Here is a 72,089-nt window from a genome sequence, read left to right as displayed (position 1 = left end):
CTGGGTGTGAAAAACTAATCATTCTTGCCTGAAGGGCTGAAAATAATTATTTACAAACATCTGCGAAGCTATTCTACTCGTAACCCATGCTTAAAATAGAGTCGGTTCCACCTTAATATCTCCTGAATTTAGCGGTCTTCCACGCTGGACCACAGGCTCCTAGCACACCATGGTACAGCTGTTGTCACTGGTCCAGGGTCCTCGATTGATCTCCAGTGGCTTCCCCATGGTCTTGCGTCTTCTTGATCGTAGATCCTGGACTGATGGCTCGTTCACGACCTTGTTGATCCTGGGCTTTTCTTTGGACCGTCGTCTTCTTGCAGCCTCTCGTACGTCTAGGATGCGCAGTTGTGTATCAGCACTTACTAAGGAGTGTACGTGTGGTCTAATAGAAACTGAAAGGAAATACTGCATTAGTGTCCGTATGACCAGAGATATATCCAATAAAAATAATATATCTACAGACGCAAAGATCAGACATTACAAGGCAACGGTGAGAAATGCTGTATTATATGCTGCTGAGACAATAGCACTAGGAAGAAATGGTGCGGAACAACTAGAGAACGAAGAGAGAAAAATATTGAGGAAAGTACTAGGCCCTAAGAGAAGAGGTGAGAGATGGATGAGGAGGCCCAGGGAAGAACTACACCGGAACATGAGGACAATCTCAGAAGAAATCAGACTGAAAAGAGCAAGATTTGCGGGACATGTAATCAGGATGAATATGGATAGAATGACGAAAAGAGTATGGGAAACAACAGCGAGGACACGAGGAAAGACAGGAACCAAATGGGTAGTTGAACTCCGGAAAGATTGATCGGAATTGGGGATCAACGTGGAAGAAAAGGAAAATTGGAGAAGCAAGTACATACCGACTAATATGCCAGAGATCAATGATAGGGATGGATACAGGAAAAGGATTGAGAGTCACCAGTGGAGTAGACAAGAGAAGAGGATACTGAATATCTCGGAAGAAGAGCGGGAGAGAAGAAGAGAAAGGATGAAGAGATTCTGGGAGGAGAAGAAGAAAATGCAATCCATGAAGGAGCTGTCCGTGGTCCTACAGAGGCCGTAACGCAAGAAGAAGAAGAAGAAGAAGAAGAATGTCCGTATTTATTATGTGTGCATATTCCTTTACTCTCACCTAACACCGTTGTGCCTGTCATTTTATCTGACTGAAAGTTTTAATTAAGCCAACGTGCTAAACCGCACACGCACCTCTGTCCTAGCAAAGTGAATAGCAAAGTTTTATGCTAGTTCCTCCTTTCTCCCGCGAAGCTTACTGCTGCTATTGCTATTTACAATCACTGTTCTAGTTTCACCTAGCTCAGCGTCCTGTCCATCTGCTGACTTATTTCTACCCTTATGAAAAGTTCAAATACGAGACTGCTAATTCACACAGTTGAGTCTGAGTTTACACAGTTCTGAGAGCAAGTTATCAATCAAGCTTTGCTGTATTTACGTCTACACAGCGGGCGATCCTAGCTAGAATAAGAATGTCTTTAATTCAAACCATATGTAACTGATTTCAGTTCGATTTTATAAGACAGTCTAGGAATAACTGACCGGTATTTAAACCGTGCAGACAAAGAAAGTTCTCCCAATATCTAACACTGCTCTAAGATGATGCTTTGTTACACAAGATTATACTTCGGCGCGATCGACACACGTCACGTACTTTCACGCACAAAGTTGAGTATAGAGTGCCTTCCTAGCCTCGTCCGCTCAGTATTTATGAGGTAGATAACCCAAGACAAGCCGAGTTTTTCCCCGTCTAGCATACTTCAAATCCACTTGAGTCCCTTGTGTGGAGTTGGCGTGGTTCTCGCGGTACTTGTGATTACAGGAGATGATAATTAACATGGCCATGCATATCATATCACTCGGAAAATTATTTCTGATTTTCCTATCCTTTTATTTCCTCCAGATTCCATCTGTGGGCCGAGATATGTCTCAAGTTTATTTTCTGGTCAGGCCTGGAGTCTCCCGCGTTTCTTGTCCGTACATTGGCACCAGAAATTCCCCTAACATCAAGTGGTTGGCTTCCCTTGTCTCTGTCCTTGTCATACAGTGAATCACACCCAAACTGACGCGGCGATTCTCCCAAAATCGCGCTATTGCTCCAGTTCGCGCCCTTTTCCTGTTGTCTCATACAATTATTCTCAATGCATTAAATATTGATTCAACTGCCCCATGAACAGAATGGTTCACTGTGACTCGCAAACCTAATTCCGTCGGGATCGGAAAAGAACAAGAGTTGACCAAGGAAGGTCGGATAGTATAGATAAAAGTGAGAAGCCTGACACAAGTAAGTGGAAGAAATGCCAGGACTCAGCTAAGGGCCCCGTGGTCACCAATTCACGCTCCCCAAGTTAAGAGCCCCTGGGGCCCCTTTTACCCGCCTCTTACAACAGGCAGGGGATACCGTGGATATTATTCTACTGCCCCGACCCACAGGGGGACTACCTCATGAGACATCTGAATAACCATCTATTCAACTCCCACGGGGTGGAACTTGGGCAACGCAAGGAAACACAATATACAGGGTGTTCTAACACTCCGAATTACCACCAAGTCATGCTGACGTTTTTTTTTTTTTTTTTTTTTTTTTTTTTTGTACTAACACTCCGAATGACCACAAAGCATTTCCGGTTTTTTCTGGGTTTTTTCAAGTGCAATTAATGTAACAGCATGGCAGAAGATCAACTTACCTTTGAAAAGAGAAAGTTTGTCGTTAAATGTTGCTGTAAAACCAAAAACGCAAGTGCAAAGATGGTTCAAACGGGAGTTCGATAAACCGCCACCAACGCACCGGACAATTGCTCGCATCAGAGATAAATTTGAAGCAGATGGAATCGTTCACAACGTCAACAAGAGACGTTCTCGACGACCACGGACATCCAACAGCCCTCGAAACGAAGAGCAGGTGCAGGAAAACCTACTTCGATCCCCACAGAAATGTCTACGACAAAACGGCTCGGGAGACACGCCTCTCAAAAGATAGCGTCCATCGCATCGTGAAGCGTCTGCGCTGGATATCTTACATTCCAACACGAATCCATGCTCTCAATGAAGACGATCCGGATCGGAGTGTTCAATTCTGTGAATGGTACTTGGAAAAATGTGCAGAAGATGCAGTGTTGTAACCGTCCAGGCTACTCCAGCCAGACTAATTTAATATACTATCATTTTACGCGATATCACTCGATATCAAGTTTATCCGCCATCGGCAATTATTCGTAATATCATATTTATTCAACGTCAAGCATTCGTAAATAAGGCTTTTGCAATCATATTATATAATTATAACATAATTTATTATTTAAATTATTATATTAGGTAGGACTGGAATTCGTTATGTACTGTAAATATGGTCAATATGTTGAGACATAGTTGTCATTTCATCTCATATTTGTGTATACGGAAAAGGTTATTCTTATAGCAGGGGAATTTAGCATGACTCACTTGGGTTAAACTCATGAGCCAAGGCAGTAAACAGCGACCCGCGCGCGAGGCTTGCTATGCGGAAAGCTACATCATCGCCACGCCTACTGGTCTTGTCAAGAAGAAAGAAGAGGGAGATGATAATGCGATCTACGAATCAGATGCTTCGTGATATAGAGATCTGAGATTAAGCTGTTACCAAGAGTGGGGAGAGCCCGGGTATATTATCAAGTGCGGAGCAACCCTCGCGATACAATACGGAGTTACGGACTTACGGAGTCTCAGATACTCACTCACATCGCTACTTCTGCTGAGAACCTAACTACTATTAGAACTTCTACTGTGAACATCTACTTTGAACGACGTTATTGATTTTGAGACAGTGTGTGGTCTCTCCGAGACATAGTTATTTTTGTACTGTGTGTTGTCACTTCGATACAGTACTTAGCTGCGGTTATGTTATCGGATCTGCGTGAGACGAAACAAGCTTACGGCTTGTGTTATATTCAGTAAATCTTCTGGACGAAGAACTATGTTTAGTTCAAGTCCATGGAATTTGGTACAAGTCTGTACCGTATAAATAGTATAGCTCAGTTGGATTGAGATTTCTACTGGCATGGAAAAATTCATATCTCTGAATTTTCTCCTCATACGATCAACGCTGATCAGTTTTTACAAGTATAGGGCCAATGTCTAATTTAAAGACTAGGCAATTAGGGAGTGCTAGTCCAGATAGCCCGTACCACATCAGAGAAGGAAGGATGTCCATGGAGCTAATTCTACATCGAGAAGAAGAGAACGAGTAACCACGGAAACCAGATGACTTCAACGGAAACTGCAATTGGTGAGCTTCAATTAGATAAAGCAAGCAATTACTAATTTCAGTAACGTAAATTCTAAATCCCTCCACGCTTTAAGGAACTTTTCCGATTCATCTCATTTTTTTTGTATAATAAATTTCATTTGTATTTTATACTGCGTTAATTTTCTTTCTCAAACGATACTTAATGGTTAATTATTTAAAATCCTACCCCTGTGATTTAAGTATAAGTCTCTATGCTAGTAAATATAAATTTTGCTTTACAGTTTTGTTTAAAACTGTAACGCTGGCGCCCATACATCACATAGAGAAATGGGAAACCATGGAATGTTAATTGTTTCTATTTGCGTGGCAATTTGCGGGCAAGCCGCATATAGTTTATTGATATTCATGTGTCCCAAGGTATTAACTTCCGTCTCCTCTAGTGAGAAGCTTAGGGTCGAACAGTTACAGTGTTTCCACACAAAATTGCCCGGAGCGATGAGGCCACATATAAATTAAATGGCTCAATTAATCGCCATAATACTACCTACTTCGGTCCTGTAAATCCTCATGTTACAGTTGAACACCATGTAAACGTATCAGGGGTAACAGTGGGATGTAGGATATCAGCATTGGGCATCATAGCATCATTTTTTTCAACGAAACTCTAAATGGTGAGAGTTACGTAACCTTGCTGCGGGCGTTCGTCGGTCCACACATTGAAGAGATGTTTGATGAAGACGACGAGATTTACTTTCAGCAAGATAGAGCACTTCCCCACTACCACCTCGATGTAAAAGCTCACCTTGATGCAGCTCATCGAAACACATGGAATGGACGAAGGGGTAGCATTGAATACCCTGCGCGTTTCCCAGACCTCACGCCAATGGACTTCTTTTTATGGGATACCTCAAGGACAGGGTTTATCGCACAAAACCAAGAACAACTGATGCATTGAAATTGGAGACAATGTCGCGAAATGCCAAATGTACTGTTTCGTGATGTTTTCAAATCCACTGGTTCGCGTTATCAGCGTTGTCTGGACAATAACGGTCATCAATTTGAACATTTGCGAAAACGATTCTGCAGTTACATGTTTCTTCTGTAATTCAAGTCCTCAAATTTGTCTTCATGCCACAAATAATGACTTTACAGTCCTTCTAAGTGTTAGTACATTTTTTGAGACACTCTGTATATATAACTTGAAAGTGTAATGAAAAATTTCGAGAAAACTGCTGTACTAACCCCTATATTTTATACATCAAGACAAAGGTCCCCATACTAAGATTGTTAGAAAAATATTATTTATTTAAATAAAATAGACATTTATTTGCAAATAAGATGCTGCATTCATTGCCTTTATCTGTATTCCAAGGTAGATGGCTGTGTGAAAGATGTCTCTGCTGATCTTCCGATACCTGTGTAGTAGATTGCTCTGTGAAATCAGCTTAACAGCAGAATGTATGCTGTTGTTCACAGTTCTTGCCAATAAGCCAGCAACACAACATTATTTATTTCAATAAATTCTTTATTTGCTTAAAACAATCATTTATTCACAAAATATGATGCTGCGGGTGTTGCATTTAACTGTATTTCCTGGTCGATGTCCCTGTGAATATGTGAAAATGTATCCCCATGGTCCGCTGATCTTTCAACGCCGGCTTTCATAGCTTACCTAAAAACGCGCTGCTCTGCAGTTCAGTACAATCTATGCGCATCCTTGGGTATTTCTTTGCGCAGACACACAGCGCCATTTTTTTGCTATTTTGTTTTTACGTCGCACCGACACAGATAGGTCTTATGACGACGATGGGGTAGGAAAGCCCTAGGAATGTGAAGGAAGCGGCCATGGCCTTAATTAAGGTACAGCCCCAGCATTTGCCTGGTGTGAAAATGGGAAACCACGGAAAACTAGTTTCAGGGCTGCCGACAGTGCACAGCGCCATTGCACCGATAACTGGGCATTCTCTAAAGACGGTCATTTCATTTGTGGTAATTTTGTGTAGAAATTTTCTCTTCTTTCTCAACACGGAAACGAAGACGAGCAACCCCAAGAAGAGCTATCTGTTGAAAGTCGGTGCGTAGTTTAAGTATTTCAGACAGTAAGGATACTAGAGAGAATGTAGAGTAGTCAAATATTAAAATAAAACTGACTGATCTTACATTTTTATAGTCTTTCATATCTACCGTGGGAGTGTGCTGAGCATATCTGTGCATACTGTTGGGTTTTTCATTACACAGATACACAGCGCCAGTGTACCGGTAACTGGGCATTCTTTCAGAATGTAACTTCGTTTGTGATAATTTTGTACAGAACATTATTTTTCCTGCTGGGAACTTGGATGAAGGTGGGTATGTAGTTTAAGCATCCCATGCAGTGAGGATACAGAGAATTCAGAGTAGTCAACCATTATATCATAATCAATGAGGTGGTGAACTTGTAAAACTGGCTGATCTTATATTTTTACAGACTTTAGCTATTTAACTCGGATGATGTCAGTGATTAGGCAAGTTATTCCTATATTTGGCAAAATATTTAACATTTTCCTTCTTGACTTAAACAGCAATGTCTTGGGTAAGTTCTAAACACAAGTGAATGCCAACGTTTCTCAGAAATTAATGCAGGTGTTCTCCTTAAGACAATATATGAACATGATCCCTGTACTAAGGAAGGAAACCTCTGCAGATTTTCTAAAATTTTCCATATGTGGTGGTGGTGATTATTGTTTTAAGAGGAAGTACAATTAGGTGACCATCCTCTCTATAACATTAATCAGAGAGAGAAAATGGAAGGGATCCGACACTTCGAAAAAATGAAAGTATCGGTCAAAGTAAGACAAGGGCCACGAAGGGCGTGAAAATGAAAGATTTCCTAGGTTTCGCAAACCTACTACCGTCGGGGTCGGAAAAGTAAAACAGTTGACCGAGAGAAATCGGACAGGATAGATGAAAGTGAGGAGCCTGGTACAAATAATTGGAAGCATTTTAAGAGGAAGTACAACTGGTCAAACATTCTGTATTAATAATAATCGGAGGAAAAAATGGAAGAGGTCCGTCCTTTCTAAAAATGAAAATATCTGCCAAGGAAAGACATGGGCCACGAAGGCCATCAAAAATAAAAGAATTCCTAGCTCTTGCAGTCGTGGTGGTGATTGTTGTTTTAAGAGGAAGTACAACTAGGCAACCGTCCTCGATATAACACTAATCAGAGAGGAAAAATGGAAGGGATCCGACACTTCAATAAATGAAATCATCGGTCAAAGAAGTGCGTGAAAATGAAAGACTCCCCAGGCCTCGAGTGCTCTAATATCGTCAAGGTCGGAAAAGAACAAGAATTGACCAAGGGATGTTGGATAGGATAGATGAAAGTGAGGAGGCTGGCACAAGTAAGTGGAAGCAATGCCAGGACGCAGCTAAGGTCCCCGTGGTCACCAACCCACACTCCGAAGTTAAGAAATCCTGGGGCCCTTTTCAGTCGCCTCTTACGACGAGCCACCAAGGGCGTGAAAAATTAAGCCTCCGTAGGCCTCGTGACCTACTACCGTCGGGGTAAAAGAGAAAACAAGAGTTTCCCAAAGTAGGTCAGTTTGGATAGATGAAAGTGAGGTGTCTGGCACAAGTAAGTAGAAGCAATGCCTGGACTCAGCTAAGTACCCTGTGGTCACCAGTCAACGCTCCTAAGTTAGGAGCCCCTGGGGTCCCTTTTAGTCACCTCCTACGACAGGCAGGGGATAGCGTGGATGTTATTCTACCACCCCCGCCCAGGACATTGTAAGGTGATGCACAACTAGTAGGAAATAAATCATCAGAGGAAAAGCACAGTCATTTCCATAAAGGAAATGGATGTCGTTGGTGGAAAGGAAGGTAAAAGCCTCCCCATCCCGTAACCTCACCACAGTGGGATACAGTTGTTGGGCCTATGCCTCGCCACCTTTGCTCCCAGGAATTAACCTGGTTCTAATTTTTGTTGCACGCTGAGTGAACCTCAGGGCCATGTGCCACTCCAGAAGTGGAAATATAATTTCTTAATGTTTTCGAATTTCTGGCGAATAATCGGACCAAGGGCGCCCATGCCCGGGGCCAGGAGAGGGGGTGCGGACATCCTTTAGCTCTCAGGAAAAGGAAAATTGTAATGGTTTAAAAATCTGCAGTACGTGGAAGTGGTAATACCGCCCGCCACTAACAGGCAGGGGATACCTTGGGTGTTATTCTACCGCGGAATAAAGTCGCCATCAATCTTCCAAACATTAAAAATACCCCCAGGTCTAGCCCCCTCCCCCGCTGAAAACTGGCATATGGGCGCCCATGATATCGGACCTACGCCTTTCCGGCCATACGGGGCACGCCGTAACCGCCCCCTTAACCCCACTAAATAAATCATCACCTTTAATGTAAAAAAGTCATATTTTACATGAAAAATGGATAAACAAGTACAAATCAACAGAGCTCCATAATGATTATATCTATAAATCCATTTCCTGAAGGTTACTCTTCTGAAATCAGAGAGTCATTCACGCACTCGGTCTTTGGAATAAGAAGCCGTAGAGAGAGATATATCAAAGAGTAATTCAAAGTAGAAGACGAGGCTGAATAGGAGAGAATTGTGGTTTTATTGAAGTATGCTATGTGTAATTTGGTGCGATTAAAGTGTTTCCACTTGTATAGCCTCCTTGGGGAACAAGCGAACGGTGATGAGTGGTGGGTTAAGTTATAATAAGCAACGTCGTCCTACCAGCCATCAAAGGAATGGGATCATTCTGAGAAATGAAGAAGAGAGGAATTACCTTTTACATTCTCTGCTCTAAGGCCACCAAAAACAGGAAGATATATCAAGGCTCGACGAGGGAGTTCCGAAAAGTAGGATAACATAGTATCTTTCTCCACTCATACCCAAATTTAGCAATATTAAAAGTGCAAGAGGTTCTAAAAACATGTATACAAGAAATTCTTAGATTCAGACTCATCATGGAAACGCGATAAGACTTTTTCTCAGTAGCAATGCTCCCCACTATACTAATACTGATAAATAATACAGTAAATTAGACAATATGAAATAATAATATATATGTCTGTCTGTTACGTCATCAGCCCAGAGGCTGGTTGGATCCTCGAATAGCACCACTAGAGACTATGCAGTTATAGGAAAACCAGAAAAAAAACGTGGCAGCCCCAAAATGAGGCATGAGACATAAATAAATTTTAAAAGATGAGGAGTGAGGTAGTTTGCCATTGCTTTCTTCACTAGGCCAGACAGTGCTGTTGTAGCACAACTAACCCTATGAGCAACATCTTTCACAACACTCAGACGCACTGATTGTGCTTTGAATGTCAGTACTCCGCATCACCCATACCCCAGCAGCTTCCATGGACGAGACTGGAACATCGGTGGAAGATATACTTTGCTCTGGCCTGTGCCAAGGGATGGATACAAAAATACTGTATCCATCAAGAAATGATAGCAGGCAGGATAATGTCAATAACAAATTTAATTACAGGAGAGAAAAAGTAATGATGTAAATATTATTTGGAGTCAATCGATTTAATTTCGAGTGTTTTTTATTTTACAAGAGAGTCTGTAACAGTCTACCACAGGATGTAGCAAACGTTGAAAATATCTACAGAGGCTCACAGAATTGGGTTTACACCTGGAAGTAAACAGTACATACTATCAAAGATAACGGCCAAGCTTGACAAGTGGCGTATTAGTAACGTACCAGGAAATCGATTAGTAAGCTCTGTCGTACTATCTGTCTCAACAGAAATCCCATTCCTCTGTCCATGATCCATCCTGCATATAAACATCGCTGCCCTATACACCACAAAATGGAACATACACGACAGATTGCTTTCCTAGGAACGTGTTGGACGCTACAGATACTACTCAGTGTACGTTTAGTCAACATCAGGTGATAATGGGTCGAAGAAAAGAAACGTCTATACAAGAACGGCACTTTATAGTGAAATGGACGAAGGAGGGTAGATATTAAGCCAAAATTTCACATGCAATAGGAAGACCGCGATCAACAATCCAAGGTATTGTCGACAGATATAAACGCGAAGGTAGGGTACACAATAAAGTAGGAAAAGGACGAAAACCAATGTTACAGGACAGAAACAAACGTATCATCATCCGACAACTCCACAAAGACCCACATGCAAGTATCCCCAAACTGACATCTGAGGTAGTGTCCATGATTAATCGATCGGTATCATGTGAAACCGTTAGAAGGACACTAAGATCGGCAAACTTCCATGGACGAGTGTCAAGGAAGAAGCCATGGATTAGTGACATGAACCGCCGGAAACGATTAGGGTTCGCTAAAGAATACAGAAAATGTTCAGACAACTTCTAGAACTCTGTGCCTTTTGCGATGAGAGTAAATTTAACATCTGCGGATCAGATGGCCGTCGGTTCGTGTGGCGGCAACCTAATGCAGCCTATGAAGAAGGCAAGGTACGTCAGACAGTGAAACATGGTGGTGGTTTGGTAATGGCATGGGGTTGCATGTCTGCCTCTGGAGTGGGTAATCTGCACTTTATTGACACGAAAATGGACCAGTTTGTTTACATTTCCATACTGAAAAGAACGTCAAACAAAGTGCAGCCAGACTGGGACTGGGTGTCTCTTATTATTTCCAGCAGGATAACGACCCCAAGCACACCGCTCACAAGGTTCGGTTACGGTTGTTATATAACGTACCGAAAAGACTGGAAACATCCCCACAATCACCGGACCTGAATCCAATTGAGATTTTGTGGTGGCACTTGGAGAGAAAAAGTGCAAGCACATAAAGTGACCATCAAGGAACAACTCAAGAGGGTCCTGCAGGAGGAATGGAGCAAAATGTCACCGTCGTTTACGAAGAAACTCGTGCACTCGATGCCAAACAGACTGGAAGTAGTGCTGCGATCTAAAGGACGTGTAACCAAGTATTGAATATGTGGACATCTGCTGAAATTATATTATTATACACTCTATTTTTTTGTGTACGTTCAATTTTGTGTGACCGATAGAAAACATTTTCATTTGTTTTTGTATAGCCAGTGAGTATATGAGTTGAACAGTTATTATACACTGACTGACAGAGCAAATGCAACACCAAGAAGGAGTGGTTCGAAAGGGATGAAAGTTGGGGAAAAAACACAGACGGCACGGAAGAATAATTGATGTTTATTTCAAACCGATATGCAGGTTACACAATGCGCACGGCATCGACTCAGTAGGATGTAGGACCACCGCGAGCGGCGATGCACGCAGAAACACGTCGAGGTACAGAGTCAATAAGAGTGCGGATGGTGTCCTGAGGAATGGTTCTCCATTCTCTGTCAACCATTTGCCACAGTTGGTCGTCCGTACGAGGCTGGGGCAGAGTTTGCAAACGGCGTCCAATGAGATCCCACACGTGTTCGATTGGTGAGAGATCCGGAGAGTACGCTGGCCACGGAAGCATCTGTACACCTCGTAGAGCCTGTTGGGAGATGCGAGCAGTGTGTGGGCGGGCATTATCCTGCTGAAACAGAGCATTGGGCAGCCCCTGAAGGTACGGGAGTGCCACCGGCCGCAGCAAATGCTGCACGTAGCGGTGGGCATTTAACGTGCCTTGAATACGCACTAGAGGTGACGTGGAATCATACGCAATAGCGCCCCAAACCATGATGCCGCGTTGTCTAGCGGTAGGGCGCTCCACAGTTACTGCCGGATTTGACCTTTCTCCACGCCGACGCCACACTCGTCTGCGGTGACTATCACTGACAGAACAGAAGCGTGACTCATCGGAGAACACGACGTTCCGCCATTCCCTCATCCAAGTCGCTCTAGCCCGGCACCATGCCAGGCGTGCACGTCTATGCTGTGGAGTCAATGGTAGTCTTCTGAGCGGACGCCGGGAGTGCAGGCCTCCTTCAACCAATCGACGGGACGGGAAATTGTTCTGGTCGATATTGGAACAGCCAGGGTGTCTTGCACATGCTGAAGAATGGCGGTTGACGTGGCGTGCGGGGCTGCCACCGCTTGGCGGCGGATGCGCCGATCCTCGCGTGCTGACGTCACTCGGGCTGCGCCTGGACCCCTCGCACGTGCCACATGTCCCTGCGCCAACCATCTTCGCCACAGGCGCTGCACCGTGGACACATCCCTATGGGTATCGGCTGCGATTTGACGAAGCGACCAACCTGCCCTTCTCAGCCCGATCACCATACCCCTCGTAAAGTCGTCTGTCTGCTGGAAATGCCTCCGTTGACGGCGGCCTGGCATTCTTAGCTATACACGTGTCCTGTGGCACACGACAACACGTTCTACAATGACTGTCGGCTGAGAAATCACGGTACGAAGTGGGCCATTCGCCAACGCCGTGTCCCATTTATCGTTCGCTACGTGCGCAGCACAGCGGCGCATTTCACATCATGAGCATACCTCAGTGACGTCAGTCTACCCTGCAATTGGCATAAAGTTCTGACCACTCCTTCTTGGTGTTGCATTTGCTCTGTCAGTCAGTGTATTTTGTATACTGATGGTCGTGCAATGTAAGTATTTCTTTTCCACACTACATAATGTGAAAGAAGTATATAGTTTGCTTTAATATATCCCTGCCTGATCGGTGAACGTTTAATAATGTGAGCTACTGTATATCAGAATGGTGCACTTGATTATCCTAAATCATAATGTTCTATATTGGAGAGGTTTTGTATGCATCTGTGTTTGTTCTCGACATAAAAAATATACTGTAGTTAGGAATCTGATTAAGAATATACACTTTACTAGCTATTGTACCGGTGCTTCGCTACGGAATACCTTGTATACGGAATTCTAGGTAAAATATGCCCTCCTACACACGTTGCGAGTAAGATTTTATTGGATTGCATTGCTGTTTAGATTCACCCGAGAAACATCAAAATGGTGGTAGTGGTGATGTTTATTTTAAGAGGAAGTACAAATAGGAAACCATCCTCTCTGAAAAATATTAGATGGAAAAGAAATTGGTATGTAACAACATTATTTATTCAACGAAGGAATTTCGCAATGAATTACAATATACAACAAAAGTTATTGTATTAAGCTGAAAAGGTAACAAAGGGAACGTACGTGAGTAACAAAACACTTGAAATTTACATGTTCTTGATTAGCCCATTCTCAGACTTAAAGAGAATGGTGGCATCAACAGTTGTCGCGTTATCGGCTAATATGAATTCCAGTGTCTTCTGCAGGCCGAGGTTCCGTCTTACGCCAGAGAGATCGGCGCACTCTGTGAGGATGTTGGCCAAGCTGAAGTCGGCCCCACAAGACCATATTGGGGATTCTTCCCTCATTAGGAGGTAAGAGCACGTAGATCTTCCATGAACTATCCTCAGCCTACACAAAACTACGGCCTCCGTCCGTGAAAGCCTGCAAGAGGACCGCTACACGGCAGTTGTCTTCTTAATTGCTCATAGCTTGATGGGAGTTTGGACGGCTAGTCACTCCGGTCCGCAGGATGCCAAGATGTTTCGACGTAGCTGAAAACAAATATCCCTAATAGGTACATTCACAACTCTTGGAGGTTAAAGTACCGCTTCCTTTGCAGCTTCATTCGCAAGTTTAATTCACGCAAATTCAACGTGGCTTGGAAGCCACGCGAAAGTGATCCTTGTGCCAACATCACACAACCTTTCTAGGTCATGTATCTGCTGCACTAGTTGGTGTTGCAAGAAACAGGTGTCAATAGACTGCATAGAACCTAACGAGTCGATACACATGAGAAAGTGGGCTTTTTCATCATCCAGTGCAAACTGCAGAGCTTCTTAGATGGGGAAAAGCTCCGCAGTATACACGCCACAGGCACTAGGAAGCGAGAAGTTCATGCTTACATTATCGGTGACGAAAGAGCAAACTACATTTTCTCCTATCTCAGAACCATCCGTAAGAACATGTCTCGCGGACGGATACTGGTGAACGAAGTCCTGGAAATACCACCAATGAACAGAGGCATCCGTGTTTAACCTGGGTCCACGGAATAGACCTAGCCGAATATCTGGTCGTGGAACTAACCTCGGAGGTAAATGAGGTAACATAACACCAAGCGTAACATTTTGTGATTTTATTGGGTAACACTGATCATGCGAACAGTGTATAAGAAGTTATCCAGGTCATCGCATAGATATAGGTATGGTGGTGGTGATGATTATTGTTTTAAGAGGAAGTGCAACTAGGCAACCATCCTCCATATAACACTAATCAGAGGGAAAAATGGAAGGGGTCCGACACTTCGAAAAATGAAGATATCGGCCAAAGGAAGACAAGGGCCACGAAGGGCGTGAAAATGAAAGACTCCCTAGCCCTCGCAAACCTAATAGCGTCGCGGTCAGAAAAGAACAAGAGTTGACCAAGAGAGGTCGGATAGGACAGGTGAAAGTGAATAGCCTGGCACAAGTAAGTGGAAGCAATGCCAGGACTCAGCTAAGAGCCCCCGTGGTCGCCAACCCACGCTCCAAAGTTCAGAGCCCCTGGGCCCCCTTTAGTCGCCTTTTACGACAGGCAGGGGATACCGTGGGTGTTATTCTACTGCCTCCACCCACAGGGGGAAGATATAGGTATAATTCACAATACATGAAAAATGCCATTAAAGCAGTACGAAATGGCAAATTATGCATTAGAAGGGCATCTGAAAAATACGAAGTACCTTATTCAACTCTTAATGTTAAATTTAGGAGTGGTGGTGTTGGTAATTTTTTATTTTAAGCGGAAGTACAACCAGGTAATCGTCCTCCTTTAAAAATAAAACAAAACTATTTATTCAATGAGGGATTTGGAAACGAAGTACAAAATAAAACAAACAAATATTGCATTAAGCCCAAAAATCACTAACGAATCAAAAGGGAACGTGAGTTCCTTGACTAACAGAACACTTGCAATTTGCATACCCTTGATTATTCCACAGTCGGACATAAAGCGGATGACGAGATCAGCAGTAGTCGCGTTATCGGCTAATATATGTTCGAGTGTTTCCTGCAGGCCGAAGCTGCGTATTAGGCCAGAGAGATCGGTGTATTCTGTGAGGATGTGGGCCACAGAGAAATCGGCACGACAAGAACACACTGAGGGTTCTTTCCTCTTTAGGAGATAAGAGTGCGTAGAACGTTATCCCCAGTCTACAAAATACTATGGCCTCTCTCCGTGAGGGCCGGAAAGAGGACCGTCACACGGTAGTTATCTTCTCAATTTCTCTCAGCTTGTTGGGAGTTTGGATAGCTAGCCACTCCGATTCCCAGGACGCCAAGATAGTTCGACGTAGCTGAGAATATCGTTAGCAGGTACATTGACAGGTCTTGGAGGTAAAATTACCGCTTTCTTTGCAGCTTCTTCCGCAAGTTCGTTTCCCGCAATCCCAACGTGGCTTGGAAGCCATACGAAAGTGATTCTGGTGCCAGCATCACTTAACCTGGCTAGAAGGTCATGAATCTGCTGCAGCAGGGGGTGTTGCAAGAAACAGGCTTCGATAGACTGCAGAGAGCTTAACGAGTCGGCACACATAAGAAAGTAGCTCCTTTCATCACCCAGTGCAAACTGCAGAGCTTCTAAGATGGCGTAAAGCTCTGCAGTATATACGCTACATACAATAAGAAGCGAGATCGTCATGCTTATATCAACGGTGACGAAAGAGCAACCAATATTTTCTCAGAATTTAGAACCATCCGTGAATGTATGTCTCGCGGCCGTATACTGGTGAACGAAATCCTGGAAATACCTCCGACAAACGGAGCAATCCGTGTTCACTTTGGGTCCGCGGAACTAACCACGGAGGTACCTCGCTAAAAGTCTGTTCAAGACACCAATCGATATCTATATCAAGATATCAAATCGAAACCCGAGCGGCAGTGTGACATTCAGCCGGTCTTGGTACCTCTGGTGGTATTGGGTATTAAAGATGCATTGATAGCTTAGATGTAGCGGCATTTCATGAATTTTGGCAACGTACGTGAGGAGTAACTGCTGCTTCCTTATTCGTAATGATGGAACTTCCACTTCAGCGAGTAGGCTGAGAATGGGGCTAGTACGGAAATCTTCCTTTGCCAACCTAACTCCACTATGCTGAACACTGTTCAAAAGACTCAGCGAAGATGTTGATGCTCAGCCATAAGCTTCACTACCATAAACCATTCGGGAGAGGACCGTTGCCATGTAGAAGTGTAGCAGCACCGCACGATCAGCCCCCACGAAGTGCCGCTGAGAAACTTAGGCATGTTAAGTCCCTTCATGCACACAACCTTCGGCTGACAGATGTGGAGCTGCCTCGTTGGTCTATTATCAAAATGGGGAACCAGGAATCTGCAGGTGTCTACCGCTGGTAAGACACTGTTTCGCAAACGGAGCTCTGGTTCAGGATTCACAAGCCGACGTCGACAGAAGTGTACTACTAAGGTTTTAACCGCTGACCATCTTGCAGGACTCGTCTGTTGATTCGATTAATAACTTGCTGTAGCTGTCTCTCAGCAAACGCCACCCTTCCGGAGCTGTAATGTAGTGCTAAATCGTCTGCATACAGCGATGGAACGACTGCGGGCCCAGCAGCGGCAACTATGACGTTGATGGCGACTGCGAACAGCGTGACGCTCAGTACCGATCCCGGAGGTACTCCATTTTCCTGAACGCAATATTGAGAAAATGCATTCCCTACTCAGACTTGAAAGAGCCGGAGTGACATGAAGTTCTCAATAAACATTGGCAAATTTCCCCGAAAACCCCACTGGTGTAGTGTGGAGAGAATCCCATATCGCCAAGTAGTATCGTAAGCTTTCTCCAGGTTAAAAAAACACGGCGACCAGGTGTTCCTTCCGGAGAAATGCCTCCTGAATGGCGCTCTCCAGTCTGACCAGATGATCAGTGGCAGATCGATGAGAGCGAAAACCACACTGGTAGTTAGACAAGAGACCTTCCTTTTCCATGGCCCACACAAGACGCCGGTTAACCTTACTATCAAATAACTTACAAATGACATTTGTAAGGCGTATTGGCCTACAACTATCCAGAAGTTTTGGATTTTCACCAGGCTTGGGAATTGGTATCACAACTCCCTCACGCCATTGAGATGGAAACACACCCTCACACCACGATATCCTTGAGACATCTGTCACTCAAATGTTTCATCATTTGATTGTGGATTTTGTCCGGTCCAAGAGCCATGTCCCTGCATAGCGCGAGTGAACTCCGCAACTCCCACTTCGTGAAAGGCACGTTGTAGGTATGCGAAGCACTAGAGGCGAAAGAGAGATGGCGTGCCTCTGCTTCGTTCTTAATTGGTAGAAATGCAACGTCGTATCTCCTAGAGTTGGATGTATCAGCGTAATGTGACGAGAGGTGGTCTGCAATGACTATATCTATATCGTAACTATATCTTCATTAATGTAGATTCTGGGACTGAGGACAGGTTGTGAACTCCAACAATACGGCGGAGTTTTTTCCACAATTGTGATGACGGAGTATGTGCTTTTCCCACGTAGCTTTCTTACTTTCTCGAATCAAAAAAGGACCTTCGCACATAGACGCTTAAATGTGATATGATTAGCCATCGAAGGATTCCGACGATAATGCTAAAAAGCCCGTCGGCGATCAGGTATACCTGCTGCTATTTCGTCCGTCCATCATGGGACCTGTTTCCGGCGAGGAATACCGGACGAAGAAGGAATTGTTTCCTCTGCAGCAGCTAGAATTCCAGTAATAATGGAAGAAACGTGGTCGTCAACAGACTCCAGCATATCATCGGCCCTCACTGCGCGTTTGGAAAATTTTGGCCAATTTGTCCGCCGAAGTAACCAGCGCTTGGGTACTTCGGACTCTCTTTGATTTAAGAGAGTTGGAATTATCGGGAAGTGGTCACTATCACAGAGGTCATCGTGTACTTTCCACCGGTACAGGGAAACTAGCGCATGTCTGCACGTAGTGACATCCAGGTGTGAAAATGTGCCATATGCTCTGCTGAAATGTGTCAGTTCCCCTGTGTTAAGCACACAAAGGTGGTGGTGGTGATTATTGTTTTAAGAGGAAGTACAGCTAGGCAACCATCCTCTATATAACACTAACCAGAGGGAAAAAATTGAAGGGATCCGACACTCCGAAAAATGAAGGTATCGACCACAGAAAGACAAGGGCCACGAAGGGCGTGGAAATAAAAGACTCCCTAGCCCTCGGAAGCCTAGTAGCGTCGGGGTCGGAAAAGAACAAGAGTTGACCAAGGAAGGTCAGATAGGATAGATGAAAGTGAGGAGTCTTGCACATGTAAGTGGAAGCAATGCCAGGACTTAGCTAACGGCCCGTGGTCGCCAATCTACGCTTCAAATTGCTTAGCCCCTGGGGCTCCTTTTAGTCGCCTCTTACGACAGTCAGGGGATACCATGGGTATTATTCTACCGCCCCCACCCTCAGAGAGAAGAAAAGGAGGATGTAACTGAGCGATCAGTTCTTGTAGTTCATACATTTGGAGATCATAGTCCGGTGGAATGTACTCGTTGCACACCGTTGTCATTACTGGCAACGGAGCGCGAACTGCAACTGCATCTAGCTGAGTACGAAGCGGTAATTCGTCGGTGAAAGTGTCGGAGCGAACTAGGTTACAAATTCCCCAATCGCCGCGCCATCCACAGCTACTCTGTCTTTAGAGTAAAGACAATATCCTCTCGTAGTCGTGTCCTGTCCAGGTCTCAAACGAGATTCCTGCAGACCACTATGGAGGCTTCAAAGACGGATATCAATGATGTATCTCAGCTAGGCGGCAGTGAACTGCAATAGTGTCATTGCGTGCATAGGTAGCGCTTCGAATTTAGAGCAATTTCTTTACCTTCGTTTGGTCAACTACCTGCCAGGTTCCATCGTCTTTGTCGGTGTCTTTTTTGGGTCATCATCACCATCCACGACAATGAGTGGTTCAGTCTCCATGCTTTTCTCAGAAGGGGGAGACGCGGTGACTGGGAACTCCGCGGACGGTGAACTCACTGATCGGGAACAGTTGGCCTTCTTCCTGGGAGAACTGGGTTTCCTAGAAAGTGATCGAGCAAGAGGGCGTCGGGACCTTGCGCCCTTGCCCATCGCTTCTGCCTTTTGGGAGGAAAACCGGCAGATGGCTTGCCGGACTTTTTCCGGGATCATGTGACCCTCGAGTGAGTTGGAGAAGACTTCTCCAATTTCTTAGGGGAGCTCTGTGGCTTCCCCTTCTCCTCAATTTTGATCTGGTCATTGGAAGGAGGACTGGACTTAACATCTTTATTTGGGGAAGTGTTTCTCCCCGCCCTGTTGCAGGAGGACTTCCCAGACAACGTCGGCAATGACCCACGGTTTTTATTCCCAGGTGTTTCCAAAAGCTTCCCAGGATCACCAGTTTCCTTCAGTACTTGTTGCTGTTGTTGGTAGCTGAGACTTGTAGATGCTAGCTCTCTATAGATAGATGGCATAAAACTCTATTGAGTGATCTGCACGTTCGTGAACATCTCAGCAAAAGAGATCGATAACTCCGGGAGCAGCCAATGGTTTGAATTTTCTCCGGGCGTCTGGATAAAATACCTTATCCAGAGTTTTTATCTCCTGGATCTCCTTCTCCTGCTTGAATGTGGGACACTGCTTGGAGACAGGAGCGTGCACACCTGGACAGTTGCCACACACAGTTGATGGTGTACAGTCAACCCCAGCATGCTCCCACTTCACACACATTTTACAGGTCACCGAACGTTGATATCTCAATGAGCAGTGGCGAAACTTTTGGCACTTATAGCAACTCATTGGTGTTGGAATATACGGACGAACAGTCAGTCGGTACATAGATACTTTTATCCTTTCAGGCACGGTCTCGGCGTCGAGGGTATGGATGAAAGTGCCCGTATCAAGCAGCTTCTCACCCATGCGCCTCTTCAACCTCTTCACGGCGGTTACACACGACGTTCTAGGTATCTGACCATGGTATCATCGAAAGACTTAACCAAATCACTTTTTAAATACAATTCCCTTGCAGGAGTTCAGGGTTGGGTGCTTCTCGATTTTGACCTTTACCTTTCCGAATAATTTGGCTTTAAGTAGTCGTCTGGACTGTTCAGCCGGTGATGTCTTTATTAGTACGGATCCATCGCGAAGCTTGAGCATCTCGTCGACTTCGCCACCAACAGTTTTTTCGATCGAATTGCTAATCATTAAAGGACATTCGTCTAAAATACTTTTACCATCGACCCTAGAAGCAACCAGGAATCGAGGCAGACGTTCGTCACGTAGATAATCTACAAGTACTGGAGTATATCGCTTTCTTTTAGTTCGTTTCAAGGACGCTGTTTATTGAAGTGTGCAATCCTTGGAAATTAAAAAGAAGAAGGTTCCATTTTTGATCTCACGAGTACCCTAGATAAGAAGGTCGTCCTTCGGAAGGGCCCTGACGTACCAAAGGCGAGGCTATATACACCAGAGGGCGCCCGGTATCTGGAGGGAGTTCCTAAGAACTATTCTCCCAGTAGCCATGCATCACTTCGCCACATCCCAAAACTTGTAATTGGGGGAGGTTTACACCTCCATAGAACTTAACTACCCGAGGCAGAGAGGTTCACTAGACCGGAAGAGCAATGAAATTTACGAAGCTGATAATAGTAGGGTAGAAATAGTAATGCAGAATAAAGAGCACAGACACCTCTCAGGCAACTCGGGGGGCAAATTGTTAGTCTGGCCGTACACCGAGGCCAACCCAGTATTGGTAAACATGAGCTGGCACAGCCCTCAAAATCATCAAGCACATAAGCCCCCAAACCGACGTCAAGGTCTTGGTGTCCCTAGTGGTGGTGATTATTGTTTTGAAGTACAACTGGGCAACCGTCCTCTATATAAGACAAATCAGAGGGGAAAAATGAAAAGGATCTGACACTTCGAAAAATGAAGGTAACGACCAGAGGAAGACAAGAGCCAAGAAGGACGTGAAAATCAAAGTCTCCCTAGGTCTCGGAAACCTAATACCATCGGGGTCGGATAACAACAAGTGTTGACCAAGGGAGGTCGGATAGGATAGATGAAAGTGAGGTGCCTGGCACAAGTAAGTGGAAGCAATGTCAGAACTCAGCTAAGGGCCCCGTGGTCGCCAACCCACGCCCCCAAGTTGAGAGCCCCCGGGGCCCTTTTAGTCACCTCTTACGACGGGCAGGGGTTACCGTGGGTGTTATTCTACCGCCCTCCCCCACAGGGGGATGACTAAGAGAGGTCGGATAAGATAGATGAAAGTGAGAGGCTGGCATACGGGGAAGCAATGCCAGTAATCTGCTAAGGGTTCTGCTAACGGCTCTGTGATCGCCAACACCCGCTACCAAGTTAAGAGCCCCTGTGGGGGTGGTGGTGGTGATTATTGTTTTAAAAGGAAGTACAACTAAAAACCATCCTCTATATAACACTAATTAGACAGAAAAATCGAGTGGATCCGACACTTCGAAAAATGAAGGTATCGGCCAAAAGAAAGACTCGACTGCTCTAATACCGTCAACGTCATAAAAGAACAAGAGTTGACCAAGGGAGGTCGGATAGAATAGATGAAAGTGAGAAGCCTAGCACAAGTAAGTGGAAGCATTGCCAGGTCTCTTCCAAGGGCCCCGTGGTCGCAAACTCACGCTCCAAAGTTCAAATCCACCGGGGCCTTTTGATGATGATGATTATTATTATTATTATTATTATTATTATTATTATTATTATTATTATTATTATTATTATTATTATTATTATTATTATTATTATTATTATTATTATTATTATTATTATTATTATTCGTGAATGGTCCCTTTCGGAAGACACGAAGCTTTATTTATGATTTCGTTTGCGGAGGATCCAGGATGCTTTCATCTGTTGACTGAAGATCCACTTCCTTTCTTCCGTCAACTTGGTAGCTGCTCTTTTTGGTACTTTATTCTCTGGAGTAACTTCCCACTTGTCAATTTTCTTTCTATATATATTTCGATTCAAAATTTCTTCAGGTTGAATGTGTACGTTCTTCACATCCGCTTTTGTATGTTGTGTCCAAGGGAAATTCTTGAGTTTATCAACTCCTTCAAGAATTTGGTGGGTTAGTCTGGTTTCTGGAAACCTCTTAACATGTCCATAAAATGTTAGCCTTCTTTTCCTGAGGTCTGCCGCAATATTAGATAATGTTTCTGTGGATTTCCTGGATTGGAGGCGGTACCTTCTTCCGTGTGTCTTGGTTCTAAAATTTTCCTGATGATTGTTCGCTCTTCTTTTAGGATGTTTCCGAGCTCGCCCTATTTATGAAGCGTTAGAGTTTCCCCTGCATACAACGCCTCAGGTTTGATTACAGTATTGTAATGTTTAATATTAACCTGAAGAGACATATATTTTTTGTTGTAGATTTCTCTTGTTCTCCCATATGCTCTTTGAGTTTATGGACACCGTTGTTTTGGGCTATTTTTTCTTGTCCGGTTGGATCGAGGATTTCGCCCAGGTATTTGAAGTGAGGGACTCTGTTGATTTATCCGTATTTTGTATTGAGACTATAGATGTCTAGTTTTGAACAGAAAAATTCAGTTTTCTGGAAGGAGATATTCGCCCAGGTATATTCGACGAGATTGAAGAGGAGGGGTGAAAATCCATCTCCTTGCCGGACACCAGTTTTTATCAGTAATTCGTCTGAGATTTCTCCCATGAATTTCACTCTTGACTTCGTGTCAGTAAGGACCTGTTTGATCAAGTTTGGCGTTTTAGAGTCTAGTCTTTGTTCTTTCAGGATGTTGAACAGATATTGACGATCAATTGAATCATAAGCCTTCTTGAAATCAACGAAGATACGGATGATTGGGAGGTTTCTGAGGGCCCTGAATTTTAGAGCGGTTTAGAGGTTGAAGATCTGTTCAGTGCACGATTTGTGAGGGCGGAACCCAGCTTGATATTCACCAATCTTATGCTCGAGTTGTTCTTGTATTCTTTTCAACTGGCATGCAGAGATAATTTTGTAGCCGACTTCAAGGAGGGAGATTCCCCTCTAGTTGTTGATATCAGTTTTGTCTCCTTTTTTGTGAAGTGGGTAAATCAAGACACATTTCAAGTCTTCGGGGAGTTTTTCGTTTTTCCAGATTTTCTGTATGATTTCTGTAAGTTCTTTGAGTAAATTTGGACCAAGATTCTTAAGGAATTCTGCAACAATCCCGTCTTTTCCTGAGGTTCTGTTGTTCTTTAGTCGCTTAATGTGACTCTGAATTTCTTCCTGGTTTGGTGGAGGTGATTCTAGATGAGTGAAACTGGATGCTTCTTCAAGAAATCTTTCAGTGGATTCGAAGCAGTTAAGAAGTTCTGAGAAGTATCGTGCAAGTTCTTGGCAGATTTTTTAAATTAATAAGCGCTAATTTTCCGTCTTGTTTCCTGAAACATAAGTTCTGTGGAATGTATCCTTGGATTTTTCTGTGAATATTGCCTTATTATTATTATTATTATTATTATTATTATTATTATTATTATTATTATTATTATTATTATTATTATTATTATTATTATTATTATTATCGCAGGGCCTCAGCTATTGTGTGCAGGCATTTCAACTTGGGTAACAGGTAATCCCATTTTGTTTATGACGGAAAGAAAGGAACAAACTTCCTGGTAGATTTTGTGTTTCGCTTCGTCACGGCCCGAAACTCTAGAGAGGATAGTCTTTTGAGTTTATATTGACACAACGCAACTAACTACCTATTTTTAATGTGTCGCTATGTCGAGCGTTTCTTCAGAACGCAGGCAAAGTGCTGAATACCGCAGAGACTCCCTGATGATGAGGAAACCTTCATTACCTCAGGATATCGATTTAACTCCACTTCTTTGTGGACTGGTTTGGAGATAGGATGAAGTAAAATTAGCACACACTAACTCTCTGACCAAGTTCTTGAAAAGTTTGTGAATTAATAGCTTGATGAAGCCATAATGACGCTCAGTTACAACATTGGTTATGAAAGAGTTTGGTAGGTTTAAGGGAAATAATCCCATGTCTGTAGAAAGTATAAATCAAACAAAAATAAATTTGAGATTAGAAACTTCATTAGGAACTTAGAGGAAATTTCTGTTAAAACACGTCGTAAGATACTACGAGCCTTCAAAACAAATGAAGTAATGTTTTGAGAGTGTGTTGTTTGACTTAACAAAAGCGGTTAAATTATCAACCTATACAATTGTACGGAATAATGTTTCACTGCATTTCAATAAATTTATCATAACTGCTATTCCTAAAGTATTATAAATCAATGATAGAATATTATAATGAGAGATGCTATGCTTCTCTGAAAACTTACGCAAACAATTTTGCTTGCCGCTGGCTTTTACTATATAACATACATAGCTCCCTGTGTGAATCAGTAGTAGATTTACGTCCTCTGGATCCCAAGATCACGGGTTCAAACCCGGCAGAGATAGAAAGATTTTTCAAGGACGGAAAAATGTCCACTCTACACTCCATGTCGTACGATGTCGTCATGTAAAAAATATAGTGACATATATGGTGTCTGACCAAAAAAAAAATTAAAACCCTTCCACAGATCGCCAAACAGAGATCTAGTTTACTCTGCTATCTGGTATGGCGGAACGTCGAAAATGACGTGTTAGCAGCTTAGATGGCGTCAAGTTAAAAAGTCTGCACTTGGTAGCTGAGACCATACGAGTATTATTATTATTATTATTATTATTATTATTATTATTATTATTATTATTATATAGGATTTTTGTGAATAAATGAATTCCATCCCCTTATCTATGGAGACTGGACAGCCGAAGTAAGGGACTGCCGGTAGGGGTGAAGTTCAGTGGGGAATTCGAGGGCCCTAGGGCCGCTACGGTAGCTGTGAAGGCCCTTCAGGAACTCCGAAAAGCAGTGGCAAAAGAGGCTCTGGTTAAGACGCAGCAGGTCGTTGTGCATGTTATGTACTGGTACCAATATAGGTAAAGAGAAAGCAATGTAAATTTAAATCATTTAGCAGTTGTGTAGTTATATTTGAAGTGATTACACATACTGTACATGAGTTGATTATGTAAGTACCGGTACAGAAGATATTGTGAGTAGAATTGTGTAAATAACATAAATATTTATTAAGGATAAGCTGTGTGTTTAATAGAAAAATTGTTCATGTAAACTGTATAGTACTGTATTTTGGGGAAATATCTTCTTTACTTTTTAATTTAATATTTAGTGCTTGATAATGTTTTTTTGTGTATCATCTGCCACCGATGTAGACACCTCATTGGCAAATAAAATTATTTTTATTTGATTTGATTTGATTTGGTTTGGTTTATGATGATGATGATGATGATGATGATGATGATGATGATAGCAAACACTCGTAATCGAGTAGGTTTGTCTTCCAGGCAGGATGCCTCTTCATCTATGCGTTCGGAGGTGACTATACAGTCCAATGCCTCAGTGATGACAAGTAGTCCCAGGTGGAGCAGTCATGTTATTTCTATGTCTCCTCAGCACTTCTTTTTCTTTCCTACGTTGCCTCTTGTCATTCGCCGTACGTCGGCGGTTTTCTTCAAAAGACAGTGTGCCGTAATGGACTAGTGATCTCCAGGATGAACGGTCAAGGGCTAAGTTCTCCCAGTTATCAACATCAATGTTACATTTCTTCAAGTTAGCCTTGATTACATCTTTAAATCGCTTCCTCTGACCACCTACACAGCGTTAATGAGCACATGAAAGCCACATTAAAATTTGTATTCTTTCTTTCTGTCTTTCTTTTCTTCTTTTCTTCGTGAATATAAAAAGTTACACTCAAACAATATCCAGGAATTCACCATTATGCCACTCTGTGATTTGCTGAAAAATGAATTCGATATGTGAATAGAACGACAGAATCTAAAGCTCACTTAGCTCAGTAACTTAGGTACCGGTACCTAATATTAAAATATTAAAGCAAGCTTATATATTTACGTGACTCATGAGTCATGGCCTATAGGAACTGCACCTTTCCGGGAATCTAGACCGTGATACGTGACTTTCCACAAATAATGTACCATAGTGCATTCAATTTCCATTTCGAATATCTCAGATTTACGTCGTGTTTTGACCGCAGTTTGTAACTCGACCACTTTGATGAGGAATATTGCTATTTATGGTGTCGAAGAAAAGAGACTGTTGAAGAAGTAGAATAGCGAAGAGAAATAGCAACATGGCATAACATAATTCTTCATCTCATTTCTGGGAATCCAATTCAAAATGTGGAAGCCAAAATAATAATATTGTAGGTAATGGTTTGAAATTGTACTGCCGTATTTACAAAAAGTAAATTGTTAACAAGAACTAATATTATAAGTTAAGAACTTCATTTTCCCGTATTGAACTGAGATTCACAATTAGAATGGAGGAAAGGTTCAACTAATACTAAGTACTTAGTATTGAATAGGTTGAACCTTTCCTCAATTCTAATTGTGAAGAACTAATATGTTAACAACGAAGTCCTAAAGATTCTCTTCGTTAATGCTAAAGCTGATACTTGAAGAATAAACTGAATATTAACATATATAATTAAATGATAATTAGAGAAACTGACGTCTCGAATCGTAGTTCGGGATTATATACTGACAGACATCTGCAACCCTGACTTCGTTCATAAAAATCCCGACTACCCTTGGGGGACAAACAGGAATTGATAAGGTTTCAGGAGATATACTAAAGACAATGGGTTGGGATATAGTACCATATCTGAAGTACTTATTGGATTATTGTTTGCATGAAGGAATTATACCAAATGAATGGAGAGTTGCTGTAGTAGCCCCTGTGAATAAAGGAAAGGGTGATAGACATAAAGCTGAAAATTACAGGCCAGGCAGTTTGACATGCATTGCATGTAAGGTTTGGGAAAGCATTCTTTCTGATTATATAAGACATGTTTGCGAAATTAATAACTGGTTTGATAGAAGTCAGTTTGGGTTTAGGAAAGGTTATTCCACTGAAGATCAACTTGCAGGATTCGAGAAAGATATAGCAGATATCCTGGATTCAGGAGGTCAATTGGACTTTATCGCGATTGACCTATCTAAGGCATTTGATGGAGTAGATCATGAGAGACTACTGGCAAAAATGAGTGCAATTGGACTGGACAAAACAGCGACTGAATGGGTGGCTCTGTTCCTAGAAAATACAACTCAGAGAATTAGAGTAGGCGAAGCTTTATCTGTCCCTGTAATAATTAAGAGGGGAATTCCTCAAGGCAGTATTATTGGACTTTTATGTTTTCTTATATATATCCATAATATGTGTAAAGAAGTTGAATCAGAGATAAAGCTTTTCGCAGATGAAGTTATTCTCTAAAGAGTAATAAATAAGTTAGAAGATCGTGAGCAAATGCAAAATGACCTCGATAATGTTGTGAGATGGACAGTAGGCAATGGTATGATGATAAACTTGGATAAAAGTCAGGTTGTGAGTTTCACAAATAGGAAAAGTCCTTTCAGTTTTAATTACTGCGTTGATGGGGTGAAAGTTCCCTTTGGGGATCATTGTAAATACCTAGGTATTAATATAATGAAAGATCTTCATTGGGGTAATCACATAAATGGAATTGTAAATTGTTGTGTGTGTGTCCTCCGCGCCTACAATCTCCGCAGCCCGCCCGACACATGGATGTTTCCAGAGACCACGAGGCAGACTGCAGTGCGCTGACGTGATCGTCTGTGACGTCAGCTAGCGCTATAAAAGGAGCAACGTTTCTCGCCTCTCCAGGACTCCTACAGTGTCCAACGACCAGACTACACCGCGAGTCAGACACGGATGTACCCTCTTAAAAAGGTGTTCTGAATAGGGGGACTGATTATTGGCCGTGAGGTTTCACCTCTGGACATTGTCTCATTCATCCTGCATCCCGTAGCCACGTCGAGCACCCATCCAAGCATTCTGCTACTCACTCAAGTCCCCTACAGTGCTCCGACTCCAACAATAGCATTCTGCTATATATGAACACTAGACGCAAGTTCCTTGCAAGTTATACGCCTCCTGTTAGCATTCTGCTAATACGAACTCTCTCTACAAGTTACACTTGTTATTATACATGACCGATAGTTTTCGACTATCAAGAACATTCTCTCATTTGAACAGACTGTCTCATCAAGACAAGATTGAATGTATATAGGAATCTCCATTTGTACCTATGTAAATTATACTCAGGCCCTCAGCCTACTACCTTATATTAACATTAAACGTGTGCAACTCAACAAGCTTTAAGAAAAGTTTCGTTCTATTTCATGTACATATTGTATAAATGTCTTGAAGCAATAAACTTCTATGTTGTGCCTTGTATACCAAGTTCCTTGTATACAACACAAATAAAGGGTACAGATCTCTGCACATGATTATGAGAGTATTTAGGGGTTGTATTAAGGATGTAAAGGAGAGAGCATATTTGTCTCTGGTGAGACCCCAACTAGAGTATGGATCCAGTGTCCTATAGGGCCCTCACCAGGATTCAGGAACTGGAAAAAATCCAAAGAAAAGCAGCTCGATTTGTTCTGGGCGATTTCCGACAAAAGAGTAGCGTTAGAAAAATGTTGCAAAGTTCGGGCTGGGAAAACTTGGAAGAAAGGAGACGAGCTGCTCGACTAAGTGGTATGTTCCGAGCTGTCAGTGGAGAGATGGCGTGGGAGGACATCAGTAGACGAATAAGTTTGGATGGTGTCTTTAAAAGTAGGAAAGATCACAATATGAAGATAAAGTTGGAATTCAAGAGGACAAACTGGGGAAAATATTCGTTTATAGGAAGGGGAGTTAGGGATTGGAATAACTTACCAAGGGTTATATTCAATAGATTTCCAATTTCTTTGGAATCATTTAAGAAAAGGCTAGGAAAACAACAGTTAGGGAATCTGCCACCTGGGCGACTGCCCTAAATGCAGATCAGTAGTGACTGATAGTGACTGAACAGAAGACATAATGCACATCACAAACATTGGTTAATGTAATACTATTGTTGATCAGTTTTATGAGCTTTCTATATTGTAGGCCTTCACATTTCGTTTTCTTTCGACTCTGTGATATTAGGGCGCCTTATAAAATTATTTATAGCGTAGACTGTAGTTCCTTTTTCTCCGGCTTCACATACTGATTTTCATTAAATTTTGTTTACCATTTTCTCGTGTCTCGGCGCTGATATTGACTTAGTAAGAAAAATCCGAATTCATGAATATCTCTGTGATCATAGCAGGTACGGTAACAACGCATAAGATATAAACGATCGGAAATTTAAAACTATTTAACTTTAGTTATGTAATATTTATCGATACGATCACTAACAACATAAATATTTGAGAATTACATTTTAGGTCTCCACCTTCAATTACCATTTAATCTCAGCGTGAATAAAATTATTTATGGCTTAAATTATAGCGATTTATTTCCCGAGTTTGCATTCCGATTTTTATTAAGATAGGACCACTAAGAACAAGAATATTTGAGAATTAAATTTTAGGCCTTCCCCTAAACTACCATTTTACTCAGCGTGAATAGGCCTACAATTATTTGTAGCCTGGATTATACCAACTTATTCCCCGACTTTGCATACCGATTTTCATTAAGATGCGACCATTAATAACATAAATATTTGAGAATTAAATTTTAGGCTTTCCCCGAAACTACCATTTTACTCAGCGTGAATAAAATTATTTATAGCCTGGATTATAGCGACCTACTCCTCGACTATGCATACCGATTTTCATTAAATTCTCTTCAGCCGTTTTCTCGTGATGAATGTACAGACAGACAGAAATTACGGAAAATTAAAAAGTGCATTTCCTGTTACTGTGGACACGACTGATACACAAATACCATCCTTTTTAAATTCTGAGCAATGTACAGACAAAACTCTTATTTTATATATATATGTAGATAAAATGTGAAAAGAAGTGGAATCATAGATAAAGCTTTTTGCAAATGATGTTATTCTGTACAGAGTAATAAATAAGTTACAAGATGGTGATCAACTGCAAAATGACCTCGATAGTGTTGTGAGATGGACAGTAGACAATGGTATGATGATAAACGGGTTTAAATGTCAGGTTGTGAGTTTCACAAATAGGAAAAGTCCTCCCAGTTTTAATTACTGCGTTGATGTGGTGAAAGTTCCCTTTGGGGATCATGGTATACCTAGGTCTTAATATAAGGAAAGACCTTAATTGGGGTAATCACATAAAATAATGATTTTAAATAAAGGGTACAGGAGGGTATTTAGGGGTTGTAGTAAGGATGTAAAGGAGAGGGCATATAAGTCTCTGTTAAGACCCCAACGAGTATGGTTCCAGTGTCCTATGGGATCCTCACCAGTATTACTTGATTCAAGAACTGGAAAAAATCCAAAGAAAAGCAGCTCGATTTGTTCTGGGCGATTTCCGACAAAAGAGCAGCGTTACTTAAATGTTGCAAAGTTTGGGCTGGGAAGACTTGGGAGAAAGGAGACGAGCTGCTCGACTAAATGATATGTTCCGAGCTGTCAGTGGAGAGATGGCGTGGGAGGACATCAGTAGACGAATACGTTTGAGTGGTGTCTTTAAAAGTAGGAACGATCACAATATGAAGATAACGTTGGAATTCCAGAGGACTAATTGGGGCAAATATTCGTTTATAGGAAGGGGAGTTAGGGATTGGAATGACTTAGCAAGAGAGATATTCAATTAATTTCCAATTTCTTTGCAATCATTTAAGAAAAGGCTAGGAAAACAACAGATAGGGAATCTGCCACCTGGGTGACTGTCCTAAATGCAGATCAGGATTGATTGATTGATTGATTGATTGATTGATTGATTGATTGATTGATTGATTGATTGATTGATTGATTGATTGATTGATTGATTGATTGATTGATTGATTGATTGATTGATTGATTGATTGATTGATTGATTGATTGATTGATTGATTGATTGATTGATTGATTGATTGATTGATTGATTGATTGATTGATTGATTGATTGATTGATTGATTGATTGATTGATTGATTGATTGATTGATTGATTGATTGATTGATTGATTGATTGATTGATCATGCAACCTATACAGTACATTTGCCTATATAGTGACGGAATACCAGGTCATCGGTAGCGGTCTGAATATTGCTGGCGATCGCTAACTGCCTACTCGCTCTTTAGTCAATTTCCTGAACTACATAAAACGTAAGCATCGCCGTCTCGATCCTCTTATACTGCCTGCTCTATACCATTAGTTTAACACAGGAAGGCGCGACTACCAACAGTTCTCCAAATCGCCGTAAGAGTGCAGCAGTAGACGCACTATCTTCGCTGTCAGTGTGGGTGTAGCACTGTATTATTGGTGCATGAATGTGTGTGAAAACCTGAGTTATTTTGTATAATGAGTAAACGTGTCTGGTCACTTTCGTTCGTACAAGATATATTTTGAATAGAACTGTGAAATGAATTAATCGTGTTATGTTTATAGATATTTCAAAAGTGATTTTAAGGTGTTGGTACTTGTTTCTTTCCGTTCGTGCAAGGTATATTTTTCGTAGAACTGAAACTTCAGATTCTTTCCCCAAAATATTCAACTGTTGTATACCATGTTGCCAATCTCAACAAGGTTGTTCGCAGCCAGAAAATATACGACTCCATGAAATACAGTCTAGAAGAGAATTGAGAGAAAAGCGGCTGTCGGCTTTATCTAGGCAAGGACCTAATGAAGGAAGTAATTGGATATCCTCAGATTACTCTCGCATCTGTGCATTTACACCTTATTTCAGAATTTGATGGAGCCTCCGCGGCTCAGGCGGTAGACGCCGGCCTCTCACCGCTGCGTTCTGTGTTTCAAATACCGGTCATTCCATGTGAGATTTGTGCTGGACACAGCGGAGGCGGGACAGGTTTTTCTCCGGATACTCCGATTTTCCCTGTGATATTTAATTCCAGAAACACTCTTGAATATAATTTCCTTTCATCTGTCATTCATTAATCATTGCCCCGGAGGGGTGCGACAGGCTTCGCCAACCGGCACAATTCCTATCCTCCCTGCTAGATGGGGGCTTCATTCATTCCTTCCTGGCCCGGTCGAATGACTGGAAAGAGGCTGCGGATTTTTTTCCAGAAGGTGATTAAAGCCGTGGTGGACAGTGGATTCCTTGCGATAAAAATTGTGACGGACAATCACTAAACGCCTTCATGTTTAGAAATTTTGGACAACCTCAGATATCCAGACGATAATATTCCAATCAAACTAGAAACAGGAAATCAAATCCTAGCTTGCGGGTACTAGGTTCGTGTTGTTGAAGAGAGGATGGAGTGTGGCATTTGTGTCAGCAACATCTCACTGCCTAGAGCTTCGACACCTCTAAATGGAACTGATTATACATCAGGACAGAGGAGGAGTTCGATACCCAAAACCTAGTTTTGTTGCTCTGGTGAAGCATCTCCAGGAGTTCGTTTAAACTGATGTGCCCTATTGTCGAAGTCCTTCAAGCGCATGAGCGTAATACGAGGACTTGCGACGTCTTCCCTTTCAGAATGCCGGGCGAGTTGGCCGTGCGGTTAGGAGCGCGCAGCTATGAGCTTGCATCCGGGAGATAGTGGGTTCGAACCCCACGGTTTGCAGCCCTGAAGTTGGTTTTCCGTGGTTTCCCATTTTCACACCAGGCAAATTCTGGGCTGTACCTTAATTAAGACCACGGCCGCTTCCTTCCCATTCCTAGGCATTTACTATCCCATCATCGCCATAAGACCCATCTGTATCGGTGCGACGTAAAACAAATATTAAAAATCTTTCAGAATGTGTTTTGTTACAGTGTGAGGTCAAAGAACATCAGCAAAATGTTAGTGATATTATCCTAACCAAGTTCGTAAGACCTCTATTATTTGATATTGCGTTGGCAAGAACACAAAAAGTACGGTACCACTCCAAGCCTTCGTCCAGGAAAATCTTTAAATTGTGCATGAAGAGGCCAACTGCGACTTCGTGCAGGTAATATTGCCGATATTTAATATTACTGATGTATTTTACGAGCTTCAGTGAACATATGACCATACTGCATAGTGTTTTGTAGGCTGTCGTCATTAGAATAAGTTTAGACCATTGTGCGTCTATGTCTGCCATCTAGCGGAGAAATTTTGTCGCAGCGTAGTCGCAAAAAGGCTCGCATAGAGCAGGCAGTATAGGAGGATCGAGACGGCGGTGAACGTAAGCAAAGGGGTCTCGATTCTCCTGGATCGAGACTGCGGTGAACGTAAGCGGGCGACTTAGTTGGCCAAACTGCTAGAAGTTGAAATTTGAAGAGCATGTGTGCTTTTACCAACCCACCCACCCTAACCTGTACGAACCTTGAAGCTTTAATACTGCCGGATACATTGGGGTGTGGTTAGGTCCGTCTGATTTGATGAGAAACGTCTTCTTTGCACTGAAAGTATCCAAAAACTCGTTTAGTGAACATGGGGAAATACCAAGTGAAGGTATTTATCGCATCATTTGTCTCTATTTTCCTAATTGTTCAGGTTATTATTATCTTGGCTCGTGTACCTTGAAAAGTCTAGCCTTCAGTGTCCGTTGTTCGAAGGGTGGTTTTTCATAAGAGGCCTTCTTGTGTAATGTACTGGCATTCTTCTCATAAATGAGTATTTCTATAGACTGATCACCAATAACCCTACTATCTTCCCCACCCCGTCGAGTGTGTTTGACTGTTAATAACAAATTATTGCTATAAAATATTGATTAGGTCAAAAGATGAAAGTTACTTAGTTTCTAAACTACCCAGAATGAAATGTTTTCTTCCAAAGAAAAATTATCACATTTTTCAGTTACTCCTGGTGAAGACTTGTGTTTTAAATGTTACGAAAAGTCGGTTCTATTATAGAAGGGCCGTATCAAATTTAATACGTACTTTTAGCTTTAGTATTTATTACTTTCTTCTAACCATTTCCCCCTGCTCCCCTTGTTCTGAGACACTTTTTTTTTTTTTTTTTTTTTAATTTTGTATCTTTCTATGAGAATGCATGTTTTATGTGACTTTCAACATTATTTGTAAATAATGACATATATTATGTGTAAATGTTTATAATCTAACTCTTTACTAACTGTTCGATAGATTGGAATAATTGGTGGCTCAGGATTAAGTAACCCTGATATTCTGGAAAATAGCAAAGAGTGCAGCATTGAAACACCTTATGGGAAACCCTCTGATGTTCTGTTAGAAGGAAAAATCAAAGGGGTGGATTGTGTTGTTCTTGCTAGGTAATGACCATTTTCTCAAACCTAACATAATTAATAGTCTTAAGTATTACTGTCAGTTCTTGATTACACATAAATTTCAGTTTCCATAAACTTTTTACAGGAATTCAAATTATCATTGCACACTTGTTGAAATAATCTTATTTCCTTATCATTTCCTGAAACTGATGATAATGATAGTACCTACTACAGAATAATGTAGAAAATAAGTATACCAAGAGAGTGGTAAACTTTCCAGTAATATGGTTCTATACTTCTAGTACAAAATTTAAAATCCCTAGCTTTATATTAATTTCATGTGATTTTGGCAAATAAGGTAAATAAAGATTTTCTGTAGGCTATATTTTCTTTGCAGACGTGTTAATGTTCTTCCCTGTGTCTGATTTTGATATTATGTTTTACAAATATATCTTAAAGTGGACTCCTTTTTCTAGACATGGTCGCAAGCATACCATCATGCCATCAAATGTCAATTATCGTGCAAACATCTGGGCTTTACGTGAAGTTGGTTGCACTCACATTTTGGCCTCAACTGCTACAGGTTCATTGCAAGAAAATATCCATCCTGGAGACCTTGTGTTGTTAGACTCCTTCATTGACAGGTAATTATGTATACAGAAGCTTATTAAAATATTTAGTTGTCAAAAAATACAATACAATACATACATATAATTTCATAAAAATTGGTATGACAGTTAATGCAGATTCATATTACGAGGGAGGAAATACAATCATTCAGTCAAACACAATTTAAAAATTATGAATTACAGATTACACACAGAATGTTATTTTAATGCTAGAACTCTTGAAATACAGCATATATCTTGAGCTGCCAATGTGGTCATTTTGATCACTGTTTTAAAATGACTTTAATGAGTTTAATTCTCGTTAACATAGCTGCACATTCTTATTCTGTTTCCTGGCCTTAATCCCATTTTGAGGTTGGCACTTGATATGAATTTGGCCCTTTTTTACAGTGAACGCCATTCCTGATGCTAATCCTATGTGGAGGGACGTATTAGATATTGCATGTTTCTGTGGTGATTAATGTAGTGTTTTGTACATTTGAAGAGAAGTGAACTGAGACCCATTGCAAAGGGCGAGTTCAAGTCGAAGGATGCATAGTTCAATTATACCAATTCCAGTGCAAGTATTCTTCTTCTTCTTCTTCTTCTTCTTCTTCTTCTTCTTCTTCTTCTTCTAGTACTACCCCTTTTCCCACATCTATGGGGTCACAGGTGCAAATTGTGTGGCACATGTGGATTTGGCCCTATTTTATGGCAGGATTGCGTGTTACTGTGGTGGTTGGTGCTGTAGTATGTTGTCTGAATATGAAGAGGAAAGTGTTGGGACAAACACAAACACCCAGTCCCTGGGCTAGAGGAATTAATCAGAAGCGATTAAAATTCCCGACCTGGCCGGGAATCAAACCCAGGACCGTCTGACACAAAGGCCTCAATGCCGACCATTCAACCAATGCGTCGGACAATTCCTGTGCAAGTAATATTAGAATTAATTTAATGGACTGTAATTTGAATATTCTAATTTAAGATAATTTTAATAAATTGTTATAATGAATTTCTTTAAACTAAATGACAAAGTAGAACCAGATTGAGGTGGTTTGGACATGTCAAGCAGATGAAAAAAGACTACCAAGGCAATTACTGCAAAGACAGATGACAGGGAAAAGAGGTCAAGGAAGACAAAGATTACGATAGATGGATTCTGTGGAGAACAGCATAGGACAATGGAAACTGGACTAGAATGCTGAACTTTCACCCCATCAATGCAGTAATTAAAACTGAGAGGACTTTTCCAATTTGTGAAACTCACAATCTGACTTTTAACCCCGTTTATCGTCATACCGTCCATCACACAACATTATCAATGTCATTTTGCAGTTGCTCACAATCGTGTAACTTGTTTATTACTCCATACAGAATAACATCTGCAAAACGCCTTATCTCTGATTCCACTTCTGTACTCATACCATTTATATATATATGAGAAAACGTAAAGGTCCAATAATACTGCCTTGAGGAATTCCCTTCTTAATTATTACAGGGTCAGATAAAGCTTCGCCTACTCTAATTCTCTGAGATCTATTTTCTAGAAATATAGCAATCCATTCAGTCACTCTTTTGTCTAGTCCAATTGCACTCATTTTTTGCCAGTAGTCTCCCACGTTCCACCCTATTCAATGCCTTAGACAGGTCAATTGTGATAACAGTCCATTTGACCTGAATCCGGTATATCTGCTATATCTTGCAGGTATCCTACAAGTTAAGCTTCAGTGGAATAACTTTTCCAAAATCTGAACTGCCTTCTATGGAACCAATTATTAATTTTGCAAACATGTCTAATATAATCAGAAAGAATTATTTCCCAAAAGTTACATGCAATGCATATCAAACTGACTGGCCTGTAATTTTCAGCTTTATGTCTATCACCCTTTCCTTTGCACACAGTTCCTACTGTAGCAACTCTCCATTCATTTGGTATAGCTCTTCTATGGAACTAGTTATTAATTTTCCAAACATGTCTAATATATTACATGTTATAATTCTCATTGCATCTGAGTGTTGTGAAAGGTGCTGCTCATAGGGTCAGTCGTGCTGCAATAGTACTTTCTGACCCAGTGAGGAAAGCAATGGCAAACTACCTCACTCCTCATATTGCCTAGTACGCCTCATTTTGGCGCTGCCATTGGTTTTTGGGGTTTCCTTATAACCTTTGGTGGTGCTATTTGAGGATCCAACCAGCCTCTGGGCTGATGACCTAACAGACAGATAATTCTCATGTTAGGTCCGTATTGAAATGTATGTAAATACAAAGTATGTTACAAGTGTTTATTTATATATCCACCTATTCAATACAAAGAGATCTTTTTAGAAATTAAATATTATTATAAAATGTTAAGGGACATGTTTCGCCCATATTAAGGGCATCATCAGCCTCAAATTCAAACCTGTATGGTAAAAAATCAGGATCCTGATTGCTCTTACAAGCCAGTTAAATAGACTATAGGCAGCTGAACAGCCATTTAAGAGATCTGTTGTCTTATCACAACATACGATATTGACATCTGTAACAGTGTATCAGCTTTGCTTTTTCTTATCATCTTCAAGGAGGCACATTTCTGTTTCATTATAAAGACTGAGCTGTTTACTGCCCTACCCCAACAAGTTTTTCAACGCTCCAGAAAGTATATTCATGTGAACTTATGACATGCAGCTTGATACTGCAATTTTAGCCAAGGACATTCTAATATTTTGTATGTTTAGACTGACACCTATAATGATATCCTCTTTTTATGGCTTGTAAGAGCAATCAGGATCCTGATTTTTCACCATACAGGTTTGAATTTGAGGCTGATGATGCCCTTAATATGGGCGAAACATGTCCCTTAACATTTTATAATAATATTTAATTTCTAAAAAGATCTCTTTATATTGAATAGGTGGATATATAAATAAACACTTGTAACATGCTTTGTATTTATGTCTAATATAATCAGAAAGAATTCTTTCCCAAAGCTTACATTCAATGCATATCAAACTGACTGGCCTGTAATTTTCAGCTTTATGTCTTTGCACACAGTTGCTACTATAGCAACTCTCCATTCATTTGGTATACCTCCTTGATGCAAACAATAATCAAATAAGTACCGGTACTTCAGATATAGTACTATATCCTAACCCATTGTCTTTAGTATATTTCCAGAAATCTTATCAATTCCAGCTGCTTTCCCCCTGTGGGTGGGGGCGGTAGAATAACACCCACGGTATCCGCTGCCTGTCGTAAGAGGTGACTAAAAGGGGCCCCAGGGGTTCTGGCTTTGGAGCGTGGGCTGGCGACCACGGGGCCCTCAGCTGAGTCTTGGCATTGCTTCCACTTACTTGTGCCAGGCTCCTCACTTTCATCTATCCTATCCGACCTCCCTTGGTCAACTCTTGTTCTTTTCCGACCCCGACGCTATTAGGTTTGCAAGGGCTAGGGAGTCTTTCATTTTCATGCCCTTCGAGGCCCTTGTCTTTCTTTGGCTGATATCTTCATTTTTCGAAGTGTCGGACCCCTTCCTTTTTTCCTTCTGATTATTGTTATATAGAGGATGGTTGCCTAGTTATACTTCCTCTTAAAACAATCACCACCACCAGCTGCTTTTTTAGTTTTCAACTTTAGTATCTTATTGTAAACGTCCTTGTTATCATAGGGAAATTTTAATATTTCTTTAGTATTAGTCACGTCCCCTATTTGGACATTATCCTTGTAACCACTATCTTTACACATATTGCTAACTGAATACTTCTTTCTTTTGAAGTCACTCACAAACTCCCCTTGTTCATTAATGATTCCTGGAATGTCCTTCTTGGAACTTTTTTCTGCCTTAAAGTACATATATGTACCCTTCCATTTTTCACTAAAATTTGTATGACTGCCCATTAAGCTTGCCCTCATGTTATCCTTAGCTGACTTCTTTGCTAGATTAAATTTCCTAGCAGTTCCTTCAATTTCTCCTTACCTCCACAGCCATTAGTCACTCTATTTCTTTCCAATCTGTACCTCCTTAGTCTCTTTATTTCTGTGTTGTAATAAAGTGGGTCTTCACAATTCCTTACCACCTTTAAAGGTACAAACATGTTTTCACATTCCTCAACAATTGCTTTAAACCCATCCCAGAGTCTGTATATATATTTATTTTTTTCGTTTTCCACCGATCATAGTTACTTTTTAAAAACTCCCTCATGCGTGCTTTATCAACCATATGGTACTGCCTAATAGTCATACTTTTAAGACCTTCCTTTCTATCACATTTATTTTTAACTACGACAAAAACAGCTTCATTGTTAAGATTAATATAGCCTGTACCAGTCCACAGCAACTTAATTTTGAAACTCTCAAGTAATTAACATGGCAAGCAGAATAGTTTTAGTATTTACACCCAAATGGCCATTTCTGTTCTTCATACAGCTTTGTATTTAAATCACAGTTGAATTGTTTCTTACTACTGCACATCAAATGTGCTAATTTTTACACTGTTCTATAACAAGAAAGTATCATTTGATTTTCCTCAGAATTTAAAACTCTGAAAGGTTTCCGTTTAAGTTTTTCAATATCCCGCTGACACATTTCATTGCAAGCCATCCACTTCATGACCATATCTATGAGTACAATCAACAAATTAATTTAGAAAACCACATTTCATTGTGATCACCCATTACTACAATGCTACATAAAACTACAAAATTAATTTTCTCACTGAAAACACTGCACATTTCACATAGAAACTAGCAAAAACACTTTTAAGACTACACTGCTGGATAGTGAATAGAGAAGAAAGAAGTGTGGGTTCTCAAATGGAGAACAACAGTGTCCTATGAGGCAGTCCACTGCATGCAGAGAGGTTCGGAGCTTGTCGTGACTTGTTACTGACCGAGTGAGTTGGCCGTGTGGTTAGTGTTGCATTCGGGAGATAGAGGGTTTGAATCCCACTGTCAGCAGCCCTGAAGATGTTTCTCCATGGTTTCCCGTTTTCACACAAGGCAAATGCTGGGGCTTTACCTTAGGGTCATTGCCGATACCTTTCCAATCCTATTACAACCCCTAGCCCTTTCTCATCCCTCCATCGCTGAAAAACCTTTTCTGTGTTAGTGCAGGGCCTCTCAAACGTCCAAAATCTCGTCCGTGCAAACCGAGGTGCAGGGGTTCCATGCACCGTGCATCGGCCGACTCGGCTCGGTTCAGACCAGCGTTTTAACTTTGGGCGACTCAGCTAAGCTCAACTCTGCTGGGATGAGGGAGCGCTGCAGAGCAAGTGAGGAAGGGGGAGACAGGCGGAGCGAGCGAGACAGGTGTAGGGAAAGAGAGAGACAGTGGTATTGCTTAAAATCCAGGAGTGGAGTCTGCACTCTGGTCAACCTAGCGAAGTCGTCTTTCGCATTTTGCACCGTGCAATGTACCTATGCATTCACCTTGAAAGGCCCTATGTTAGTGCGATATGTTAATCCTCATGGCATGCACTTGCATACGATACCATGAAATTATAAGGACATAGCATGCTCCGACGTAATGCATTGGGTCATCTGTAACCTACAAAATTCATGCCTACCATAAAGGCTTAACCCTTTCAGACCTGAAAGAAAACTGGAGGCGTGAATTTTTGTTTGTATGTCAAAAACTTAATAATACGCTCCTCGAAACACATATTGACAGTTTATGTTACAAAATAAAAACTAACATCCGAAAAAAAGGACCCACACAATTGTGCGTATCAAAATTCAAAACCTCGTATCACATACGATGATGTATCTTCAAAATTTACGTTCACTAACCAATGTACACACTTCATTGAATATATTCCGGTATTCAGTAAAGCTTCTAGATTAATATAAACGCAATAAATAAATACTTACTTTTGGCACTACTGCTTCTCGCCATCTCGCCGATCAACTGTGCTTTTTAAACTCTTCTTCCTTCACCCTGGCGGTCAAGCGCATACTAAAAACAATTGAAATAGACGCCACGTGTCCCGCACAATCACTGCAGTCCGGTCTAGCGCCGAAAAAACATCAAATATGGTCAGGGATAAACAAAATACGAACCCGCACAATTGTGCGTACTCGGTCTGAAAGGGTTAAGGAGATAGTCTGGTAAAAAATGACACTTTTTCCCTATTTATCAATTGGTCTCAAATTTTAAACATATAATTTGTGAGTATTATTTAACTTAGATACAAACTTACAGCTCACTTGAGCCAACAGTTTTCGAGAGAAAAAATGTCAGGGGCGGCCGTACCTTATGTGCTGAAGTGCTGCAGCACACTGCCTGTTGGAAAAATAAATTAGTTTAAAACTATTATCTACAATCAAATACAGTGCATTGAAAAAGACGTCAGCCAAAGAATAAGAAATTATTGAACTCCCCTCACAACCAGGTAACTATTGGTGCGCTCCACGCCGGGTGCTGTGTGGTCACAGCTCAGCGAGAGCTAAGCTTTTAGCCAGAAACCAGGAGCTCTGCCTTTTGCGCATGCGTGCCCAACGTTTCCGATACAGAGAGATAGGCTGTGGAAACAACAGCCGCCAAGATATCACTTCACAGCGATTCTTTCATTCGACCACAGACAGGCAGCACTAGCACTAGTCACACTTGCATTACGACCAATATGAGAAGGTGGCAGCTGGCACCCTCTTTACTCAGCGATAGTATCTATGAGGGGATTGCTCAATGCAAACAGGAAAACAAAATGCTGTCGAGCTGTTCCCGCCAGGTCTTTTAATACCAAAGAGGATAGAATACCACCGACTTGCCTATTCCATAGCCACATTTATAAATCGATGAACTATAAAAATTGTACTTTTTATGTTGTCAAAATAAGGACATGATATTGTTATTTTCTTTAATTAAAAATGTCTAGTTTATAAATGTCACTATAAAAACATAACATGTAATTTTGCATTACGCCGTTGCTGGTTTTATTTCAGTGATGTTGGTGGCATTGGGAAGTTCTGTTTTTGCGCGCTCACACCAAGTGTTTGAGTTCGTGAATATTTTGCCATTGCAGGTATTATTGTGTGTTTAATTATATAGTTTTATAGTTTTTCTATGAGGAATGTGTATATGTGTTGGGGTTGTTTGCGTGTTTGTTCAGTGTGGAAAACTAAGTGGAGAGCCTCTTGAAAACCTCATACCGGTATGTTTCTAAATATTTTTATTTTTTGGAGTGCGGATGGGTTACAGCACACAGCTGATTTTCTGCACCAGCTGCCACTGAAAAATGTGTGTTTTTCCTGAAGGGTTTTCTGCAAGAAGTCTATGATTTCTGGGATTTCTTAGATCAGACAATGAATAAAATAAATATTAAGATCTTTATAGGGGACTTCAACGCTCAACTGGGTAAGGAAAAGAAGCATCAAGATGTAGTAGGAAAGTAGGCTCCTTATAAATATACTAACAGAAATGACCAAAGACTCATAGAAATTTGCAGAACTCATGGACTAATCTCCAAATTTACATATTTTAAAAGAAAACCAGACAAACTTAAAACTTGGAAACATCCTGATTGGACAAAAGGAGAAGACCACATATATATGGACAAATTCTTTCACAAGGAAATGTCAACATTGTAAGGGGAACGGACACTGGTTCAGATCATTACTTAATTAAAATCAAGATTAAATTTACTCCATTGAAAAGAAAAAGACAAAATAGAGTTGGAGAGAAAAGGACATATGACCCACATCAGTTAATCAAGAATGCCCAGTATCGGCAAAGAACAGGAACAACAAGACTAACAGATAATTTAGATGACCTAATACCAATTCTTTAGCAGAATACAGAAATCTACCTCCATTAAATCCTAGGAAAAGACATGCCTGGTAGACCTCTGATCGTGATAGAATGCATGAAGAAAGACATCGAGCTTGGTTGAAATTTCAAGCCCACAAAACGGAAGAAAATGCCATTAACCTTAAGAATGTTGGAAAAGAATTCATCCAAATGGTTAGAAGAATTAATAGAAAATATCAAAAGGATTCAAGAAACTCTGTTGAGGAAAATGATTATGAAATCAGTTCTAGAGTTTATTACAAAGCCTTTGGTAAACAGTTGCAATAATACCCCCCCCCCCCACACACACACACACACACACACACACACATTATTGTTGGAAAATAGCGCATAATAAGAAGGAAAACACAGAAATCATGGCGGATGCATTGAACAGTGATGAACCTGAAAAAATAATTGTTACACATACCTTGATAAAAACTAAACCAGAAAATATAAACCCACCTAGAGCAAAAGAAGTTGGAACAGTGCTTAAGGAAATGAAGAACTACAAAGCATGTGGAGAAGACCAGGTTTTTGCAGAGATGTGGAAATATGCCAGCAGTGCAACTCAGACATCCCTCCATATGATATTACAGAAGATTTAGATATCAGAAAAATTCCCAGAACTATGGACAACAGCTATAATTAATCCAATTCATAAGAAAGGTGAAAGAAGTAATCCAGACAACTATAGAGGTATTTCCATCCTCTGCTGCACATATAAGATTTTCTCTAAGATACAATATAATCAGATTAAAGAAAACTTGATCAAGAGTTGGTAAATACCAGGGAGGCTTCAGACCTTGGAGAAGCTGCTCTGAACAAATAGCAACTTTGATGCGAGTCATGGCATATTACAGAAAATGAAACAAGCCTCTTTCAATAACATTTATAGATTTCAAGAAAGCTTACGACTCCATCCACAGACCATCATTATTAAAAATGTTAAAAACCAGGCGAGTTGGCCATGCAGTTAGAGACGCGCGGCTGTGAGCTTGCATCCGGGAAATAGTGGGTTCGAATCCCACTGTCGGCAGCCCTGAAAATGGTTTTCCGTGGTTTCCCATTTTTACACCAGGCAAATGATGGCTGTACCTTAATTAAGGCCACGGCCACTTCCTTCCAACTCCTAGGCCTTTCCTATCCCATCATCGCCACAAGACCTATCTGTGTCGGTGTGACGTAAAGCAACTAGCAAAAAAAAAAATTAATACATTTCGGACTTCACCCAAAGCTAATCAAATTGATTGAACTTTAACTAATACAATTTCTAAAATTAAGTTCAAAGGAGAACTTTCTGAACCATTCTTGGTAACAACTGGTTTAAGACGGTGACGGATTGTCACCTCTTCTTTTTAACTTTGCACTAGAGTACGTTATGAGGGAATGTTACAAGAACATCTCAAAAAATATAAAAATTGGAACCCAGAAGGTTAACATACATTTGAACTGTCCAGGATTTGCTGATGATCTAGCTCTTCTAGCCAATGATATTCAGGAAACAAAACAAAAAATAAAATCTTTACAGGAAATAGCTCAAAATATTGGTTTGAAAATTTCATTTGAAAAACAGAAATTAAACTTAGTCATCTTCTGCTTGCAAACAAAATTAAGCTGGGAGTCCAAGAATTAAAAATTGTAGACAAATTCAAATATTTAGGTGAAATTATCACATACAACCTGAACGAGAAACCAGCATAGCTAAATAGAATAGATAAACTGGTTACAGCACAGCATGTTACCAAGAATACATATAATAAAAAGTGTCTCTCAGTAGCAACCAAATTGAAACACTACAAAACAGCCACCCAGCCACAAATTACATATGCATGTGAAACATTATTCAAAACAACAAACACATTTGCAATAGATAGACTACTCAAGTTAGAAAGGAAAATAGTGAGAACCTGTTTAAATAAAAATTATCAAGTAAATAGTCTGGGGACTAGCTTCCAATGAGATTGTTGGTAAAGAAAGAGAACCTGTAACTAGTACAATGAAAAGAAACAAATATCATTAGGGCATCTAATACGGTCACCAGAAAATAAAATCAGTAGAAAAATAATAGAAAAATTACAGAAGAGTAAGAATAATATTAGATGGATCACAGAACTTAAAGAAACAGAGCTCGATAGCTGCAGTCGCTAAGTGCGGCCAGTATTCAGGAGATAGTGGGTTCGAGCCCCACTGTCGGCAGCCTTGAAGATGGTTTTCCATGGTTTCCCATTTTCACACCAGGCAAATGCTGGGGCTGTACCTTAAATAAGACCACGGGCGCTTCCTTCCCACTTCTAGCCCTTTCCTGTCCCATCGTCGCCATAAGACCTATCTGTGTCTGTGCAACGTAAAGCAACTTGCAACAACGATCTTAAAGAAGACATGAGAGAGTTGCATAATACAGTAGAAGATTTTAAATACAAAACAAATACACTCAACATATTGAAATATAAACACACTAGAGACAAAAATCAACAAGCAGAGAATAGGAAGAGTGATTCCAGAAGCAGAAAGAAAATTACGTTCACAAAGGATGAAACAGTATTGGGCTGACGAAAAGAAGAAAAACCTCCATAAACCTAAGTAGTCCTATGTTGGCTAAAAAATTAAAATAAACAAGGGGTTTTTCAAAAATCATTTTTAATAGTAAATTTACTGTGTGTTTGAAAAATTGAAGACTGTATCTCGTAATATAGTCAAACACTTTTGCATAATGCTTTTTGGGTATCTTTTGTGGTTAACTTCAAATTCATTTTCAAAATTTTGAATCTTTTATGTAAATAATTACAACATATATTTATCAATATTTCGTTTCAAATTTATTATTTTTTCAAAATAATACGCAAGCACTGTTAGTAGGAATTGTCTCTAAAAATTTCATCCAATTTCGAGAATATTTACTACAAAAAAAGTTATATTTAAATGTTCAATTTCAAAAAAAGTAAATATAAACGCAGTCAAGTTACACAATACTATCGTGTGCTGATCCTTGCTCTAAAATCCACCTGGGGTGTATGTTGTTCCTTTTCTCTTTCTAGCTTCCTCAGTGTGTATGGCTGTCAATCTGGATGCATGTCGTCTTCTTTTTTTGAATTCTAAGCACTGTTTTGCCTTTTGCTTCCTTCGTCACTTGTCTCTAACTTCGGTTATTCGCTTCTTATTTCCTGACAGTGGAGTGGTCTCTGTTCTTGTTGCTTCTGTCAAATAGCACCCTTGATACAACTGTGAAACAGCTTCTGTCACAGCTAGTTCAACTTTTTTCTTGGATACAAATACATCCTTTGGGCACTTTGACCAGATTGAGACATTCATTTGCATTTTGAGTCTTTCCAGCAGTGCATCTGGAGAGAATTGTATCGGATGCCAGCCGTGATGAACTGATATCATCCTAACAACAACAGATGGTCTCAGAGCAGTATGGATAGCAGTTTTGTGTGATTCTGATTGCTCTCCTTTAGCAAGGGCACGATTAAAGAAACACCAGTGCTCATACAGTGGTACAGTGTTGCATAGACTGCACTCCTCATTGCCATAGTATCTTGAGCATTGTCAACAATGGCTCTTCTGTAATAATGATCAGCTTTACAATTGTTTCTTCCTTCAAACTTCACCGGGCGAGTTGGCCGTGCGCGTAGAGGCGCGCGGCTGTGAGCTTGCATCCGGGAGATAGTAGGTTCGAATCCCACTATCGGCAGCCCTGAAAATGGTTTTCCGTGGTTTCCCATTTTCACACCAGGCAAATGCTGGGGCTGTACCTTACTTAAGGCCACGGCCGCTTCCTTCCAACTCCTAGGCCTTTCCTATCCCATCGTCGCCATAAGACCTATCTGTGTCGGCGCGACGTAAAGCCCCTAGCAAAAAAAAAAAAAAACCTTCAAACTTCCGTGTGCTTTCCCACTGAGAGTCACGTATTGTGCCCGACTTCCCTTCACCACATTTCTTAATCCCCTCCCAAGTCATTTTGCAATATGATTCACACACTCTTCCTGCACAATTTCTGTGTTGCCATAAACATTCAGTTTCTGCAGGTGAATGTGTGTTTTGCAGTCTGCATCAGACAACAGAGTAGTGTGGCGGAAACCTAGCTTTTCTGAGCACTTCCATAACCTTCCTGCAGCTTCCATTTCCATGTCTGGAGATGATCCACTGTAGTTTCAATCACAGTGTGACTGCTGACACTCGTACCAAAATGAAAAATCTGGAGTTTCTTCACCCAAGTCTCTTCCCGGCAGTGCACGAGTGACAGTACTTGGATAAAACTTCCCAATCAACTACTAAACCAATCAAAATGTCAATCACACATCCAACTCCGAAATTACTGGTAAAACCTCTCTTATGCCAACTATCATCGTAGCTGACTGAAATGTCAATGACAGATGCACCTGCAAGAACACTATTTTCCTTTATATGTGCCTCGTGTACTTGCCTCCTTGATTCTTCCAAAACATGATTGGCAAAAACTTTTCCCTCCCTTACAATATGGTTCAAAATATTATAGTAAGTAAATTTGCTCATGATATTCATGTCCATGCCTAAACAGAATATTTCCACAGCGGCATATCCCCTACCAAACCTGTTAAAAGATTCCACAATTTTCTTGTTTATCTTGAACATACTGAGCTCGATAGCTGCAGTAGCTTAAGTGTGGCCAGTATTCGGGAGATAGTAGGTTCGAACCCCACTGACGGCAGCCCTGAAGATGGTTTTCCGTGGTTTCCCATTTTCACGCCAGGCAAATGCTGGGGCTGTACCTTAATTAAGGCCTCGGCCACTTCCTTCCCAGTCCTAGCCCTTTTCCATCCCATCATCGCCATAAGACGTGTCGGTGCGACGTAAAGCCAGTAGCAAAAAAAAAAAATGTCAAACATGCTCTTGTTATTTTGAGACTTTTGCTTCTGAGAGCAGGTGTAGATTTGATTCAAAACATAACCACAGCTTTCACATTTCACAACCACTTTTTTAAAAAAACCAAACGTATTTCTTATTTGCGCAGTTACACTCTCCTTGAAACATTTACAACACAGTGCATTTTTATACAGGGATCTCAGAAAAGTCATATCAACAAACATATACTGGCCTTCATGTTCAGGTTCATTTGATCCCTTAGAAATATTTGCTTCCATCTCACATGTAGGTGTTTGTTCTGCGTGGTTTGTAGACCACCTCCTAGTAAGCATTTCTTTTGCTCTCCATTTTGGTGCAGTTTTACCTCTGACTTCAGGCATGATTGAACACTGAGTAACAGAAATAACACCACCGAAACACACTTCTGACAAGCTTGTTTACAAATTACTTCAAAGAACTTATGATCACAGAGCATAAATAAATACCAGCTTCTCAGAGAACACATACATATTCAAGAGATACCTGGAATGCTCAAGAGATGGCACCAAAGTCCAGATTTATTTTTCAGAGCAAACAAGTAACATTGTGACAGCTGTCATATGATGCCACGCCCACTCCTCAGCTGCAGGCTAGTACCTAATTATATGTTTTCAACATTTCTCTTTCGAATTTCAAAAAATCCTTTTGTACTGTGAAAGTACATAAATGAAAATGAAAATCCACAGCCTGTTTCCAGTCATTCGACTAGGTCAGGAATGGAATGAATGAAGCCCCAATCTAGCGGCGAGGATAGGAATTGTGCCAGCTGCCAAAGCCTGTCGCACTCCTCTGGGGCAATGATTAATGAATGACAGATGAAATGAAATGATATTGGAGTGTGTTGCAGGAATAAATTATGACAGGGATATGCGGAGTACCCGGAGAAAAACCTGTCCTGCCTCTGCTTTGTCCAGCACAAATCTCACATGGAGTGACTGGGATTTGAACCACGGAACCCAGCGGTGAGAGGCCAGCACGCTGTCACCTGAGCCACGGAGGCTCTGAAAGCACATAAATAAATGAACATATTTAAGCAAAAAAAAAATTCAATATTTTATTGCCTTCAGGTTCAAATTCTGGGGTAATAGATTTTTTTTTCTCCCCAAAAGAATACACTGTGATGACATCAGGCAACACACACACACACACACACACACACACACACACACACACACACCAAGCTTGTCCAAGCTAATTTCAATGCTGTATGCTTCACTCCATTTTGACGTGACACATTCAGAGGATGGCAACTACTTCAGATTTTCCGTAGTTTCTGCGGAATTATCACATATACTACAGCAGTACAGAAATGGTACTGATTATTATGGATTTTATGAATTCAATGGGTTAAAACTTCACTATAGGCCTAACTCAGTTTATCATGTCCAAACGTGAAGTTATGTAGCATAACTTGTAAGAGGCAAATATGTTCATCCGAAAGCTAACGACCCTCCGATCCAAACGTTAGTTTATTTATTCATAAAAATTGCGCAACATTTTCCATCTTCGCAAACATAGATATGCAACGCCATTGGCTGATATTTTGAAGGGATCAGCATCACTCCAGGAATTCAATATAGCTAGTTGTATACAACTCTGTAACAGTAAACAGTCTTGAACAATTGAAACATTGAAATAAATAGTGGTAATCCATGATATAGATGTTTATAATGTCCAGTAACGGAACATTTATGTTAGTGGTAATCCATGCAAGCATTACCATTTCAAACATATATACCTTAATGTAGAGGATAATACAGTTCACTAGTTGCCTCAAAGAAATTATGTGCTCTTGTCTTAACAAGAAATAAACTCTTAAAAGTAAATCCCATCACATCAATATGCCGCTGTTGGTAGGTATATCATAGATGAGGAGTGTAATTGGAAGTGCTATTTTTAAATTGAATTAATGGGAATCAACATCTATATCATCTGATGGCCAAGCAGGCATCAATTTTTAGTGATGAGACAAAGTCTCTTAGTGCATTGGCACTGCCGGTAGCTCCGGTTAGCCTGCGCAGTGGCCTCCATGGTGTGCACTAGCCAGCGTATTGGTGGGTGTGCTGGGTGCCAACTGATGAGCCCACCCTGGCACACGAGGGCGGGGCGCTGGCAACCAGGAATGAGTGGCTGGAAGATTTATAATGTCCAATAACGGACCATTTGTATTGGTGTTATAAATTTACTCATTCAGGACAAATATTTCAGATTCCCTATGGGAATCAACATCTATATCATCTGATGGCCAAGCAGGCATCAATTTTTAGTGATGAGACAGTCTCTTAGTGCATTGGCACTGCCGGTGGCTCCGGTTAGCCTGCGCAGTGGCCTCCACGGTGTGCACTAGCCAGCGTATTGGTGGGTGTGCTGGGTGCCAACTGATGAGCCCACCCTGGCACACGAGGGCGGGGCGCTGGCAACCAGGAATGAGTGGCTGGAAGATTTATAATGTCCAATAACGGACCATTTGTATTGGTGTTAATAAATTTACTCATTCAGGACAAATATTTCAGATTCCCTATGGGAATCAACATCTATATCATCTGATGGCCAAGCAGGCATCAATTTTTAGTGATGAGACAAAGTCTCTTAGTGCATTGGCACTGCCGGTGGCTCCGGTTAGCCTGCGCAGTGGCCTCCACGGTGTGCACTAGCCAGCGTATTGGTGGGTGTACTGGGTGCCAACTGATGAGCCCACCCTGGCACACGAGGGCGGGACGCTGGCAACCAGGAATGAGTGGCTGGAAGATTTATAATGTCCAATAACGGACCATTTGTATTGGTGTTATAAATTTACTCATTCAGGACAAATATTTCAGATTCCCTATGGGAATCAACATCTATATCATCTGATGGCCAAGCAGGCATCAATTTTTAGTGATGAGACAAAGTCTCTTAGTGCATTGGCACTGCCGGTGGCTCCGGTTAGCCTGCACAGTGGCCTCCACGGTGTGCACTAGCCAGCATATTGGTGGGTGTGCTGGGTGCCAACTGATGAGCCCACCCTGGCACACGAGGACGGGGCGCTGGCAACCAGGAATGAGTGGCTGGAAGATTTATAATGTCCAATAACGGACCATTTGTATTGGTGTTATAAATTTACTCATTCAGGACAAATATTTCAGATTCCCTATGGGAATCAACATCTATATCAACAGATTTAAACTTCATTGGCAGTTTCCACTATGTGTCACATTTTACCTGGCATTTGTTTTCTTCTCAAACATAGTTTCTCAAGTTTTACGCTGCCCTCTTAACTATTTGTGATGGTAACGCAACGAAGACAGACTATCATTTTAAATTTTAGCACTGAAATTGTCCTCGTTTTTTAATTGTAACACGCTGTACATTTTAGACTAAGAGGTTCACAACCTCGCCATAATCACTTATTGTTTTAATTCTGTCATGTCTCATTGTTTTCATTCTCTTCTTCATTATGTATCTAATGATGGAGATGTGGATGTATTGAATAGGAGGACATAATAAATGCCTTTTGTAAAGTAGTTTGACTATAACATAGTGTCATGCGCGAGCAGTGTCTGGATTAGCGTGGAACCGCACGAGAGCACTCAATTCTTAATGACGTCACAAACCCATATGGCACTCCACAGTAACCGAGCGATGAGCCCGATGTTTGATTATGAACAAGCAGTAGAACACTAGAACATCTTGTTTGTGATAACACTTAAATTGATCAATTTTGCAATTAATGATATTACTGTTAATGTCCTCTGTGGTGTGCGGGTTCGAACCTGGCAGAGGTAGTTGGACTTTTGAAGGCCGTACTCCATGTCATATGATGTGAGCATGTAAAAGATATCTGTGACATATTTGGTGTATACCCGATAAAATTCACTAAAACTCAGCTTTAGATGCCCAAGAGAAGTTCGGTTTACTCTGCCATCTAGTAGGCCTGGAGTAGAACGGGACATTGAAATTGATGAGCAGTCAGCCAGGTGGCGTCAAATTAAAATGTTTGTACACAGATGAGGCCATATTATTATTATTATTATTATTATTATTATTATTATTATTATTATTATTATTATTACTGCCCTGAGGGGAATAAATTGAAATTTTATGTTATTCATTTTTTATCTAGTATTCCCTGCCGGCTACTCAATTCCTTGGATTAATAACAATAAGTTAATTTATTAATTTAACCACCTAATCAATATAATAAGTCTTGTCTTTGTTTTACATTGACATGTTAACTAAAATGGTACATGTTTCGCCTTGTATATAGGCATCATCAGCCATTGCCTTAACCTTGAAATAAAATCAGGCACCTGATTTACATATAAATAAAATAAAACTACTTTTTTTAAAGCCTTCAAGACACTTGAACTAAAATTAACATATAGTAAAAGACTTGTACAATGTTGGTTTTAAAGATATTGCAATGAGTGAGGAGTTTACAAAAGTATTTGCAAAATTGACATTAGAAGGCTACTATTATAATTAAAATGAACCAAGCAACAGTATTTTAAAAACAAGTGGTAAGATTGCTATAAAGTTATGTTGACCGACCAGCGGTTACAATTGGACAAAGACGAAAATGACAATTAAAATCGTATTATTAAAAAAATAATGTTGAATAAAATGTCGAAGGATAGTCAAGTAACCTGCAATTATTTGTTTACATGAGATAAAAGTCGAAAGTCAATGGTACATGGTGAAGTTGTGGTTCACTTTGATGAAAAAAATACTAAGTTATAGTTGAAGGCTGATGAACGATGTTTAAATTGGACCTCTATGGACCATCTCAATTTGATACGATGCTAAAACGTTGTTAAGCATATGGGTTTATTGACATTCTAGTCAAAAGGCTATGTGACAGTTGAATCTGTAAAAGGAAACCAGAAGCATGGTGTTAATTGTGTGAAAAAAAATCGTAATAAAATGTTTAAGTGGAAATCCTGTACACTTACCATTTGACGATGGTGAGGGTAACTTGTTACAAAGACAAGACTTATTGTATTGATTAGGTGGTCAAATTTATAAATTAACTTATTGTTATTATTCCAATCAAATATCATCATTACGGATCAAAAATGATATTTATCACATGTAATACTCAATTCCTGCCACCCGGCTGATGAAAATTTCTGGGGAGAACACTGCACTTTGAACATTGACATAGGAATTAGAAAATTGTTTTTTAATACTTTAGTCGTGAGCATGGCATTGTATGGAAGTGAAATGTGGATGATAGTTCAGAAGGAAAGAGAATAGAAGGTTTTGAAATGTGGTGTTACAGAAGAATGCTGAAGGTGAGATGGATAGATAGAATCACAAATGAAGAGATACTGAATCGAATTGCTGAGAGGAGATCGATTTGGCTAAATTTGACAAGAAGAGAGATAGAATGATAGGACACATCTTAAGACACTCAGGACTTGTTCAGTTGGTTTTTTTTAGGAAAGTGTATGGAGTAAAAATGGTATAGGTAGACCAAGGTATGAGAATATGACAAGCAGATTAGAGCAGATGTAGGATGCAGTAGTTAGGTAGAAATGAAGAGGTTAGCACAGGATAGGATGGCATGGAGAGCTGCATCTGGCCAGTCTATGGTTTGATGACTTAAACAACAACATTGAGTGTAAATAAAACTAATTATTATTCCATGTAGTTTTAAAATATATTTTAAAGGAGCACTGACAAAATATTCATTGGACATCAGAAGTAGTGATCAGTGAATATGTTTTCTTAAAAACTTTTAAAGAGGCAAACAGGTGTACATTTTTGTGTCTCATGCATGATTATTCTTCATGAAATGGATGTAATATTTGTTGTATACAGTAATGAAACTCGATACAGAGTGCATCAGTTTGCTTAGTAATTTATTGTAAAATGATTGATCTGATTGTACACTCAAACTTTCTTTCCATGTTGCTTTGATTAATGATGGCAAGCTGGGAAGTTATGATTTAATGACCATGACTGTGAAACTTCCTGTTGGTGTCAGGGGTTTCATTATAGGTTACATTATGCCTGGTAACACGTTAGAAGGCTTTCTTAGCTAGCTCAAATGAGTGCTCGAACATGAATGGAGGACAATGCTCTGTTGTTCTTAGTGGCTTACTGAGGTCATGAGATGTGCATGCATGCACCCACTCTCTCTCTCTCTCTCTCTCTCTCTCTCTGTGGTTTTTTTTAGTTTAAGGGTTTAGGAAAATTATCACCATTGGATTATCTTCAACATATATTCCAAGTAAACAAGGCATGAGGGGTTAAAAATTTATCATCATTGATTTTGGATATTTTTTATTTTATACTTAACTAGCTGATGTACCCGTGCTTTGCTACGGGATTCTCAGAAAGACTGACTTTGTGGTTTTCCTAACCTGAAATCAACATAGGTCATTACAAAAACGTAAGTAGGAATGTAGCGATTAAAAGCAATGTTATCATATAAAATACTCGATCAAATGGAGAGCCGCACGTTTTATCACTTTTAACGAACAGTGCTGCGGTTAGATTGCGGTGCCAATCTAATAGTCCAAAGTTACAGAGCTGGGATGACCAGGCCGCAGATTGCCATGAACACTCATCTGCCATTATTCCGCTAAATATGCACACTGTTCATTCCAATCAGTGCCTCAGAGTAGGGATTGAATAGCCCAAATGCTATGATGATCCAGTGTGTTACGTACCAGTAGTATCAGAAAATTTATAAACCAGGGGAATGGCATGCTAAAGAAGAAAGTTATCTAACTCCCCAGCTACTTCCCATCAATATTCAGGCAGGCTGTTACACTCTGTACGACTGGGCGAGTTGACCGTGTGGTTAGCGGTGCGCAGCTGTGAGCTTGCATCCGAGAGATAGTGGATTCGAACCCCGTTGTCGGCAGAGCTGAAGATGGTATGGTAATTCTAAATTCCCATGGAGGGAATTAGATATTTTTCCACCAATAGAGCATATCAAAAATCAGATCAAAAATTAGATGTTGGCTTTTCAGGCGTGGTTTCCGTGGTTTCCCACTTTCACACCAGTCAAATGCTGGACCTGTACCTTAATTTAGGCCTAAGGCACTCCTAGCCCTTTCCTATCCCATCGTCGCCATAAAACCTATCTATGTCGGTGCAACGTAAATCAAATAAAAAATACTCTGTACGCAGCAGTAATCCTATCTACCGGAGATGAGGGGCAACAGAAGACACAAAGCACATCACGACAAACAATGGTCAATGTAATGTTATTGTTGATCAATGTTATGAGCTTTCTATATTGTAGGCCTTCACATTTAGTTTTCTTTCGACTCTGTGATTTGTAAAATATTTTATACCATAAACTGTAGTGTCTTATTCTCCGACTTTACATACCGATTTTCATTAAATACTGTTTACCCATTTTCTCGTTACTCGGCGCTGATATGGACTTAGTAACAAAAATCCAAATTCATGAATATCTTTGTGATTATAGCCAGTATGGTAACAATGTATAAGACATGAATAATAGGAAATTTAATACTATATAACCTTAGTTATGTAGCATTCATCGATTACACCTCTAATAAGAAATATTTGAGAATTACATTTTAGGCCTTGCCCTAAACTACCATTTCACTCAGCGTGAATAAAATAATTTACAGCCTAGACTACAGCGACTTATTTCTTGACTTTGCATATAGATTTTCATCAAGATAGGACTACTAATAACAACAATATTTGAGAATTAAATTTTAGGCCTTCCCCTAAACTACCATTTTTCTCAGCGTGAATATAATTATTGATAGCCTAGATTCTAGCAACTTATTCCCCAACTTTGCATACCCATTTTCTTTAAAATACGACCGCTAATAACATAAATAGTTGAGAATTCAATTTTAGGCCTTCACCTAAACTACCATTTCACTCAGCGTGAGTAAAATGATTTATAGCCTAGATTGTAGAGGCTCATCCCCCGATTTCACATACCGATTTTCATTAGACCACTAATAACATAAATAGTTGAGAATTCAATTTTAGGCCTTCCCCTAAACTACCATTTCACTCAGCGTGAGCAAAATGATTTATAGCCTAGATTGTAGAGGCTCATCCCCCGATTTCACATACCGATTTTCATTAGACCACTAATAACATAAATAGTTGAGAATTCAATTTTAGGCCTTCCCCTAAACTACCATTTCACTCAGCGTGAGCAAAATGATTTATAGCCTGGATTGTAGAGGCTCATCCCCCGACTTCATATACCGATTTTCATTAAATTCTCTTCAACCGTTTTCTCGTGATGCGTGTACATACATACAGACAGACAGAAATTACGGAAAAGTAAAAAGTGCATTTTCTTGTTACTACAGACATGACCGATACAGAAATACCATTATTTTCAAATTCTGAGCAATGTACAGACAAAACTCTTATTTTATATATATAGATTATCTGTACTGAATTATGGGCATGGTGCCTTACTGAATATTTTGAGCCAATAACAGTTCTTTCTGCCACATGTTTTGGAAAATGTCGATTGGTCTGTGATATTTTATTATAAATTTTAAAATATGTCTTTGGGTTGTTTGGTGAGTCCCCAGCACTGACAATGAATACTTCTCCTAAGGTACTGTTGATAACATTCAACTTCCTCTCCTGAAGTTCTGCCTTGTTTTCATAAGAATCTACACTTGTCAGAGTTCTTGAAGAGATGCTGTTATTTATTTGTGTTCTCTAATTTTATGAATCAGGACAAAAATGAGACCACAAACCTTCTATGATGGGGCTCCTAATTCACCTGTTGGCATTTGTCACCTGCCTATGAAGCCTGCCTTCTGTCCGGATACTCGGCAGGTTGTATTACATGCTGCCAAGGAAGCTGGAATAAATTGTCGAGAAACTGGAACTTGTGTTGCTATTGAAGGCCCAAGATTCTCCTCATTAGCTGAAAGTAATATGTTTCGCTCATGGGGTGCGCATGTCATCAACATGACTACAGTACCTGAGGTAAATATGATTCATTAGCTCACTAAATTATTCTGTGTGTGCAATTGTATAGGAGCAAAAACTCCAATATACCTTATCTACTCATTTACTCACTCATGCCTCTTTTTTTTTTTAAAGCTACAGGAAGTATGGGTGGGTCCAATATGTGCGAGCTTTCCATTTTGTTTGTGAATGCATGATTTTTATACCTTACATAACAGTAAATGCTGAACACATGACTTTCAGAGCTGCATGTACAGTACAGTAAATATACCAGTAATCAGGTTTACAGCATTCAAGGTACCAAACTTTCTGGAACTTTTGACAACAGTTTCATTCTTGGTTAAACTCAGAGTAATGAGAATTCTTTCACAGACTATTTCTAAAGATGTCCGCTGTATTATCCAAATGGTATGGTAGTATGTGTTGCAGAAGCCATCCTTTCAGAATGGCTGAATAAAGCCTATTCAGATGTTCCTTAAATGGCTTATTTATTGACACTTCAGGAGGTTGGAGGATAGATGTTGGGCCTCCAGGGATGAATGCAAGATCTGTGTTTAGAGATTTCAGTTGGTTTGTCATAGTATTATTTATTTAACACAATTCTGAACTGAAATATAGAAGGTCTAGTGAAAAAGAGTAAGTCCCGTGTACATATAAAATGTTTCCTAGATGGATCCTTGATACTGGATATTATGTAGGATTGTTTATAAAATACATAAATACTATATAAACCCCATTACTGCATTCCTCATTAACACGTTTTCCTGCTTAATACATCTAAAATTTGAAGTCCCGATTCTCAGCGTATTAAACCTATATAAAAATACCTCACTTATCATGTTACGAATTTTTGCCAATACCGCTTAGAACAATCACATTTTTTCTAGCCCTTAAAATGTTCTTTGCCATTCCTAGTGGAAGGAACGGAACATAATATTCAAGTCAGGTAAAACCCTTGCCGCAGCTGACAGATCTGGGAAGGTTGCATAATAACACAATTTGAATTCTTGAACTTCACAGAGTAAGTTGCACCTTTAGGGGAGCAAGCAGTTAGCTGTGTGATTGCTGAAGAACCTAGTAAACCTGTTTGTGCTTATATTTTGCTTTCCATTCAGAAGTTAAAAATTTATTTTTTGATGAGTGGTACAGTGAAGGGTAGCAAATATTTTTCATGTGATAGCCTACATCTAGTTTAGGAACATAATCATGTGAAGTTGACTAGCATGGTTCGTATTTGTCTTATAAAAGTAAACTCGTGTCCTCATACCGAGGTGGTGCAACTCTTTCTTCAAACACACCCCCCAATGGAGGTGAGCTGCATGTGCCATTTTAACCTCATACCAGCCTTCCTGTCATTCTTAAATTTCTGGCAGTACAGGGAATCGAACCTGGGCCCCCGAGGACGGCATCTAATAACACTAGCCGTTACGCTACAGAGGCGGACGTTTGTCTTATGATAGCCTAGTTATGGATACAAAAAAGGCCCTGAAATTCCTTACCAATGAAGACAAAATTAAAATTCTTCAGAAAGTGGACTGGCATCCGCATCTCTATGCACACAGAGGAAGCACGGATGTACATAAAAGAAAACTTTCTTTAATGGAACTGCTGCATGAACGCGTGATTGAACGACAGACTGGTAGAGAGAAAGGAAGTACGCAAATTTCGTCAGATTCAAAATGGCGGCCAGAGTCATTCATTGGCAGTTGCACATGGGCAAAAGTAACCTCCAATTCATTGTCTAAGAGTGTGACCAGAAAATTATGTTTAATAACCCACTGGTCTGAAATGTGCTTCTACTAGAATTTGTTTTATAAAGAATGTGATCATCAATAATACGTTGATATTTTTATGGGTCCCAGTGCAAATGTTCTCATATTTGCTGTCTGGTGTTTTTTACACCTTCCTATGCACTGTTGTCATTTTATAAGCCCCTGAGGAAAAAGTTTTCATGTTTTCTCTCATGTTTTTCACGCCTTTTAATACTCTCCTCTTATCTTTCAAAATGGTAGATTCCCTTCTCCAAAAGTAAAATCAAGCAGTCATTGGTTATTCTACTTCCCATATAGCTATATTATTTTTTCAGGCTCCTTTATTACATTTTCTGATATTTCCTGCATCCTCTGACTTCATTTGATTACATTCCATTACTCCAGTAACTTTCAAAGACTGTAGACCAATACTAGTGGATACAGTACTCTGTTATCACATGGTGCAGGGTTTATTCCTGCCATGAAAGCTACATTTGAGGCTCTCAGAATAAGAGTGGTGTGAGTCCAGAAATTAAAAATGTGATACAGTAATTTGATGTTTAATAGATACAACTTTGAGAGATATTACTGTATGAAAAATAGCCTGCCTGGTGGCCATGATTGTTAAGACCTCAAGTCTATATTGTCTGACACTATGGATGGTCAATTTGAGCCCCATTTGAGAAACAAACTTCCATCAGAATGTTGGCCAGGAGGGTAGGAGAGGTGGCGGTATAAAATTTTTAATCACTAAATTGCGTGCCAAAATCCTGGATTCAGTTCCAAACCTTTCCGCAGTATTCATCTGGAGTGAGGGCGTATGATGCTGCTGATGGTGATCCATCCATCGGATGGGAACGTTAAACTTTCAGCAGACTCCTTCTTGTCATTCAACAGGAGTAGGTGATGTCCCAACACTGTGTTTCACCTTCTCCCTACCTTATAATCTCACACCCACACGTGAAGGCTGCCCATGGGCGTCAAATAGAAAGCGCCTTCACCAGACAAGCTGTATATGTCCTTGGACGACATTCCTAGCACTAAAAGCCATATACTAAATAAATAAATATTAATAAAAACACAAATCTCTTATTTAACAGTTTGGTTATAGATGGCAGCAGTTTATCAGAACAATGAAACAGATTGTAATTTATACAGTCAGAAGACAAATGAAGCAAGTCCACTTCTCTTAGCAACTGATACTGTTTACTTCGCAGTGTGCTTTCTTGCTCAGTAATTGCTGGTATTTTTTGTTTTCTCTTAGCAACTGGTACTGTTTACTTTGCAGTGTGCTTTCTTGCTCAGTAATTGCTGGTATTTTTTTTGTTTTCTCTTAGCAACTGGTACTGTTTACTTTGCAGTGTGCTTTCTTGTTCAGTAATTGCTGGTATTTTTTGTTTTTTTCATTTGTATGATGAATTTTAATTTGATTCAAACTAAATACTACAAAAAGTGAAACACATTTTTATTGAAGTATAAGACCAGTCTAAAAATACAGTAAAAGTCCGCTGTAATGAGAACCCCCGTATAACGACAGTTTTTGTCTGTCCCTTCAAAATTCCTGTATTAAACTGTGCATTATCCTTCGGTTGCAGTAAGAACCATATCACTGACATGACCGTTATTACGAACGATTAAGTTTGCGCGATTTTTACCATTTCCGACATTTATGCACCCAGCGATTATATTTCATGCGATCCATCATCTCCAGTATCGTTTCCTCGCTATGTCCAGTAGCGACAGGCGAGTTGTCCATGCGATTAGGGGCACGCAGCTGTGAGCTCACATCTGGGAGATAGTGGGTTCGAATCCCACTGTCGGCAGCCCTGAAGATGGTTTTCCATGGTTCACCATTTTCATACCAGGCAAATGCTGGGGCTGTACCTTAAGGCCATGGCCGATTCCTTCCCATTCCTAGGCCGTTCCTGTCCCATCATCGCCAAAAGGCCTATCCTTGTCGGTGCGACGTAAAGCAACTAGCAAAAAACAAAAAAGTATACCATGCAAAGTATTCACTGGCATCTTGGAAGGGACGGTACAATCAGTGGTTGAGAGGAAGTTGTATGAAAACCAGTGTGGTTTCAGACCACAGAGGGGCTGTCAGGATCAGATTTTCAGTATGCAGCAGGTAATTGAAAAATGTTACCAGTTGTGTTTATGTTTCGTAGATCTAGAGAAAGCATATGACAGGGTACCAAGGGAAAAGATGTTTGCCATACTGTGGACTCTGAAATTAAGGGTAGATTATTAAAATCAATCAAAGGCATTTATGTTGACAATTGGGCTGCAGTGAGAATTGATGGTAGAATGAGTTCTTGGTTCACGGTACTTACAGGGGTTAGACAAGGCTGTAATCTTTCATCTTTGCTGTTCGTAGTTTACATGGATCATCTACTGAAAGGTATAAAATGGCAGGGAGGGATTCAGTTAGATGGAAATGTAGTAAGCAGTCTGGCCTGTGCTGACGACTTGGTCTTAATGGCAATTTGTGCCGAAAGCCTGCAGTGTAATATCTTGGAACTTGAAAATAGGTGCAATGAGTATGGTATGAAAATTAGCCTTTCGAAGACTAAATTGATGTCAGTAGGTAAGAAATTCAAGGGAATTGAATGTTAGATTGGTGATACAAAGCTGGAACAGGTAGATAATTTTAAGTATATATGTTGTGTGTTCTCCCAGGATGGTAAAATATAGTAAGGGAGATTGAATCTAGGTGTAGTAAAGCTAATTCAATGAGCTCGCAGTTGCGATCAACAGTGTTCTGTAAGAAGGAAGTCAGCTCCCAGACAAAACTATCTTTACATCGGTCTGTTTTCAGACCAACTTTGCTTTACGGGAGCGAAAGCTGGGTGGACTCAGGATATCTTTAGAAGTAACAGACATGAAAGTAGTGAGAATGATTGCTGGTACAAACAGGTGGGAACAATGGCAGGAGGGTACTTGGAATGAGGAGATAGAGGCTAAGGAATAAACTCGATGGATGAAGCTGTACGCATAAACCGGCTTTGGTGATGGGTCACGTGAGATGAATGGAGGAGGATAGGTTACCTAGAAGAATAATGGACTCTGTTATGGAGGGTAGGGGAAGTAGAGGGAGGCCAAGGCAATGATGGTTGGATTCATTTTCTAACGATTTAAAAATAAGAGGTATAAAACTAAATGAGGCCACAGCACTAGTTGCAAATAGAGGATTGTGGCGATGTTTAGTAAGTTCACAGAGGCTTGCAGACTGAATGCTGAAAGGCATAATGGTCTATATTGATGTATGTATGTATGTATGTATGTATGTGTGTGTGTGTATGTATGTATGTATGTATGTATGTATGTATGTATGTATGTATGTATGTATGTATGTATGTATGTATGTATGTATGTAATAAATTCACTTAACTTTCATGTGTAGCCTATTTGCTTGCCTTTAATTGTTGTAAGGAGTAGCATCATTGCATGTATTCTGTGAACAGTGCAACACATGCAAGATTTACAGTCGTCCTTTGGTTTACCATGCTCTTTTCTCCACTCATGCAGTATAGAAATAAAAAATGCCATGTAATCACAGAACAGGACAACTTTGGGAATATGGAAGGATAAAGATTAATAATGTACAGACTATGCAGGGATAGTTCCAGCTCAAGAAATTATTTGCTGACAGAACCAAGAATCCAACCCAGCATCCATTCGTTATGTGCAAGAAGTGGTAGTTGCTGTGCCAGAAGACTAATCAGACTAGTTCTTTTAAAAACAAAAATTATAAAATATAATAAACGAAATATTTCCTCACACATTAACGCACTTATGCAGACTGATTAACTAAAAGTGATAACTGACATAATGAAACAACACAAAATTCTCATCACTGGACTGCAAGGAATAAGAAGCACTGATGTGAACCCCATGAAACCTTTACAGAATTATACCAGGGAAGAGAATGTTAAAAATGTTTCACAGTTTGGAATAGGCTTTTTGGTCAGCCTTAAAATAATAACCTCTATACTGATTTCAAGTCGTAATCTTCAAGAATTTCAACACTAACTTTAAAGGCATCTTATAAAATCTACACCATAACAAAATGCCCACACTCCCACTAATACTAGAAATTAAAAAAAAAAACTCTTCAAAAGACTGTAAGGAACTGGACCATAAATAAAATCCCCAAAAGCCATGTAAAACTACTACTCAGAGACTTCAACGCTCAACTAGGCAGGGAAAGGCGAACAGTGACATGATCGGAAAATTGGCCCACCCACAAGAGAAACAAAGACTCATCGATCTCTGCAGATACCATAGCCTAATCTTAAAATCTACTAATTAAAGAGAAAACCTCAAAAGCTCAAAACATGGAAACAGCCTGATCACACTAAAGAATGGAAAATAGATCATATCTGCATGGACAAACAATACCACAAAGTGATTTAAAGTGTCAAAAGTCCTCCAAGGAATAGACACAGGGTCAGATCGCTCCGTAGTCAAAATTAAATTATCTCCCCAAAAGAAGCCACAAAACCAAGCCCATAAAACTAAAAGAAAAATGAACCTCACCCAGCTAATCAAGAATGAAAATTACAAAAAACCGACTGAGAAAGTAAAAATTATAGATAATTTTGAAGACCTAGTCAACAATGTCAGACAGATTGCAGAATAATTGGCCAATAAAATCCCATAAAAAGCATCAGTGGTGGAACAATGAATGTGACAAAACAGTGGAGAAAAGACATCATACATGGTTATTAACCAATACCAAAAATCAGGAATATCCTTCCAGAATCTAGTACAGCAAAGAAAGGAAATCATCCCGAACTTTAAGAAGAATTAAGAGAGAATACCAGAAGGATGCACTAAAATTAACTGTTTGTCCAACCCTTGTCCCATTTCTGTACAAGGTCGTGTATGAGGCGAGATGAATCTGTTGTGGCGGGTTTTTATGACCGGATGCCCCTCCTGATGTCAACCTCATCAGAGGAGTTAATGAGATGAAATGAATGATGTGATATATGATAGTAGGGAGAGGGTGAAACCTGTTGTCAGCGCATAGCCTACTCCTGTCAGATAGCACCAAGGGGTCTGCTCAAGGCTTAACGTCTCCATCCGATGGACGAATCACCATCAACAGTGTCATATGCCCTCACTCCATACGAGCACTCTGGAGAGGTTTGGAATTGGAAATCCAGGCTTTTGGCACGCAATGTAGTGATTATAAATTATATACCACCACCTCCCCTACCCTGCCAGCCAACATTCTGAGGTGAAAATTTTTTCAACTAACTGGACTCGAACCGGCTAACCACGGTGTCAGACCATTTAGACTTCAACGCCTTAATGATCACGGCCACCAGGCGGGCGATGCACTGAAATTAAATGAATTTATTCAACAAAACACAATTGAGAGATTACTAAAAATCTTTCAAAAAGCAACTCCAAAAATACAAATCCCTAACCTTACTAATGAAAGATGAAAATGCTAAGCTGGCTCTTAACAATAAAGACAATCCTGGCTAAATATTTAACTAAAACTCCCTAAATTGCAAGGAACAGTAAGAACTCCTTAACTTAGACCCCAACACTCCAATAACACCACCACCAGCAAACATCAACTCCCACTCCAATATAAGTTTACCAAGCACTGGATGAGATGAAAAATTACAGAGTGCCAGGAGAGGATCAGACCTTAATAGTGATCCAAAAATATGTAGGAAGATTAGCAAAAATGGCCCCCTTCATCAACAGCTTGTCAACATTTGGTTTAATAAAAAACTACCAGATCACAGCAGCCATCATCCACCCACTACACAAAAAAGCTGACTAAACAGATTTTTTTGCTACTTGTTTAACGTTGCATCAACATATTGAAGGTTTTTTGTGACAGAAGGGTGGGAAAGGGCTAGGATTGGGGAGGCAGTGGCCGTGGCCGTAAGGTACAGTCCCAGCGTTTGCCTGATGTAAAAATTGGAAACCACGGAAAACCATCTTCAGGGCTGCTGACGGTGGGATACAAACCCACTATCTCCTAAATCAACTCAAGAAGAAATTAAAATAACCGAAAAGTTTCAGACCCTGGAGGAGCTGTCCTAATAGATCATGAGTCTCAAGCTAATAATGATGGTAACATTTACAAACTTCAAAAGGCATACATTTGCATCCACAGGGAATCTCTAATAAGAATTCTAAGACACCTTGGAGTACACCCCAAATTAATAAATATGATAAAATCGACCCTCCTCACACTACCAAATTAGAAGTGAAGTTCAGAGGTGAATTTTCGGCACCGTTCTTGATTGAAACATGACTATGCCAGGGTGATGGGCTCTCACCCCTACTGTTTAACTGTGCTCTAGAAATGGAAATGGAGTGGTTTAAGAAATGCCACCCCCTCCTCACCCTCCCAAAAGTGAAAATAGGTAGGAAAATCAAAACAAACTGCTTTGGTTTCATCGATGAATTGGCATTACTAGCAACTGACGTAGGCAAAGCTAAAACACAAATATCAGAACTTCAAAACATTGCAATTAAATTTGGCCTTAAAATATCTTTCGAAAAGACAGAAATTATGTTCCAAAGCCAACATCATTAAACATCTCCCTTAGTCAATTATTCCAATCCCTAATATTCCTGTTTCAAAGAAACATTTGCCCCAACTTTGAATTCTAACTTTATCTTCATATTGTGATCCTCCCTACTTTAAGGAAATTCTTTCAAGCTTATTCATCTACCAACATCATTCCATGCCATCTCTCCACTGACAGCTCAAAACATACCACTTACGATATATTGATTCCCATAGGGAACCTAAAATATTTCTTTCCACTCCTAGGCCTTTCCTATTCCATCGTCGCCATAAGACCTATCTGTGTCAGTGTGACGTAAAACAAATTGTATAATCAGAATATTAACTGTTCTCAGTAATCACTGTCAGTTATCTTGATTTTCATGTTATTTGGTAGAGTTGCTTCAGGCATGCCAACAAAATGTTACCAGAGTATATTTGTTGCAGTTTGATACAGTACATTTATTCCAAAATATTTAAAGGAAATCTGACATTTTTCTCATTTTATATAGAACAGTTCCTTTCCACAATGAGAATTGACCGAGCTCGATAGCTGTAGTTGCTTAAGTGTGGCCAGTATCCAGTAATCAGGAGATAGTGGGTTCGAGCCCCACTGTCGGCAGCCCTGAAGATGGTTTTCCGTGGTTTCCCATTTTCACACCAGGCAAATGCCGGGGCTGTACCTTAATTAAGGCCACGGCCACTTCCTTTCAATTCCTAGGCCTTTCCTATCCCATCGTCGCCATAAGACATATCTGTGTCGGTGCGACGTAAAGCAAATAGCATTGAGAATGAAGATTTTTTAAACTTTTTTTCAGTATTCTTTTACTTCAGTGAGCATCCCATTGTCTTCAGCCCATAAGTCTCTTCATTCTCTTTACATTTTTTAATGAATTTTTTTTTTCCCTTGCACTCTGTATAGAGTGTCTATCTTGCTTGGCTTCGTTGCTCTACTGCTCAATCTTTATGCACTATCAACAGAAGCTTTGTTAAAAATCGTTCATCCTTCTTCATCATCCGCAGTTTCTATTCTTGGTATTAGGTATTTTACCTCCTTTGCAGACTCTTCCTAATACTTCTCATCATTCTACTTCCATTATTGCCGGGTTGAGTGAGTCAGATGGTTGAGGCGCTGGCCTTCTGACCCCAATTTGGCAGGTTTGATCCTGGCTCAGTTTGGTGGTATTTGAAGGTGCTTAAATATGTCAGCCTCGTGTCGGTAGATTTACTGGCACGTAAAAGAACTCCTGCGGGACTAAATTCCGGCACCTCAGCGTCTTCGAAAACCGTAAAAGTAGTTAGTGGGACATAAAGCAAATTTATTATTATTATTATTATTATTATTATTATTATTATTATTATTATTATTATTATTATTATAAGAACTTCCATTATTGTTGTTTTCTTTCCTCATGTCTCTTACAAATTTTTATCCTACCTAGTTTTAGCTTTTTCTTCATGTCAGAGAACTGTTTTTTTTTTTTTTTTTCTTTCTCAATTCTGTTACCAGTTAGTGAGTGCTGCTGTACTATTTATATCTTTTGATTGTTAGAAGTCACAAGATAATGTTCTTTTTTCCTCTTCTTTTCAGGTTGTTTTAGCCAAAGAAGCTGGTCTGTGCTATGTTGCTCTTGCTTTAGTGACCGATTATGATTGTTGGCGAGAAGCTACAGAGTCTGTTTCAGTCACTGAGGTTATGTCATCATTTAAGAAAAATATGAAGAATCTTGTGCAGGTCTTCCTTAATGCTATACCTCTCATTGCTGAGAAAGACTGGGACGAAACTCTTGATAATCTGAAAGTGAGTATGTAGTTTAATAAATACAGTAATATGAATCTGAAGTTAAATGGACACTTTAATAGAGTTGATAATGAAACCATGTTAGCCTTTTTTGTGAACCAAAAAAGTAATAGGCTATGGTTGAATAAAAAATATAATGGCAGATAACAAAGAAAACTAATGTGTTTTATCATTTTTACATATTGTTTGTCCTCTTAGGACCACAGTTAACACTTGCCAGCTCTTCTGGATTTCCAGTACACCTTATCTTAATGGAGAATACAGTTCTTTGCTCTTCGGATTACTTTCCACCATGCTGTCTTCTCACCCTTTCTGGAAGATCTGTAAACCTGTGTACGCATGTCCTGAACTTCCCAGCTGGATCCTCTTTCATTTAAGTTGCCCATAGAGTGTACATTTCCAAGTCATGAGAAGATCAAGAATTCTTTGAGATATTCTCATTCCAGTCTCTTACTGCTTGATTTTATTCCCGATTGTTGCACTTAAGACTATGCGAGTTGAGCCCTTATATGGGCCCACAAAAGATCCTAGTGGTTTGGTCACATGAAGAGAATGCCAGTAAACAGAACTGCAAGGAAGGAATTTGACAGAAAGGTAGAAGGAAGACAACCCGTGGGAAAGCCACGAAGGAAATGGATAGATTTAGTTAAGAGCGATGTACTGCTGAGAGGTCATGATTGGCACAAGGACAGGATGAGATGGAGGAGGCTCATATACCACACCCGGGAAACTGGAGATGGTTTAGGATGATGATGATGATGATATCATTCTGGGTGCCTTGTCCATTGTTAATCAGCTTCCACAGTCTTCTAGGAGCTTCTTTATTGCGAGTCTCAACAGCCCGCCAGCACTATTGTTTTGCTTTCTGCTGGCCCTATCCGCATTGTCGGCTGCTTCGTCGCAATTCTCTCTTGCTGGCATTATTGCCATCCACCCTGCTGTGGGCCTGAATGCCTCAGTGTATACAAGTGTGCGACACCATACATACATACATACATACATACATACATACAGAGTAAATGGTTTTTAATTTTACACATGGTTATCTACAAGATTTAGAACTGGAGATGTTGGTCATTGTTCAGTTTATTTCTTTTGCCACAGAAAGATTGTTTTTTGGAAAGATCTATTGAAGTATCTTAGCCGTCACCACTCAAGACTGATACTGTATTTATGTAAATAATCCACGCATATTTTTTTGAAAATTGGGACATGAAATTGGGCTGTAGGTTTTATTTGCGCCAAGGTTGACAACACGCTCCAGGTTCACGTAGTTATCGATGTTGGGTGTACAGTTATGCTTTGTGTAACCGCAGATGGGAGAAAACTGCCCCCATATATTATATTTAAACGGAAAACAATTCAGACTTTTATTTCAAAACTGTCTTTACCTTTTTTAAAGTAGTATTTTACAGAGCAATTTAAATTCAAATTTTCTCGGCATCGCAATAGAACGCGTCTTCCGGAACGTGCAGGGGTAGCTTTCTGCACTTACACTCACTTCGGTGTGTCGACAGCGTGCTTCATTGTTGCTAAGTTTGAGTAAAATCGTAATTCATTTGTATTCAGTGTTTTAAGGAACACCACAACATCATGTAGCAGGCAGTTTGCGGAGAAGCAGAATCCGCGAACACTGGCGATGCTGACAGTTGGCGAAAAAGCATAGCTCTGAATTATAATCAGTTTATACGCACCGAACAAATTGTCAATGCCAATGAAACTGCATTTATTTTTAATGCCGAGATCAGCGGACTTATGGTTTTAAAGGAGATGGGGTCACAGTCTTGTGTTGCATTGCAGACAGAAGCAAGAGACTTCCTACTTCCTTCCCTTGTCACAGGAATGTTTGATAAGCTGCGATGTTTTAAGAGCATAGAGTACGTTCCGTGCAAGTACAAGGCATCTAAAATGCATACAGTACAGTAATCCAACGATACAGTGAATAAAGCACTTGCACAGGGGAGCCAGCATAGATTTCTCCTTGTCACTGAATCATTTTTTCTTTCATTGCGTGAGATTGTTTGCTGGTGAGTTATCCAACTGCATTATTTGAATACTGTAAATGCGCCTTGTTGGATACATTTTGGAAATAGCTTTTTCCATGGCATTTGAAAGGTTTAAACTGTGAATCAATGTTAATTGCTTGCAGTAACGGGCCTTAGAATATTTTGTAACGCAGCAAGAGTTGGCATTTCTGAATTAAAGGTTGGCAGTTAATTCAAAATCATTCAAAGTCACATTTTTGCGTCCCTGTGACTTTGAATTAACAAGGTTTTACTGTATCGCAAAACTAACAAACGAGTTTGCAGGTGTGTGTGTGTTTCAGGTGTTCACAGTTGCATGTAAAGAATTATCCACCACTGATCATGTTACTATCAGAGTAAAAAGAGACCTCGTGTGAGAAGTATTTTTGACATGGAGTGTGACGAATTTGTAAGTAATTTAGGAAAGGATTCTAGTGATGCAAGAGACAAAGAATCTTCTGATCTACAACAAATTGAGCCTATTGCAAGTTCAGGTTAATGACAAGATACAGTAAATGTAAAATTTTCTGGTGTAAATTGAAATATTAATAGCTATAAACTGCACAGAAATCCTATTGAAAGATCTTAATCATTTTTCTTACAAACGATACAAATCGTAACGCAAAGTAAAAAATTAAAAGTTGATACTATGAACATGTAGCTGCTATGGCCTGTAAATCTAAAATACATTTTCTCAGTAAATAAACATTCCTCTTTTCTCAACTTCAGCTGGAATTATTTTCAAAATTTGTTCTTTAGCTATTGTATCCTCATCAGAGATGTTAGGGAACACAAACACTTTTCTGCCATTTTCATTAGGGTGCAAGTATTTGACATCCACATCCCTTGAATATTTAAGGCCACGCTAATATACTGCCTTGTATGCTCTTTGTTCCTCGACTTGTATTTATAATTTGCAACAAGGAAAGCCTCTTCTTGTAATACCAGAACGTCATTACCTTCATTCTGTTTCATCGCATTCATTTTCACTGCTCTTTCCAACACTATCACTTGTTTCTGCACTGCTTTCATCTCAGCAGAAGTCATGGATAATTTGCGGCGGCGGGAAGTAGCAGGTTATGTTGGAGGGTAACGACGAGCTTCCTTGAGCATTTCCTTCTTCCTTATTTAGCACTGGTTGTCCTCCCAATTTTTTGGTTTTACTTTGTGCACTTTATTTTGTAGGGTGGACCAAGGTATGCCATACAGATCAGATGCTTTCCTATAAGACAACTTGCCACTGTTAATATCACGAACGGCTTTTTCAAATAGTTTTGGTTCGTAATTACGCCTTGAAGTAGCTCCTTTCTGTCTCTGATAATTTCTAGGCATTGTCCAAAATTACCCACACTGCTTTCAATTCTCAATAAAATGTGCGTAAAACACTACTCTTCACTAAATTACAGCAATTCCACAAAATTGTTTATAAACACTTCAGTCAGTTGATCTCACTAAGAACCATAGTTATAATGCATTCCTTCCTGTAGCTAGTGATAATGCATGAACTTTCAACAATGCCAGTGCACACTGGAAATTTTCAGAAGGATGAAGTTGACTCGTAATAAGAAACGCAGAATGCGGGAAACATAACCTCGAGGTCAAACCAAAATGCTCGCGGAACTGCAAGGCAGCGGCAACTTGTTGCTAAGCAACAAAAAAAGCCAAATCTACCATACTGTCTGAAATCACCCTGTTTGACGGTACCCTTTAAACCTTCCAAATGTTGATAGAACTTTGTCATGTGCATAATTAGTACCCGAGGGCATAAGCTCTAGGATAGTATCACTAACACCCTACGTTAATCATGATGTGCTTCTAACAGTGTCTTTGTGTTTCAAACCATTAGATTATTGTAGAATTTCACATATAGCGATGTATTTTAATTTTTTTTTTTTTCTTTTTCTTTCCAGGCTACAGTACAATCCAGTATTATGCTTCCTCATTAAAATGGCCAATGAATCAAGTTGAAAACAACATTTTTCACTCATTTTATTACTTCATTGACTGGTATTGACCTGACTGTATTGAATGTTTCATATAGCTATATTTTAGTAGCAGAAAATTTGTCAACTTAAAAATTAATATATACCTACCTTATGGCTAATAAAATGATGTCTTTTATCTTACTTCATTATGTTCCTTTAATTTCCTCCTAGATTTGTATTGCATATTCACCTACTGAATTACTATTTCCCTTTGTTAAAAGGTTTAGCACTGAAATATAATTTTTGAGAACCACATGGAATATTAGTTTAATTGAAAAATAAAAATCCACAGCCTGTTTCCAGTCATTCAACCAGGTCAGGAATGGAATGGATAAAGCCCCATCTGGCGGCGAGGATAGGAGTTGTGCCAGCTGCCGAAGCCTGTCCCACTCCTCTGAATGACAGATGAAATGAAATGATATTGGAGAGTGTTGCTGGAATGAAATAGAACAGGGAAAACAGGGTGCAGGTATCCACACTCTTTGAGGGCGGTTATTCTTCAGAATTCTTAGTTTTAAACCTCTTCTGTCCTGATCATTACTTACGTTATTATACAAGGCTTGGAAATTAGTAATGAGGAGTGGGGTCACCAAATATAGTTTTCAGTTCTCCCACTAGGATCGCCTTTATAAGACACAAGTTTTGAATACCGACATATCTTCTTATGTTCAGCATCGATTTTGTGACAAGTGCTTCTGAAAATTTGCTAATGTATAGCTAATTACGATACGAAAAAAACCACCTGTTCTGAATGTTGCTTATGATCCATTTTTGTAGTAGTGCAAATAATCCGTCGATATAATGTTAACATGTCTTGTTGGAAACTTGTTTACATCAGTATCTTGAGGTTGAGTCGTCGTAGTATGGACCCACAGTCAACACAATTTTATACATATTTATAGAGGAGTTTTAAAGTGTTTGTGAGAATATACAGGGTGATTCAGCTAAGTTGGCAGAATTAGAAGACTGTCAGCGGAGAAATATACCTTTTAGCGGACAGCGGATTTTTTGGCGGAATTCTAGATTTATTACAGCGGAATTTAGCATTTTATCCATTTTACTTTTTTTTTTTAATTTGTACTCCAGTCTGTCTCCGAGCTATTCCGTATTTCTTGTCAGGAGCTAGCAGTCACATGAGAAAAACATGTTATTGGATTTGATGTTATGAGATCGTGGTATCATTAATTTGTAATGTGTGGGGAAAGGGTACTTATCTCTTAGTTGACGAATGATGGCAGATAATGAAACTGTGAGAGAGTAGCATTTATATTCCTGCTATGAAGGAAGACCGTTAAATGAACTGGACTGTAATGTGTGTGGCCCTTGAGGTAGGGGATTCACGTAGTTTGTACCTGGCAGTAAAACGCCTATAAGTTTTAGCTCGCCTGCTCGCAGGTAGGGGGGTTAATGCCAGTGAAACTCGCAGATCAGGTGAGTGC

The 72,089-nt window shown here is 40.1% G+C and overlaps 1 protein-coding gene across 1 annotated transcript; it reads left to right on the top strand.

Moving 5' to 3' along the window:
• The first annotated feature begins 33,463 nt into the window (after positions 1–33,463).
• Positions 33,464–70,791, top strand: Mtap (Methylthioadenosine phosphorylase). The gene is made up of 6 exons (XM_067146273.2): positions 33,464–33,639; positions 34,272–34,417; positions 34,849–35,016; positions 56,311–56,566; positions 66,432–66,641; positions 70,576–70,791. Exons 1-6 carry the CDS (start codon positions 33,619–33,621, stop codon positions 70,609–70,611), a joined length of 837 nt encoding a protein of 278 aa, XP_067002374.2. The 5' UTR covers positions 33,464–33,618; the 3' UTR covers positions 70,612–70,791.
• The last annotated feature ends 1,298 nt before the right edge of the window (positions 70,792–72,089 follow it).

The sequence above is a fragment of the Anabrus simplex genome, chromosome 4, assembly GCF_040414725.1.
Source record: "Anabrus simplex isolate iqAnaSimp1 chromosome 4, ASM4041472v1, whole genome shotgun sequence".
Taxonomy (NCBI): domain Eukaryota; kingdom Metazoa; phylum Arthropoda; class Insecta; order Orthoptera; family Tettigoniidae; genus Anabrus; species Anabrus simplex.
Note: the sequence above shows the minus strand (reverse complement) of the source record. Positions and strands in the feature narration are given on the sequence as shown.

Bases quoted from the DNA above. Each gene is read 5' to 3' on its own strand.
- Mtap (XM_067146273.2), top strand. From the start codon at position 33,619: ATGGGGAAATACCAAGTGAAG. The intron at 34,418-34,848 runs GTAATGACCATT...TCCTTTTTCTAG, and splicing joins GATTGTGTTGTTCTTGCTAG to ACATGGTCGCAAGCATACCA. The intron at 35,017-56,310 runs GTAATTATGTAT...TTTATGAATCAG, and splicing joins TTAGACTCCTTCATTGACAG to GACAAAAATGAGACCACAAA.